Genomic DNA, 72,089 nt, shown 5'->3' on the forward strand with positions numbered 1-72,089 from the left:
TGGGCAACAGGGTTAACGCTATTTATTTTCATGAACTGAAGTTCAATTTCAATAGGTGAACAACAAGTGGCAACCTAGCTAATACTTACTCACAATGATTCCTAAATCATTGCTAAGAATAATGAAAATGACTGCAGTTTCCACTGGTCATTGTTTTCACGCTGGTTGTATTGGTGCTAGCTAGGTACCAAGCTAAAGCTAGCTACTCCAGAAGTTGCGGTCAAACAAATTATGCTTTATTACCAATGTGTAGCGCAAAATTTTACGTGGCGTTATTACGTCATGTACCTACGTTATATAGGTATGCACGGTAGCTTTGACATCGGCCGATACCGATGTTGGCATTTTTAGCTAATCTTCCGATTCCGATATTTTCACCAATATATCATGCATCCCTAGCTTTGAAAACAAACGTAACTGTATACCTTTGTACTAGACAGAAAACGCATGTCAAGTGTAAAATGAAGAGTGTAAAATGAAATGGCAGTGCATTCCTTTGATCTAGAAAAAAGCAAATTGTTAACTCCTGAAACTTTTATTTTTTTTAAAGACATTCCTGACAATATCTTAACGGTTTAGAGAATGTAATGTTGTAACTGATGTTTAAGAATTTTGTAATTGTTGTACTGTAAATGTTAGAAAATCTGTTAGCATTTGGCTAGCTCCGGTTTGTTTGGGCTTGCTCTGTTCAGCTTTTGTCTAGCTCCGGTCAGTTGGTTGCTAGATTCGGTTAGTAAAATGCTAGCTTGTTCAGTCATTTTCCAATAATGTCAGTTACAAATCTTGTCATTCCATTAGCCCTTCTTACACTAGGTGAATTGTCACACCCTGATCTGTTTCACCTTTTCCTGTGATTGTCTCCACCCCCTCCAGGTGTCGCTTATTTTCCCCAGTGTATTTATCCCTGTGTTTCCTGTCTCTCTGTGCCAGTTCATCTTGTCTTGTCAAGTCAACCAGCGTGTTTTTCAAGTGCTCCTGCTTTTTCTTCTCTCATTTTTTCTAGTCCTCCTGGTTTTGACCTTTGCCTGCCCTGACTCTGGACCAGCTTGCCTGACCATTCTGCTTGCCCTGACCTCGAGCCTGCCTGGCACTTTGTACCTCCTGGACTCTGACCTTGTTATGATCTTTTTGCCTGTCCACGACCATTCTCTTGCCTGCCCCTTGGATACTAATAAATATCAGAGACTCGAACCATCTGCCTTCTGTGTCTGCATCTGGGTCTCGCCCTGGCCCTTCTATGAATGTATTTTGAGCATGGGTATAAAATAACTTCTGATTTATACCAGTCTTTAAAGGCTTTCATGTTTTAGAGTATCCTATGGGGCTATGGAGGGCAACAGTCAACTACATAATTATAACCAAAACAGGTGAATTAAAGTTGAGTACATGTGTTTGGGTATAAATGTAAAGAATTTGTTAATGTCAATTGGATTGGAATTTAATCTTTTGATGTGTGGATTTATGTATTTTTGATATGTTTATGAAATAATATGCCAGGGATTTATGAGACAAATTATTAAATACAAAAGAAAACATTGAAATACAATGAAAAGGCAGAAAAAGACAATTTGCACTTGAGAGAATGTTGAATAAAATAATTGTGAGAACCTATGAAAGAGAAGCCACGTTCTCCTGTTTCATTATTTATCCTGTGTTACAGGAACTATCATCTGCTGCACCAGTCCCAAAACTGGGACCTGTAACAGATTTTTTCAGGCTCATCGGGGATTGGCGCCACCTGTCGGTTAGGATCCAGTGATGGATAACATCTGGGTCCAAGACGGATCTGCAGATGAAATCCATGTTGCGGACAGACTGTGAGCAGAGAGTGATTCTTGATTCTGGACTGTGCTGACTGTTTGTGAGTTAAAGGAAGAAGTTACAATGTCAGACAGTGGGAGGAAGAGCCTGGTGTGGGACATCAGCCTGTCAGCAAAGAAACTTTTTCAAATACTGCGGGTCAATTGCTAGATAAGGACCAGTCAGAGCTCGAAGAGGGTGATCATGAAGGTTGCCTTGAGTACATCAGCGCCTTTATGTACAGTAAGTCATTACTTGAGTCAGAAGATGGGGGTATGGTTGAATTGTTGGTTTTGAAAGATAATGTTGATGCTGTTATACAGACTCTTAATGTAACAACACTGTTTTACCCAAGTGATAATATTGAGCCGTGCAACACATTAACAATCCCTCCATCTATTTAATAGCTCATGCAGTCACAGTTAGTCCAGTTGATGCTACTCTACCTATGACCTAGCTCATACAGTCACAGCTAGCACAGTCAAAACGGCACCAAATACTGATTTACTTAGTGCTCGCAAGCTATGAGGAGCTTAGCAAGAAACTTCTCCAACATGTTACTGTACCTACCTCACAGCCGGGGGTCGTCAGCAAAATGGGACACGCCTGGGCCTGGGTGTGTCCCGGGATAAATACACCTCTTCACCATTCATTGAGGAGACTCTCTTCATGCAGACACACTGTTAGATTTTGGTTGTTGCATTTTTGTGGCCATTTTGTTTTTTTGCTTTGACACCTTTCAACACACCTCATTATTTATGCACGCAACCACTTACACTACTGATTACTGACTGCACACACCATTGTCTATTGTATGTATGTTACTTCAGTTAATAAATATATTTTTGTTATTCCTAATCTCCACGTTGTCTCCCTTTTTGTTACGGACTTTGAGCCGGTTTGTGACAGCTACATCAACCGTTTGTGCTCGATATATTTACCAATAGGCTAAGGCTATTATTTCTTATTATACAATGATCCATTAATTACTTTAAGAAATATATATATTCTCATGACATTGAAAGGGAATGCATACTTCACTCTTCATAAAAAGAAGACAGGTCCTACTTCCCCAAGGGGCCTTGTCAGCTGGGCATAACAAAAAAAAGATTAAAATACTAGTAATATTATTTTTTTAACTTTAATTTCTCAGCTTGAGAAATGTCCCAACCATAGTTAAACTAATTAATTCAGGAATGTGTCAATTAGGAAGAACCGCTCAGTTTGAAAATCCTGAATTGGTGATCTGGCTAGCCAGCTAATGAGAAATGTTGCAAATCATCTTTTTCAATCCGTGATTTGTTTGCAGGACAAAGCAGTCTGGTGTGAAGGTAAGACATTTTTACATTATCTGATTAAAAACATTAGAAGTTCACCTAGCTGTTTTCTGCTCCATGTAGGCTTGCTTGCAAGCAATACCTGGTTTTCAAACCATGCAACAGCTTGTTAGCCAATCCCAATGCTTTGGGGCTGTGCTTTGCCTCTTGAGTGTTCTGGCTCATGAGAAATGGTTTACCATTTTACTGTCACTAGAACTCACTACTGTCAACGTGGGGTGAATTAGCTAGCTAGCTAACCAACAACTGAAATGCCACACTCAGTCTTCAAGTGTGTTTAGCAGCACTGCAGTAAAGTAAACAAACTCACAAATTGCTTCTAAAATAGCTGGACAAGAGGGCAATGAACCCATTATTGCTCAAAACGAAATACTATAGCTATTATTATAGACAAAACACTATAGCTAGTGCCATTTTTTATTACATTACATAAATACAGCTTCCCTGTTGAAGTTGTCAATATCAAGAATGTGACAGCAACCTGTGTCTGTATGTGGACCTACTCTAAGTTCACAGCTTATAAACCTGTATCATTTGTCCTTTATCGAGACTGTAAGAAGTTGTTGTTGGTGGCATTACTTTTGTAGTGGTCATGAGTCATGAAACCTATAGTCACCAGCAAAGAGGATTACAATGGTTTGCTGAAAGAGGTTCTCATGCTAAGCAAAGACCTGTGGGTAGATTTCTGTATTGCACCATAGGGTTTGTTTTTGGACCAGACCATTTGTTTACAGCTAAAGTGTCCTGCCTTAAATAATGCAGAAACTTGGTGGCTGAACTTCCTGATTTGGCCTCATTTTAGATTTGGTTCATTAAAGAAATGCTAGTGGCCTAGGACTGAATTCAAATGTGAGTGTAACGGTTTTCTGTATGAGAAGGAGAGTCGGACCAAAATGCGGCGTGTCTATTGCAATCCATGTTTAATGAAGAAACGTAAAACACGAATCAATGCAAACACTACAAAAATAAAGAACGTGATGAACGTAACGAAAACCTAAAACAGCCTATCTGGTGAAAAACACATAGACAGGAACAATCACCCACAAACACACAGTGAAACCCAGGCTACCTAAATATGGTTCCCAATCAGAGACAATGACTAACACCTGCCTCTGATTGAGAACCATATCAGGCCAGACATAGAAATAGACAAACAAGACATCCAACATAGAATGCCCACCCAGTTCACGTCCTGACCAACACTAAAACAAGGAAAACACACACGAACGATGGTCAGAACGTGACAGTACCCCCCCTCCAAGGTGCGGACTCCGGACGCACAACTTAAACCTATGGGGGAGGGTGTGGGTGGGCATCTGTCCGCGGTGGCGGCTCTGGCGCTGGACGTGGACCCCACTCCATAAGTTTTAGTCCACCTCCTTAGCGTCCCTAGATAGGTTACCCTCCTTAAAGACCGCTCGGGACAGAGGGGCAGCTCAGGACAGAGGTAGCTCGGGACTGATGGGTAGCTCAGCACTGAGAGGAAGCTCAGCACTGAGAGGAAGCTCAGCACTGAGAGGAAGCTCAGGCAGGTGGTTGGATCCGGCAGATCCTGGCTGGCTGGCGGTTCTGGAAGAGTCTGGTCGACTGGCGGATCCGGAAGAGTCTGGTCGACTGGCGGATCCGGAAGAGTCTGGTCGACTGGCGGATCCGGAAGAGTCTGGTCGACTGGCGGATCCGGAAGAGTCTGGTCGACTGGCGGATCCGGAAGAGTCTGGTCGACTGGCGGATCCGGAAGAGTCTGGTCGACTGGCGGATCCGGAAGAGTCTGGTCGACTGGCGGATCCGGAAGAGTCTGGTCGACTGGCGGATCCGGAAGAGTCTGGTCGACTGGCGGATCCGGAAGAGTCTGGTCGACTGGCGGATCCGGAAGAGTCTGGTCGACTGGCGGATCCGGAAGAGTCTGGTCGACTGGCGGATCCGGAAGAGTCTGGTCGACTGGCGGATCCGGAAGAGTCTGGTCGACTGGCGGATCCGGAAGAGTCTGGTCGACTGGCGGATCCGGAAGAGTCTGGTCGACTGGCGGATCCGGAAGAGTCTGGTCGACTGGCGGATCCGGAAGAGTCTGGTCGACTGGCGGATCCGGAAGAGTCTGGTCGACTGGCGGATCCGGAAGAGTCTGGTCGACTGGCGGATCCGGAAGAGTCTGGTCGACTGGCGGATCCGGAAGAGTCTGGTCGACTGGCGGATCCGGAAGAGTCTGGTCGACTGGCGGATCCGGAAGAGTCTGGTCGACTGGCGGATCCGGAAGAGTCTGGTCGACTGGCGGATCTGGAAGAGTCTGGTCGACTGGCAGATCTGGAAGAGTCTGGTCGACTGGCAGATCTGGAAGAGTCTGGTCGACTGGCAGATCTGGAAGAGTCTGGTCGACTGGCAGATCTGGAAGAGTCTGGTCGACTGGCAGATCTGGAAGAGTCTGGTCGACTGGCAGATCTGGAAGAGTCTGGTCGACTGGCAGATCTGGAAGAGTCTGGTCGACTGGCTGCTCTGGCTGCTCCATGCTGACTGGCTGCTCCATGATGACTGGCAGCTCTGGCTGCTCCATGCTGACTGGCTGCTCCATGCTGACTGGCAGCTCCATGCTGACTGGCAGCTCCATGCTGACTGGCAGCTCCATGCTGACTGGCAGCTCTGGCTGCTCCATGCTGACTGGCTGCTCCATGCTGACTGGCGGCCCTGGCTGCTCCATGCTGACTGGCGGCCCTGGCTGCTCCATGCTGACTGGCGGCCCTGGCTGCTCCATGCTGACTGGCGGCCCTGGCTGCTCCATGCTGACTGGCGGCCCTGGCTGCTCCATGCTGACTGGCGGCCCTGGCTGCTCCTTGCAGACTGGCAGCTCTGGCGGCTCCTTGCAGACTGGCAGCTTTGGCGGCATCCTGCAGAAAGGCAGCTCTGGCGGCTCCTTGCAGACTGGCAGCTCCTTGCAGACTGGCAGCTCCTTGCAGACTGGCAGCTCTATGCAGACTGGCAGCTCCTTGCAGACTGGCAGCTCCTTGCAGACTGGCAGCTCTATGCAGACTGGCAGCTCCTTGCAGACTGGCAGCTCTATGCAGACTGGCAGTTCTGAACAGGCGGGAGACTCCGGCAGCGCTGGAGAGGAGGAAGGCTCTGGCAGCGCTGGACAGGCGAGGCGCACTGTAGGCCTGATGCGTGGTGCTGGCACTGGTGGTACTGGGCCGAGGACACGCACAGGAAGCCTGGTGCGGGGAGCTGCTACCGGAGGGCTGGGGTGTGGAGGTGGCACAGGATGGGTTAGACCGTGAAGGCGTACTGGAGATCTTGAGAGCGGTGCTGGCACAGGACGTGCAAGGCTAGGGAGGTGCACAGGAGGCCTGGTACGTGAGACTGGCACCATCTTCACCAGCCGACTAGCACGCACCTCAGGACGAGTATGGAGCGCTGACCCAGGTGCCATCAAATCCCCGACACGCTCCGTCGGGCGAATTCCATGTTTAAAACACCAACACAGCAACTCCCTCATTTCTCTCTCCTCCAATTTCCCCATTAACTCCTTCACAGTCTCTGTTTCGCTCACCTCCAACACCGGCTCTGGTTCTGGTCTCCTCCTTGGCTCCTCACGATAAACAGGGAGAGTTGGCTCAGGTCTGGCTCCTGACTCTGCCACACTCTCCCTGAGCCCCCCCCCAAGAAATTTTTGGGGCTGACTATGGGGCCTCCGTCCGCGCCGCCTTGCTTGCTTCGCAAACTCCATTCTCCTATATCCTTCCGCGCACTGCTCCATCGAATCCCAGGCGGGCTCCGGCACTCTCCCTGGGTCGACCGCCCACCTGTCTATCTCCTCCCAAGAAGTATAGTCCATACTGTACTCCACTTTGGGCTGTTCCTGCCTGTTGACACGCTGCTTGGTCCCTTTGTGGTGGGTGATTCTGTAACGGTTTTCTGTATGAGAAGGAGAGTCGGACCAAAATGCGGCGTGTCTATTGCAATCCATGTTTAATGAAGAAACGTAAAACACGAATCAATGCAAACACTACAAAAATAAAGAACGTGATGAACGTAACGAAAACCTAAAACAGCCTATCTGGTGAAAAACACATAGACAGGAACAATCACCCACAAACACACAGTGAAACCCAGGCTACCTAAATATGGTTCCCAATCAGAGACAATGACTAACACCTGCCTCTGATTGAGAACCATATCAGGCCAGACATAGAAATAGACAAACAAGACATCCAACATAGAATGCCCACCCAGTTCACGTCCTGACCAACACTAAAACAAGGAAAACACACACGAACGATGGTCAGAACGTGACAGTGAGTTGGTTTTGAGATTTGGTTTATGGATGTCCTGTGTGTGTCCGCAGGTGGGGAGAGTTAGCCAAATTATTTAGCCAATTAGCTTCAGCTGGCTGGTGTGCGATTGTGTAGTGAATGCATTTTCTTATAACTGACAAGAACTTTTGAACATCAGATCAGCAGTTCCTTACCTCAATTCCGTCTTCAACTTCGACTTTATCTGTAATTCTGATCCAATTTTCAGGGTATCCAAAAGGAAACGCCGGTGTTAGAGGGGCAAAATTTAAGGCGAAGAGAACTAGCCACCTCATTCACCTCCTTTCTATAGGCCAGTCACTTGATAATAAGATGGATGACCTCCGATCATGGATTTCTTACCAACGGGACTCATAATTTCAATATTCTCTGCTTTTCTTAAACATATCTTTCAGAGAACTTGATGGATTCTCTATTCACTGAGTAGACATGTAAGTGGAGTCAGGAAAATCAAGAGGGGAAGGGGTTTGCCTCTTCATCAACAACAAATGGTGTGCTTACTCATTGTTCACCAGTCTTGGAATACCTGATGGTCAAATGCTGACCCCTCTAACCCCCAAGGGAGTTTTCTGCTGCTATCGTAAATGTTGTATACATACCACCTCATGACAAGAAAAATAACAAGCTGGCACTCAACGAACTGTACAAGGCTATAAACAAGCAGGAAAACTTGTTGCCAGCGATTTTAATTCTGCATCATTAAGACACTTCCATCAACACATCTCCTTCGCCAGTAGGTGCGATAAAGTCCTAGACCACTGTTACTCTACTCACAAGCAAGCATACAAGGCCCTCCCTTGTCCCCCATTCGGCAAATTGGATCATGACTCAGTACTCCTGCTTCCAGTTTACAAGCAGAAACTCAAACAGGAAGTACCCGTGACTCGCTGTGCTGAGAAAAGGTCATCAGATTCAGAGATTATGCTATAGGACTGCTTTGCTAGCACTGATTGGCATAAGTTCTGAGACTCCACCGCTAACATCGACGAGCTAACCACCTCCATCACCGGCTTCATTAGGAAATGGATCAGCGACGTTGTCCCCACAGTGAAGGTTCGCTGCTTCCCCAATTAAAAGCCCTGATTAACACTGAGGCTGGCGCTAAGATTAAGGACAGGGATACCCCACACAGGGCTATTGCAGACAACCCTGGGGCTACGGCTGAGGACAGGAACAAGAGGTCCCGCTATGACCACTGCATAGTCATCAAACACGCAAAAGGACAATATAGGAATAAGGTGGAATCCTATTACACAGGCTACGATGCACGCTACATGTGGCAGGGGCTCCAGTCCATTATGGATTACAAAGGAAGACCCAGCCATGATCTGCCCAATGATGACCAGACGAACTCAATGCATTTTATGCACGCTTCAATAATAACAAATAACACCCTCTCTGCCCTCTCCCACCTATAGAAGAGGAATCCCTATGTGAGAATGCAGTTCAATGACTACAGCTCAGCGTTTAACACCATTGCCCCCTCCAAGCTTGAGTGTAGACAACATCACCTCCGCCAAGCAGACCCTCCACACGTGGGCCCCTTCCTGTATTCCCTGTTCACCCAAAACTGGCCATGCATGACTCCAACACCATCATTAAGTTTGCTGATGACACAACAATGGTAGGCCTGATCGCCAGCAACGATGAGACAGCCTACAGGGCGGGGGTCTGTGACCTGGCAATGTGGTGCCGGGACAACAACCTCTCCTTCAACGTCAGTAAGAACAAGGACCTGATCGTGGACTACAGGACCGGGCTGTAGTGGAGCGGGTCGTGAGCTTCAAGTTCCTCAGTGGACTGAATCACTAAAATGGTTCCCACACACGTGCACAGTCGTGAATAAGGTGTGACATCGCCTCTTCCACCTCAGGATGTTGAAAAGGTTTGGCAAGAGCCTTCTAATCAAAACGTTCAACAGCTGCACTATTGAGAGCATCTTTATTGGCTGCATCACTGCTTGGTATGGCAACAGCACCGCCCTCGATTGCATGGCGCTAGTACAGCCCAGTACATCACTGCACAGGACTCTACAAACTCATGCACACACACTCACTTCATTTGCTCACACATTTATACTGACTTTACACACAAACGCACACACTCACACACAATAATCATATACACTGCTGCTACTCTTGTTTATCATATATTCTGATGCCTAGTCACCTTACCCCTATACACATCTACAAGAGGTGTGCCAACCTGGCCGTACTAGTATTTGTAATCGTTGAAAGTTGATAGTCGGATCAGATGATACTTGTGATCGGGAAAAACTGAAGTGTTTTAATATATATAGGTATTTTGACAACATCTACTTATCTTGTCACACCCTGATCTGTTTCAACTGTCCTTGTGCTTGTCTCCACCCCTCTCCAGGTGTCGCACATCTTCCCTGTGCATTTACAGTGCCTTGCGAAAGTATTCGGCCCCCTTGAACTTTGCGACCTTTTGCCACATTTCAGGCTTCAAACATAAAGATATAAAACTGTATTTTTTTGTGAAGAATCAACAACAAGTGGGACACAATCATGAAGGGGACCGACATTTATTGGATATTTCAAACTTTTTTAACAAATCAAAAACTGAAAAATTGGGCGTGCAAAATTATTCAGCCCCTTTACTTTCAGTGCAGCAAACTCTCTCCAGAAGTTCAGTGAGGATCTCTGAATGATCCAATGTTGACCTAAATGACTAATTATGATAAATACAATCTACCTGTGTGTAATCAAGTCTCCTTATAAATGCACCTGCACTGTGATAGTCTCGGAGGTCCGTTAAAAGCGCAGAGAGCATCATGAAGAACAAGGAACACACCAGGCAGGTCCGAGATACTGTTGTGAAGAAGTTTAAAGCCGGATTTGGATACAAAAAGATTTCCCAAGCTTTAAACATCCCTAGGAGCACTGTGCAAGCGATAATATTGAAATGGAAGGAGTATCAGACCACTGCAAATCTACCAAGACCTGGCCGTCCCTCTAAACTTTCAGCTCATACAAGGAGAAGACTGATCAGAGATGCAGCCAAGAGGCCCATGATCACTCTGGATGAACTGCAGAGATCTACTGCTGAGGTGGGAGACTCTGTCCATAGGACAACAATCAGTCGTATATTGCACAGATCTGGCCTTTATGGAAGAGTGGCAAGAAGAAAGCCATTTCTTAAAGATATCCATAAAAAAGTGTTGTTTAAAGCCACCTGGGAGACACACCAAACATGTGGAAGAAGGTGCTCTGGTCAGATCAAACCAAAATTGAACTTTTTGGCAACAATGCAAGATGTTATGTTTGGCGTAAAAGCAACACAGCTCATCACCCTGAACACACCATCCCCACTGTCAAACATGGTGGTGGCAGCATCATGGTTTGGGCCTGCTTTTCTTCAGCAGGGACAGGGAAGATGGTTACAATTGATGGGAAGATGGATGGAGCCAAATACAGGACCATTCTGGAAGAAAACCTGATGGAGTCTGCAAAAGACCTGAGACTGGGACGGAGATTTGTCTTCCAACAAGACAATGATCCAAAACATAAAGCAAAATCTACAATGGAATGGTTCAAAAATAAACATATCCAGGTGTTAGAATGGCCAAGTCAAAGTCCAGACCTGAATCCAATCGAGAATCTGTGGAAAGAACTGAAAACTGCTGTTTACAAATGCTCTCCATCCAACCTCACTGAGCTCGAGCTGTTTTGCAAGGAGGAATGGGAAAATATTCCAGTCTCTCGATGTGCAAAACTGATAGAGACATACCCCAAGCGACTTACAGCTGTAATCGCAGCAAAAGGTGGCGCTACAAAGTATTAACTTAAGGGGGCTGAATAATTTTGCACGCCCAATTTTTCAGTTTTTGATTTGTTAAAAAAGTTTGAAATATCCAATAAATGTCGTTCCACTTCATGATTGTGTCCCACTTGTTGTTGATTCTTCACAAGAAAATACAGTTTTATATCTTTATGTTTGAAGCCTGAAATGTGGCAAAAGGTCGCAAAGTTCAAGGGGGCCGAATACTTTCGCAAGGCACTGTAAATATCGTTTTTACATATTTTTTCTTCGCATATCTTTTAAAATATTTTGCTAAACCCCAACATCTAAATACTCTCCTGCAACCCGCCTCACCCAATGTAGTGGATCTGCTTTTTTTAAATTTATTTTTTTAAGTATTTATATTTACTTCGGATCTGGAACCCCTCAACTGAAGCTAGCCAGCTAACTACCAGCTATCAGTCAGCAAACCATTGCTAGTGGTCATCAGCTAACCTTTAGCTCGGAAAGCTCTCGCCAGTTCGAACAACGCGACTCTAACCAGAGCATAACGGACCTATTATTTTTATCCCCGGATTTCCACTGCAAACGGAACATTTTCATCTGGATCTTCACAACTAGCTAACCGCAACCCCGGATGACTACTCCTGGCTAGCGTTTCCATCCACTTAGCTTGAAGCTAGCCCGGCCAGAGCTCCTGTGCTACCACCGAAGCATACTCCTGGGCTACAATATCCGGACCCACGACCGGTCTATCAATGTCACCGCATGAAGAGGCATAAACAGACTTAATCCAATCGCAACGTCCCCCAAAGGCTAACTTTCTATCCCTTGCTATCTGCTTGCTTGCTAATTCGGCCTGCTAACTGCTAGCTTGTTTAGCACCGGTCTGCTAACTGCTAGCTTGTTTAGCCCCGGCCTACTAACTGTTAGCTTGTTAGCACAGGCCTGCTAACTGTCTGAATCGCCGTGTCCCCAGCCAGCCCAACCACTCACTGGACCCATATTTATTTTCAATTTCTTTTTGATATTTAATTCGATTATACCTTCCGGTGACCTGCCTCTCCCAATGTGATACGGAATCGCAATTATTTTTAATTTTTAGAACACATTCAAGAACCTCCAGAAGCTAACCAGCTAACTAGCTACAAGCTATTTAGTCATTGTTAGCCACTGCTAGCGGCTTTTACCTTCTGCACAGCCAGCTTTAGCACTGACCTTATTTTATTTATTTTTATTTTTTTTAGCCTGGATAATACTCGCCAGTCTACCAGTATCGAACTGTCTCTCCACAACAACGCCGGATTCCTGCCGTAATCCCTGGACCACTACTTCTGATCTTCATAGCTAGCTTGCATGCAGTACCGAAGCTATCCCTGAGGCCCACCTCCCGATCTACTCAGCTGTTCACCCGAACCACACTCATACACGGCTAGAGCCCAATACTCCACCGGTCCTTGCTGTAAACTCTGGACCTTGGCTAACGCCACTGCCACGAAGCTAGCACCAGTTAGCCGTGAGCCAGGCACATCTCCCTCCTAGCAGGCACATCTCCCTGCTAACCCCCCCTACCACCCCCGGGCTACTAACTTTAAACGCTGTGTCGCTAGCGTAGTGGCGGCTTCCCTTCCCATCTACCGCTGCCCCCTGGACACTGTGATCACTTGGCTACATAGCTGATGCCTGCTGGACTGTCCATTAATCACAGTACTCCATTCTGTTTGTTTATGTTTTTATCTGTCGGCCCCAGCCGCACTCAGGCTCTGTGTGTAGTTAATCCGACCCTCTCTGCCTAGTCAACGCCATTTTACCTGCTGTTGTTGTGCTAGCTGATTAGCTGTTGTTGTCTCACCTGTGTTAGCTAGCTCTCCCAATCAACACCTGTGATTACTGTATGCCTCGCTGTGTGTCTCTCTCAAATGTCAATATGCCTTGTATACTGTTGTTCAGGTTAGTTATCATTGTTTTAGTTTACAATGGAGCCCCTAGTTCCACTCTTCATACCTCTGATACCTCCTTTGTCCCACCTCCCACACATGCGGTGACCTCACCCATTACAACCGGCATGTCCAGAGATACAACCTCTCTTATCATCACCCAGTGCCTGGGCTTACCTCCGCTGTACCCACACCCCACCATACCCATACCTCTGCGCATTATGCCCTCTACCATGCCCAGAAATCTGCTCCTTTTATTCTTTGTCCCCAACGCTCTAGGCGACCAGTTTTGATAGCCTTTAGCCGCACCCTCATACTACTCCTCCTCTGTTCCGCGGGTGATGTGGAGGTAAACCCAGGCCCTGCATGTCCCCAGGCACCCTCATTTGTTGACTTCTGTGATCGAAAAAGCCTTGGTTTCATGCATGTCAACATCAGCCTCCTCCCTAAGTTTGTTTTACTCACTGCTTTAGCACGCTCTGCTAACCCTGATGTCCTTGCCGTGTCTGAATCCTGGCTCAGGAAGGCCACCAAAAATTCTGAGATACCCAACTATAAAATTTTCCGTCAAGATAGAACTGCCAAAGGGGGAGGAGTTGCAGTCTACTGCAGAGAGAGCCTGCAAAGTAATGTCATACTTTCCAGGTCCATACCGAAACAGTTCGAACTACTAATTTTAAAAATTACTCTCGACAGAAATAAGTCTCTCACTGTTGCCGCCTGCTACCGACCCCCCTCAGCTCCCAGCTGTGCCCTTGACACCATTTGTGAATTGATCGCCCCCCATCTAGCTTCAGAGTTTGTTCTGTTTGGTGACCTAAACTGGGATATGCTTAACACCCCGGCAGTCCTACAATCTAAGCTAGATGCCCTCAATCTCACACAAATCATCAAGGAACCCACCAGGTACAACCCTAAATCTGTAAACAAGGGCACCGTCATAGACGTCATCCTGACCAACTGGCCCTCCAAATACACCTCCGCTGTCTTCAACCAGGATCTCAGCGATCACTGCCTGTATCTGCTACGGATCCGCAGTCAAACGACCACCCCTCATCACTGTCAAACGCTCCTTAAAACACTTCTGCGAGCAGGCCTTTCTAATCGACCTGGCCTGTGTATCCTGGAAGGATATTGACCTCATCCCGTCAGTTGAGGATGCCTGGTCATTCTTTAAAAGTAATTTCCTCACCATTTTAGATAAGCATGCTCCGTTCAAAAAATGCAGAACTAAGAACAGACATAGCCCTTGGTTCACTAAAGACCTGACTGCCCTCGACCAGCACAAAAACATCCTGTGGCAGACTGCAATAGCATCGAATAGTCCCCGCGATATGCAACTGTTCAGGGAAGTCAGGAACCAATACACGCAGTCAGTCAGGAAAGCAAAGGCCAGCTTCTTCAGGCAGAAATTTGCATCCTGTAGCTCTAACTGCAAAAAGTTCTGGGACACTGTAAAGTCCATGGAGAACAAGAGCACCTCCTCCCAGCTGCCCACTGCACTGAGGCTAGGAAGCACGGTCACCACCGATAAATCCATGATTATCGAAAAACTTCAACAAGCATTTCTCAACGGCTGGCCATGCCTTCCTCCTGGCTACTCCAACCTCGGCTAACACATGGACCCGTACAAGTCAGCTGGGCTTGACAATCTGGACCCTCTATTTCTGAAACTATCAGCCGCCATTGTCGCAACCCCTATTACCAGCCTGTTCAATCTCTCTTTCATATCGTCTGAGATCCCCCAAGGATCGGAAAGCTGCCGCAGTCATCCCCCTCTTCAAAGGGGGAGACACCCTGGACCCAAACTGTTACAGACCTATATCCATCCTGCCCTGCCTATCTAAGGTCTTTGAAAGCCAAGTCAACAAACAAGTCACTGACCATCTCGAATCCCACCGTACCTTCTCCGCTGTGCAATCTGATTTCCGAGCCGTTCACGGGTGCACATCAGCCACACTCAAGGTACTAAACGATATCATAACCGCCATCGATAAAAGACAGTACTGTGCAGCCGTCTTCATCGACCTGGCCAAGGCTTTCGACTCTGTCAATCACCATATTCTTATCGGCAGACTCAGTAGCCTCGGATTTGCTAATGACTGCCTTGCCTGGTTCACCAACAACTTTGCAGACAGTGTTCAGTGTGTCAAATCGGAGGGCATGCTCTCCGGTCCTCTGGCAGTCTCTATGGGGGTGCCACAGGATTAAATTCTCGCTCCGACTCTTTTCTCTGTATATATCAATGATGTTGCTATTAATGCGGGCGATTCCCTGATCCACCTCTACGCAGACGACACCATTCTGTATACTTCCGGCCCGTCCTTGGACACTGTGCTATCTAACCTCCAAACGAGCTTCAATGCCATACAACACTCCTTCCGTGGCCTCCAACTGCTCTTAAACGCTAGTAAAACAAATGCATGCTTTTCAACCGTTCGCTGCCTGCACCCGCACGCCTGACTAGCATCAACACCCTGGATGGTTCCGACTTAGAATATGTGGACATCTATAAGTGCCTAGGTGTCTGGCTAGACTGTAAACTCTCCTTCCAGACTTATATCAAACATCTCCAATCTAAAATCAAATCTAGAGTCGGCTTTCTATTCCGCAACAAAGCCTCCTTCACTCACGCCGCCAAACTTACCCTAGTAAAACTGACTATCCTACCGATCCTCGACTTCGGCCATGTGATCTACAAAATAGCTTCCAATACTCTACTCAGCAAACTGGATGCAGTTTATCACAGTGCCATCCGTTTTGTCACTAAAGCACCTTATACCACCCACCACTGCGACCTGTACGCTCTAGTCGGCTGGCCCTCGCTACATATTTGTCGCCAGACCCACTGGCTCCAGGTCATCTACAAGTCCATGCTAGGTAAAGCTCCGCCTTATCTCAGTTCACTGGTCACGATGGCAACACCCACCCGTAGCACGCGCTCCAGCAGGTGTATCTCACTGATCATCCCTAAAGCCAACACCTCATTTGGCTGCCTTTCGTTCCAGTTCTCTGCTGCCTGTGACTGGAACGAATTGCAAAAATCACTGAAGTTGGAGACTTATCTTCCTCACCAACTTCAAACATCTGCTATCTGAGCAGCTAACCGATCGCTGCAGCTGTACATAGTCTATCGGTAAATAGCCCACCCAATTTTACCTACCTCATCCCCATACTGTTTATATTTATTTATTTTTCTGCTCTTTTGCACACCAATATCTCCACCTGCACATGACCATCTGATCATTTATCACTCCAGTGTTAATCTGCAAAATTGTAATTATTCGCCTACCTCCTCATGCCTTTTGCACACAATGTATATAGACAATGTGTATATATAGTGTTATTGATTGTTTACTCCATGTGTAACTCTGTTGTCTGTTCACACTGCTATGCTTTATCTTGGCCAGGTCGCAGTTGCAAATGAGAACTTGTTCTCAACTAGCCTACCTGGTTAAATAAAGGTGAAATATTAAATAAACATACATACAGACACCCCGCCCTTCCTCTTACTGGAGAGACGTTTATTCCTGTCGGTGTGATGCCATGAAAATCCCAGTCATTTTTCCGTGAAACAGAGTAAGTTACAATCCCGGATATCTCTTTGGAAAGAAACTCTTGCCCTGATTTTGTCAACTTTGTTAACTAGGGACTGGACATTGGCGAGTAATATACTCGTAAGCGGTGGGTGGTATGCGCGGATCCGAAGCCTCACTAGAAGACCGCTCTGGCACCCTCTCCTCCAGTGGTGTTGTTTTGGGTCGGCTCTGGAATCAGTTCAAAGGCCCTGTGAGGTGCAGACAAAGGATCCCCTTTGGGAAAGTCGTATTCCTGGTTGTAGTGCTGGTTGTCCTGGTAAGTTGACATCTCTTTGATATACAATAGTTCTTCTCAGTTGTATGTAATAACACTTAAGGTTTCCTGGGCTAACAATGTAAGAAATAATACATGAAAAAAAACCCACTAAAGCCAACTCCTGGACAGTCTGTGGTGCAACGTGGCGTTGGTGGATGGAGCGAGACATGATGTCCCAGATGTGCTCAATTGGATTCAGGTCTGGGGAACGGGCGTCCATAGCATCAATGCCTTTCTCTTGCAGGAACTGCTGACACACTCCAGCCACATGAGGTCTAGCATTGTCTTGCATTAGGAGGAACCCAGGGCCAACCACACAAGCATATGGTCTCACAAGGGGTCTGAGAATCTCATCTCGTACCTAATGGCAGTCAGGCTACCTCTGACGAGCACATGAAGGGCTGTGCTGCCCCCCAAAGAAATGCCACCCCACACCATGACTGACCCCCCGCCAAACCGGTCATGCTGGAGGATGTTGCAGGCAGCACAACGTTCTCCACGGCATCTCCAGACTCTGTCACGTCTGTCACATGTGCTCAGTGTGAACCTGCTTTCATCTGTGAAGAGCACAGGGCGCCAGTGGCGAATTTGCCAATCTTGGTGTTCTCTGGCAAATTCCAAACGTCCTGCACGGTGTTGGGCTGTAAGCACAACCCCCACCGGTGGACGTCGGGCCCTCATACCACCCTCATGGAGTCTGTTTCTGACCATTTGAGAAGACACATGCACATTTGTGGCCTGCTGGAGGTCATTTTGCAGGGCTCTGGCAGTGCTCCTCCTGCTCCTCCTTGCACAAAGGTGGAGGTAGCGGTCCTGCTGCTGGGTTGGTGTGTGTGTGTGTGTGTGTGTGTGTGTGTGTGTGTGTGTGTGTGTTATTATTATTATTTTATTTTTTTTTCTTATCCCAGCCTCCGTTCCTGCAGGATGCCTTTTGGTAGGCATCATTGTAAACAATAATTTGTTCTTAACTGACTTGCCTAGTTAAATAAATATTATATATAATGTTAATCTAGATCTTTGTGTGTGACAGAGAGATCTAGCCTATCATCACATTAATTTCAAATAATAATACGATGCCAAAAAAGACTGCCCTTATGAAAGTACAATTCATAAATCAACTAATTAATTCACTAAATGTAACCATTTTGTGACTTCTATCACCAGAAGCCGAACTGCATGTGCAATGATGATTGCCCTGAGAGAATTAAAAGTGAAACACAATAAAACGGAATATAGTGAACAATATTCCAGTCAACAATATTGCCCTGACAATGGAAAAGTTTGTCAGGCGACCTTTGGTGACACTAGCCATATCTAGTCATACTGCAGCAGCTCTCTCCTCTCACGACCCGTCCGCTAGACCCACAATTCCCCGCGCCTGGACAAGATGGAAGAAAGCATCGGCCGCAAGACGACAATGTTTTGTCTATAACACCTCAAAGGAACGAACAAGAGAAGAAAATACCAACATTTCTAGCCAGTCGCGGTCATGTGTAGGTAAATATTTACTGAAATGTACCTTTATTTCTGAGTATTTGTTTAAATGTGTACAGTTATACGCGGTGGAAATGTCAGAGGCAAATCGCTTCAGCATGCGAGAGATACTCTCAGTCGAGCATCATTGTTTCTCTGTTGCATGGGCCAGAATGTGGGCTTTTAGTCGGCTAGCTCGTTAGCAGAAACTTGGCTCACCCATACTATTTACAGTATGTGATCTAAAGTTAACGTGCACCGCAAGCCTTGAAGAAGGCTATAATTAGAGCTGGGTGTACTGAGTTAGTGTTAACACCATCTCGATTAATAGGGTCGAGCGCCAAAGACCACTATGAAGCGTTTGTTAGTCCGACTTTATTTCACCAACGTCGTCCCAGCCAAGGACAGCCAAGCTTCCTTCATAGACGGGCAAATAAAACGTGCTGCTATTATACCGGTAACTAGCTGGCGTTAAGGTTTTAATAACACAAACATTTCCTTCAGACAAATTAGGTCGTGCGAGCGGTAACGTTGAATCCCTGGCTAATGTTTTGCCAGCATGAGACTAGCAAGCTACTAGCTCCCTGAGTTGTATACAATGGTTTGAATCAGGATAACCCATTATTGATTGAGCCGTCGCCTTTTGGCATCTATTGTCATGATGTGAGCCGGTTTGTTGTCATCTGTGTTTCGATAGTATTGTATTTGTGACAGAAGCGTGCTTTGTATCAACAGTTGACCAGGACAGCTAACGCTATTTGTAGCGTGCTAGCTAGCTGCTGGCTATGCATCACAAAAGCCCATCCGTTCACCGTCAAATTATGGTCGGCTAGACTAAACAAAATATTGTGCCTGAGACATCTGGAATTGTCAGCCGGCCAGCAGTTTTACCCCAACGACGTTAGACAAAATTCTGGCTAAATGCGTGGTAAAATATGGTGTGCTTTAGTCTAGTGAATCCGTGTAATTTGGTGTACAATTTAGCAGGTAGCGATTTCAGCCGATGGTAGGCTGGACAAGTCTAAATTCACCCAAGGCTGGAAATGTCAGAAGGTTGTCTGAGCTGGAACACTAGCCCAATCCCATAGCAAATTACCTCCGCAGAGCATGTTAACTGGAGTGATGCTTACAGTTCAATTGAGCCTTAGTGGCACCCAGTGGTATCCCTTTATTTTACCACTACAATCTGTTCTTAGGAGGAAACGGAAAAATAACAATTTGTGTAAAAAAAGTTAACATCCCCACCTCAATGGTGCCAAGTGTGCTTATGTCTGCATAAAGAGGAAGCAGGAAACAAATGACAACTTCTGACTTTCTGGTCTAGCGTTTGATGACAATGGAATACACTGCACAGACTTACATAATTAGAAAGAGGAGATTCTCATGATTAAACTGGTGTCCAACTTCAAAAAATATACATTTGCACATTGCGAGATATTTGGCGAAATATAACAGCATGCCTCTCTATGGGTAGACAATGGGGGGAGTTCAGCGTTCCGAGGGCAAAATAAATTTCATGGCTAGCGTTTGATGACAATGGAATACACTGCCCAGCCTTACATAATTAGACAGGGGAGATTCTCATTAAAATGGTGTCAATTTTAAAACTCTAAATACACACATTGTGAGATATTTGGCGAAATAGACAGGCATACCTATATTTCCCTATAGGAAACAATGGGACGACCTCAGAGTTCCATAAGTAAATTTGTTTACATTTTACCTACAAACAACATGAGCAGGTCTCATTGCCAACAATAGCAGGCATTGTGACGTGTAACAATGGGCTGGGAATAGAACGTTTGGAAGGCGAGTTGGTGCCACGCTGCTCAATAGAACTAATATGAGCTGGCAGTGTGAAAAATGCCCTAAAACAAGGTCTGTTTTTTTCGTGATTACTTCAAAACTACGGCAACCAGCTGGGACATATGGTAATATTATGAAACTGGGCTCCACGGCAAATACAATACTTTTTTTTTTATCAGAAAAAAAGCATTGTTAAAAATGTAATGTGTCCAGCCTTCCAATGGTCCTTTATTTGTATACTCACTTTTCCAAGGGCAGCAAATTCATGGTGTTCACATCCCCTGTAATAAAGTGAAGTAATTGTTACTTAGTGTCATTTGAATGAGAATATACCATTGCAAATTTTACATTGCAGCACAGTTTTTTTGTTTGGCTACAATCCAAGCTGTATATGATACAAAATGCAACTTTGTCTTACGCTGGTGAAATGGCACACACTATTCCACATGGGCCTAATGCTATGGTGATGTCTAATTATCAAATAACATGTTTTGTCACATACACATATTTAGCGGATGTTATTGCTGGTGTAGCAAAGTCCTTTTGTTCCTACCACTGCACTGTTGGAGGTATCTAACAATGCACATACATCTGAAAGTAAAAGTATGGAATAAAGAAACATATAAATATTAGGACGAGCAATGTGAGTGTCATTGACTAAAATACAGTAGAATAGAATACAGGATATACATATGAGATGAGTAAAGCAGTATGCAAACATTATTTAAGTGACCTGTGATTCCATGTCTATGTATATTATAGGGCAGCAGCCTCAAATTTGCAGGGTTGAGTAACCGGGTGGTAGCCAGCTAGTGATGGCCATTAATTTGTGTTGTGCTGGCCTGGGTTTAGCCCATGGCTTGGGTGTAGCTTAAAAGCAGTGGTGGAAAAAGTACCCAATTTTCATACTTGAGTAAACGTAAAGATGCCTTAATAGAAAATAACTGAAGTGAAGGTCACCCAGTAAAATGCAACTTCAGCAAAAGTCTAAAAGTATTTGGTTCATACTTAAGTACTAAAAGTAAATGTCATTGTTAAAATAATTAAGTGTCAAAATTAGGGTTGCACATTTTGGGGAATATTTAGAGGTGGACTCTTTCCATGTGAATTAACAGGAATATATGCAAACTAATATTATTAGCATTTAAATGTAGATGTTTTTTGCATTAAATATATTTATCAAATCAAATGTATTTATATAGCCCTTGGTACATCAGCTGATATCTCAAAGTGCTGTACAGAAACCCAGCCTAAAACCCCAAACAGCAAGCAATGCAGGTGTAGAAGCACGGTGGCTAGGAAAAACTCCCTAGAAAGGCCAAAACCTAGGAAGAAACCTAGAGGAACCAGGCTATGTGGGGTGGCCAGTCCTCTTCTGGCTGTGCTGGGTGGAGATTATAACAGAACATGGCCAAGATGTTCAAATGTTCATAAATGACCAGCATGGTCGAATAATAATAGGGCAGAACAGTTGAAACTGGAGCAGCAGCACGGTCAGGTGGACTGGGGACAGCAAGGAGTCATCATGTCAGGTAGTCCTGGGGCATGGTCCTAGGGCTCAGGTCCTCCGAGTGAGAGAAGGAGAGAATTAGAGAACGCACACTTAGATTCACACAGGACACCGAATAGGACAGGAGAAGTACTCCAGATATAACAAACTGACCCCAGCCCCCCGACACATAAACTACTGCAGCATAAATACTGAAGGCTGAGACAAGAGGGGTCAGGAGACACTGTGGCCCCACCCGAGGACACCCCCGGACAGGGCCAAACAGGAAGGATATAACCCCACCCACTCAGTGAATCAACCCACTCAGGTGACGCACCCCTTCCAGGGACGGCATGAGAGAGCCCCAGTAAGTCAGTGACTCAGCCCCTGTAATAGGGTTAGAGGCAGAGAATCCCAGTGGAAAGAGGGGAACCGGCCAGGCAGAGACAGCAAGGGCGGTTCGTTGCTCCAGAGCCTTTCCGTTCACCTTCCCACTCCTGGGCCAGACTACACTCAATCATATGACCCACTGAAGAGATGAGTCTTCAGTAAAGATTTAAAGGTTGAGACCGAGTTTGCGTCTCTGACATGGGTAGGCAGACCGTTCCATAAAAATTGAGCTCTTTAGGAGAAAGCCCTACCTCCAGCTGTTTGCTTAGAAATTCTATGGACAATTAGGAGGCCTGCGTCTTGTGACCGTAGCGTACGTGTAGGTATGTACGGCAGGACCAAATCAGAGAGATAGGTAGGAGCAAGCCCATGTAATGCTTTGTAGGTTAGCAGTAAAACCTTGAAATCAGCCCTTGCTTTGACAGGAAGCCAGTGTAGAGGCTAGCACTGGAGTAATATGATCAATTTTTTTGGTTCTAGTCAGGTTTCTAGCAGCCGTATTTAGCACTAACTGAAGTTTATTTAGTGCTTTATCCGGGTAGCCGGAAAGTAGAGCATTGCAGTAGTCTAACCTAGAAGTGACAAAAGCATGGATTCATTTTTCTGCATAATTTTTGGACAAAGTTTCGGATTTTTGCAATGTTACGTAGATGGAAAAAAGCTGTCCTTGAAATGGTCTTGATATGTTCTTCAAAAGAGAGATCAGGGTCCAGAGTATGCCGAGGTCTTTCACAGTTTTATTTCAGACGACTACAACCATTAAGATTAATTGTCAGATTCAACAGAAGATCTCTTTGTTTCTTGGGACCTAGAACAAGCATCTCTGTTTTGTCTGAGTTTAAAAGTAGAAAGTTTGCAGCCATCCATTTTCGAATAACATCCCCAAGAGGTAAAATATATAGTGAAAACAACAGTGGATTAAACTTTAATTAAACGAGTTGACTCTAAACATGGGATGATTTCACTGAACAACAAAAGAAAGGGTTTATTGAATGATCCCCAATGATCTATCGCATCTCCCTAAAATGTTTTCAACATGTGTCTGTTAAATGATGGTCTAGAAACTAAAGCTTTGGGTGTCTTCCTCTCGGGCTTCCCTGTCTTCTCCCTGGACCTCCTCAATGTCCACCTCTTGAACATCGGACTCTGAGGCCTCATCTTCAGTCACTTGCCGACCTTGTTGAGGATGGCTCGTTGTCAGGCTTAAATTCGCCCGGATGGCCACCAATTTTTCAACCCTTGTGTTGGTCAGCCTGTTGCGTGCTTTGGTGTGTGTGTGTGTGTTCCCAAACAAGGACCAGTTGCGCTCTGAGGCGGATGATGTTGGTGGGATTTGGAGGATGATAGGGGCAACGGGAAAGGGCCTTCAAATCATCTGCAATGTAGACCGGTTTGTCTGTTGTCCCTTGTCTGTGCTCTTGTAGAATACTGAGGGTTGGCGCTGATGTAGTTTCTCTGACAACGTTCCTCCATTGAGTCAAAAAAACTTCTGATTCCAGGAGGTCCATGAGCTGTTGCTATCTGATTCCACATTTTCACCTTGAGTAGGAGTACAGGGACTTTTGTCAGAGGTTGCTTGTTGTGAGAGCTGAGGGAACTTTATGTACTTGGCCAGGTGATTCTGCATCTTTGTTGCATTCTTCACATATGACTTGGCACAGTATTTGCATATGTACACAGCTCTTCCTTCTACATTAGCTGCAATAACATGTCTCCACACAAGTGTGCACGTGGCATTTTCCTGTAAAGATAAAGAAATGAGTTAAAAAAACGAATAAAATTCCATGTGCAGATAAATAGTTACGGAGTTAGATTAAACAACTTATTTGTAAGATACATGTTTTAAAATTAAACATGTATGGAAACAGGTGAATTAACACTCCTCAGTTAACAGGCTCAAGCAAGCTAAAAACCCACATGGTAGCAAAAACTAAGTAGCAGAAATTGTTACGTTAGAATGACTTAAACACTGCTGTAGTCTACTATTTACTAGTTGACAACAAATCATGTATGTCATATAAAATATATTCACCCCACCCAGTATTGTAATCAAAACTTACCAGAAAGCATGTAGTCCTTGGCTCAGACAGTGTAGTAGTGTGGGCTCAACAGCATCTAATTTGTGTGCAAGATCTTAAGAATCAGCTGTACATGTGATGGAAGAATGCACTGTGCATGCAGAGGGTTGCAATTCCATTGAATTGGGGATAGTTTAACCAAAATATGCCATAAGCTCTAGAATTGCCTTGTGTATCACACAAAGGTTCACTGTTAGAAGCTAACTTTGTTTTGATGAATTTAAGCTAAATTCCCGGGCTTAACTTCCCATAGAAAATTTGCAGAAGTTGCAGAAATCTATCATATTTTTTTCGGAATATAGTGAATTAAAAATGGTCAAATATAAATAGTAAGTACAGATACACAAACTACTTAAGTAGTACTTTCAAGTATTTTTTAACTTAAGTACTTCACACTGCTTATATAGACCAACGCGTGGCCATTGCTTTGGTGAGAGAGAGAAGCACGCCTGTATCTCTCACAGAACTAGAATGAGATGAGCTTTCTATGTTCTCTTTCTGCTCTGATCGACGTGGACCTCCAACTCATCTCCACTGTTACTTCATCATTTATTTCCATATAGGATCAAATCCACGGAAGGGTGCTGCAGCACCCCTGATCAATTGTTATAGAATTACTGCTGTCTGTTCAGAAAGAAATCTGAATACCACACCAGGTGTAGGCCTGGAATTCAGAAAAAGAGGATCAATAGCTTTTTTATTTTAAATAGCCTACCTGTGGATTGTGTGTAGCCAAATCACAAGGCATGCCTACAGTCGGGAACACGAGGCAAATCTGTCAGAGAACAGTATGCATCCAAAAGGATCCTTTCGTAATATTTGACATGCAATTGCGGGATAACCTGAATGGACAGCAGATGGATCCTGTTGAAAAGAGGACTAATCTGTCAGTGGCCAACAGCATACCACCCTGCATTCCACTGCTGGTTTGCCTCTGAAGCTAAGCTGTGTTGATCCTGGATGGGAGACCAGATGCTACTGGAAGTGGTGTTGGAGGGCCAGTAGGAGGCACTCTTTTTCTTCTGGTAAAGAAAAAAAAAAGTATCCTAATGCCCCAGGGCAGAGTTTGGGGACATTGCCCTGTGTAAGGCGTCGTCTTTTGGATGGGACGTTAAATGGCTATCCTGGTCACTAAAGATCCCATTGCTCTTATTGTAAGAGTTGGGGTATTAACCCCGGTGTCCTGGCTAAATTCCAGATGTTGCCATCATGGCCACCTAATCATCCCCAGCTTCCAATTTGGCTCATTCATCCCCCTCTCCCCTGTAGCTTATTCCCCAGGTCATTTCTGTCAGCATACCTGGTCAAATAAGGGTAAAAAAAATAAACAAGTCTATTGAGCGAACAGCATTGTTTTTACTTTAAAATAGTTTTTGGCACGAGCGCATCGGCCGTCATCGGTCTGCTCATCAGTCAGTGAAGCTGGAAAGCTTTTTTTAGGACTATAATTTCCTCCTCATATTGTACAATGTGTGTTTCCTCACACTTAGGCCTAGGCTATTGATGGATTCAAGACAAGGTCATTTTTATTGATCTCAGATTTTCAGTTTGTCAAAGTAGCCTGTCATTTTGATCATTTGTGAGTTATTGTTAGGTTTCTGACAGTCTCCAGTCATCTAAAACTATGTAGAATCGCATGCAATCCATTTATTAAAGGCAAAATAAATTCTGCTCCCCCATGCGCACAACTTCTACAAGCTCCTCTACTGCTCTATTCAAAAGTGATGATAATTCATGCAAGATTTATTTTATGTGTTTATTTTTTTTTTTAAGTAACACATTCCACTACCTCAGAGCCCCCCAGGTCATCCCCTCTTGGGCTCACTTTTTGTTCCAGCACCTCCCAATTTACAAATTAAGCACTGCAAAGGAGGATAATGAAAGTTCAGAAGTAACAAGTAGACCTATCCATTAGATTGTGTTTTTACTGATATCAGTTTAGTTGATTCATTATTTAGTGATTTAAAGCTGGAAATTCTCTAAAAACAATCTGCAATAGAATTGGCTGCAATGGGGAAATCCTAGTCACAGTCCACTGTTGGGTTCACAAGTTTGGACAGTACAGTACAGGGTTAGGACAACGGTTGACATTGCCTATCATGCTTATGTACTCTAAACTGTGATATAGAATGGTATTGGCCAAGTCCCCCAATTGTTGTACAAAACTCCACACAAATCACCATTGGGCTAAAGCGTGAAATCGCATGCTACAACTGGACCGAACATGAAACAAGGTTGTTGAAAGCCAAAGTGCAGGTCTTTTCTTATATTATTTTCTGGTGGAGATTCATGATGGAACAGGTGTGTCTGTGTCTCGCACACATGATGGCACAAAGTGACACTCAACTGATGAGGAACGGGCAGGCTTACCCTACTGAGTTAGGTTATAAATCATGGGCTGGATAGAAGCAAAGTCTACAGTCTTCAGAACTGGGTGGTAATCATCCTCTCTCTTAATAGGCTTTTGTTTGTTACATCTCGCATAAAGCTGTTATTGAGAGTAGCCTATAGACTCCGGCTTTCATTCTTGTTCTTTTACAAAACAGCAGCTTTAGGACAACCGTACCTTCGTAGGCTATTAGAACATTTGGGAAATGGGCTACTGTTCAAAACTTTAATTTGTCTTAAAGTGTTTATGATGGGCCTAGTAGGAGGATTGGTTATTGGCCACAGCTGCTTGTTCCGTTATTGGTGGAGTCAATAAGTTAAGCATTGCCGTAGCTTACTGAAGTAGGGCGGCAGGTAGCCTAGTGGTTAGAGCATTGGGCCAGTAACTGAAAGGTTGCTAGATTGAATCCTCGAGCTGACAATGTAAAAATGTGTTGTTCTGCCTCTGAACAAGGCAGTTAACCCACTGTTCCTAGGCTGTCATTGTAAATAAGAATGTTAAGAACACAGACTTGCCTAGTTAAATAATAAAAAATAAAGTAGTTTCTTCAATCTTTGTCGACCCGATGCGATATGCAGCACGGCTAGTAATGGATTTCACGCCGCTGCTGTGATAACCTCATGTGACATGATTAACGCAGGTCACTCCCCTTGCACTTTGCACGATAGCAGTGGGCATTTAGTCAGTGGTTAATAACCTAATCATTATTTAGCCATAGCTGCCAGGCATTTGGAAATGTGGGCTATGCTACATGGAACATTAGCCAATTATATTTGCTTCAAATTGCTAAAACAAGAATCAAGCATTTCACGGTAAAGTCTACACACGTTGTATTCGGCCCTTGTGACGAATACAATTTGATTTGAGAAGCAGGGTGTTAAAAGGAACCACAACACACAGGTTTTGCTTGATAACCTTAACCCAGACACTATTTCATAGCCTCACTCCATAGAAATAAGAATTACTCAAGCATCGTGTTCCAGATGATAGGCGAAGCCCAATGAATTCAATCAAGTAATTAATGGATGACTGTAAGCACACTGACCACATTCCCCTGGGGCCAGTCTAGCCCTATGGTCAGGGTTAAACCAATACCTTACAACAAGATTGCAGGCTTGCAGCCGATATCCTCCTCAGTATAACTGCCCTGTTTTGTTAGATTCTTTCTCTCCTGCAAATAGCCGCAGGAGAAAACAACTCATCTAATAAACGTAGCAAAAAAAAGAAACGTCCTCTCACTGTCAACTGCGTTTATTTTCAGCAAACTTACCGTGTGCATTTTAGTAGAATAATAGTGAAGACATCAGAACTGTGAAGTAACACGTATGGGAACATGTACTAACCAAAGAAATGTTAAACAAATAGAATGCCAAGAGTGTGCACAGCTGTCAACAAGGCAAAGGGTGGTTACTTGAAGAATTTCAAATATAAAATATATTGATTCAACACTTTTTTTTTTTTGGTTTCTACAAGAGTCCGTGTTATTTCATAGTTTTGATATCTTCACTATTATTCTGCAATGTAGAAAATAGTAAAATAAAGAACAACCCTTGAATGAGTAGATGTGTCCAAACTTGACCGGTACTGTATTATCTCACTCAAGATGTTTCCATAACGTGGATCTATACATAGCCTGGTACAGTTGACGTTGGAAGTTTACATACACCTTAGCCAAATACATTTAAACTAAGTTTTTCACAATTCCTGACATTTAATCTGAGTAACAATTCCCTGTCTTAGGTCAGTTAGGATCACCACTTTGTTTTAAGAATGTGAAATGTCAGAATAATAGTAGAGTGATTTATTTCAGCTTTTATATCTTTCATCACATTCCCAGTGGGTTAGAAGTGTACATACACTCAATTAGTATTTGGTAGCATTGCCTTTAAATTGTTTAACTTGGGTCAAATGTTTCAGGTAGCCTTCCACAAGCTATAAGTTGGGTGAATTTTGGGCCATTCCTCCTGACAGAGCTGGTGTAACTGAGTCAGGTTTGTAGGCCTCCTTGCTCACACAAGCTTTTTCAGTTCTGCCCACAAATGTGCTATATGATTGAAGTCAGTGCTTTGTGATGGCCACTCCAATACAATGGCTTTGTTGTCCTTAAGCCATTTTGCCACAACTTTGGAAGTATGCTTGGGGTCATTGTTCATTTGGAAGACCCATTTGCGACCAAGCTTTAACTTCCTGACTGATGTCTTGAGATGTTGCTTCAATATATCCACATAATTTTCCTTTCCTCATGATGCCATCTATTTTGTGAAGTGCACCAGTCCCTCATGCAGCAAAGCACCCCCACAACATGATGCTGCCACCCCTGTGCTTCACGGTTGGGATGGTGTTCTTCGGCTTGCAAGCATCTCCCTTTTTACTCCAAACATTTGTCCCCATGTGCAGTTGCAAACTGTAGTCTGGCTTTTTTATGGAGATTTTGGAGCAGTGGCTTCTTCCTTGCTGAGCGGCCTTTCAGGTTATGTCGATATTTGACTCGTTTTGTTGTGAACTTAGATATATTTGTACCTGTTTCCTCCAGCATCTTCACAAGGTCCTTTGCTGCTATTTTGGGATGGATTTGCACTTTCCCACCAATGTACGTTCATCTCTAGGAGACGCGTCTCCTTCCTGAACGGTATGACGGCTGCGTGGTCCCATGGTGTTTATTCTTACGTACTATTGTTTGTACAGATGAACGTGACCATGATCATTTTCTGGAACTTCCCAAGCTGTTTAAAGGCACAGTCAACTTAGTGTATGTAAACTTCTGACCCACTGGAATTGTGATGCAGTGAATTACAAGTGAAATAATCTGTCTGTAAACAAATGTTGGAAAAATGACTTGTGTCATGCACAGTGTAGATGTCCTAACTGACTTGCCAACACCTATAGTTTGTTAGCAAGTAATTTGTGGAGTGGTTGAAAAACAAGTTTTAATGACTCCAACCTAAGTGTATGTAAACTTCTGACTTCATCTGTATCCTTTCTTCCCTTCTCTTGAAGGACACCCCTACCTGGCCCCATCTAGTGCTTCTCCTCCTGCACTTGCCATGAGTATTATCCAAGACAAGCTAGGCAACGAGTTTCTGCAAAGCAACAGGGTTATGGACCCCAACTTCACCCCGGGTATGCTCATGTTTAGCCACCTGCCGCCTGTCACCAGCTTCACTCGCCTGGCTTCGCAGTCAGTCATGGTGGGCAACCAACCCCAGGAGATTATCCTAAAAAAGGAACGTGACTCTCCTCCCCACGCCGGCAGCTTCCTCCATGGCATGGGCATCAAGCAGGAGCGGATGAGCGAGCTGGACTACCGTGTGCCCCTCTATGGTGGAGGAGGACTGGGTGGCAGCTGTGGCGGAGGAGGGGGCATGCGGAAGGGCAATGAGATGCTGGAGATGCAGTTCGGTGGAGGCCACCACCACAACCATCAGAACATGCTCCTGCATGACCTCAGCAACGGCCGAATTGGAGAGCTGGTGAGAAAGCCAAGTTTGTTGTGGGCGTTGTAGTTTTTGACTGAAACTACAACGCCAGTCAATAAATATAGTTTGTTGATTGGTTACGTATGCTTTTTAGTATTTTCCACTTTGGTACTCCGAGGGTTTTTTATGTATCAAAAAGGAGTTGAGGTGGTGGGTGTGGCAATGGGCACGGTCAGCGCGGCTGAATTTCTAACAACATTTTAGAGGCGCCCATCTTGGTGCTCTATTTTATTTATGTATATTTGTTACATTACAGGCTTTTTCCACCTCATTCTACACACAATACCCCATCATGACAAAGCAAAAACGGGTTTTTAGAAATGTTAGCACATTTAAAGAAAAAACTGCTATGTTACATTTCCACTAGTATTCAGACCCTTTGGTATGTGACTCGAAATTGAGCTCAGGTACTTCCTGTTTCCAATTATCATCCTTGAGATGTTTCTACAACTTTATTGGAGTCCACCTGTGGTAAATTCAGTTGATTGGACATGATTTGGAAAGGCACACAACTGTCTACATAAGGTCCCACAGTTGACAGTGCATATCAGAGCAAAAACCAAGCCATGAGGTCGAAGGTATTGTCCGTAGAGCTCCAAGACAGGATTGTGTCGAGGCACAGATCTGGGGAAGAGTACCAAAACATTTCTGCAGTATTGAAGGTCCTCGAACACAGCTTCCATTCTTAAATGGAAAAAGTTTGGAACCACCAAGACTCCTCCTAGAGCTGGAACCCTGGCCAAACTGAGCAATCGGGGGAGAAGGGCCTTGGTCAGGGAGGTGACCAAGAAACCGACAGAGCTCCAGAGTTCCTCTGTGGAGATGGGAGAACCTTCCAGAAGGACAACCATCTCTGCAGCCTCACGTCTGGAGGAAACCTTGCACCATCGCCATCATCCTTGTTGTGAAGCAATAGTGGTGGCAGCATCATACTTTGGTGGTGTTTTTCAGCGGCAGGGACTGGGAGACTAGTCAGGATTAAGGGAAAGATGAACAGAGCAATGTACGGAGGTGTTGCCAGAGAATTGAATGTTCATTTCTCAACCATAAGTCGCCTCAAATGTCGTTTTTGAGAATTTGGCAGTATGTCCAATCGGCCTCACATCCGCTGACCATGTGTAACCACACTAGCTCAGGACCTCTACTTCCGGGCTGCTTCGCTTATGGGATCGTTTGAGACCAGCCACCCAGACAGCTGATGAAAAAGGGAGTATTTCTGTCTATAATAAAGCGCTTTTCTTGGCAAAAACATTTATTTAGATTTTTTTTACAGCCCACCCATGTCAGAAAAATCCCTGATTCCCTCTAAAGATAGAAATCGGTTATCAGTTTAGGACCGATAGCTCCCTTTGAGAATATTCACACTGTGTATGTTATCTGTCTACATGGCCACCTTGTCCTCAGGTGTCTGGAAGACCAGTGAAAGGGACAAAAGAGTCGTTGGGAAGAAGACGGAAGAGCGACGGGGAAGGTAAAGCCAGAAGAAAACGTGGAGAACACAAGGTAGAACCCAACACATCTCTAACGTTCATTCATTTTCATTCGAGTCAAAGCTACCAGAATGTCGCACAACAGTTCACTTTTGCGGTAGTCATGTCAACCCCCTCACACAACACGTTTTTTTATACTTTGTCGTAGCAGCACAATTGCGTTATTCTGACCTTTCATTGTGTCGCTAACCCGCACAGATGTTGGACGGCGAAGGGGGCGGCCTGTCTCCCAACTCCAAACCACACATCTGCGAGCACTGCAACGCCGCCTTTCGCAGCTCCTACCACCTCCGCAGACACGTACTCATTCACACAGGTGAGAGGCTTTCATTGATTTTTTTGCATGAGAATTTTTTTTGTTCATTTGGTGCATTTGTTTTTGCTTGACTGTGGCACCTGGTGGGTGAAGTGTGTACTTTGTAGATCAATCTATTGGTCCTAAACTGAAATCCTCACCCACCCAAGGCACCAGGTGAACTAAAATGAATGCACCCAATATCACTGATTTTGAGTAGCATGGATGTGATCATTTGTGTGATGCAATGAATATTCTCTAAATGCTGAGGTAATGTAAATGACTCACATTTCTTGCAGGAGGTCGGACCCATTGACGCAAAGGGAAATCCTGTTATTTTTTTGTCTTCTAAAGTGAATGTTCAGCCAAATTACAAATTTATATAGAAATGTCCTTACCTTGAAAGTGATCTATGGACAAGGAGAGACTGCAATTCACACTGTAGTTTTAGTAAAACAGGACACCAAAGCGTGGATTGCTGTTTTTGTCCTATGATTGCTTTCAAGGTAAGGAAACCAATCTAAATGTGTACTTTGGGGGAACCATCCTTTTAGGATTTCACTCTTTAACTTAACATTGTCTTCTTCTGCGGTGTTACTCCAAATGATCCAATGTAATCAACTGACACTGCCCACCCTTCTTGAGTAAAGCCAACCTCTGCTTTCCCCCACTGATAGTCAATTAATGTGGAGAGTGGGTGATTGTATTTCTGATCGCACAGGTGAGAGGCCTTTCCGGTGCAGTCAGTGTAACATGAGCTTTATCCAGAAGTATCTGCTGCAGCGGCATGAGAAGATCCACAGTGGTGAGTTTTGCCCTTAACCTATGACAGTCAAAGCTGTGGTCAATTCCATTTAAATTCAAGAACTACTCTCAAATTGAGGCAAAATTGGAATTTCAGTTTACTTCCCAAATTGAAATGAAATTGAACACAGTGTGCAATTTTAAAACGTTTCAGCTGAGCATTTCATGCTTTTTAAGGTCGTTTAGATAATTAAAAAATAATCATGGGTTTTCTATTTTGGTTTAGATTTTTTTTTTTAAACATGAAATGCACTTTGCATTGTGGATTGAATGCTGTAACAGTACAGAATTAAGCAATTAATATAAGTCCCATGATGGTAGTGACTGCCCCATTGTTGCTTATCACTTACAGTGCCAGTCAAAAGTTTGGACACCTACTCGTTCAAGAGTTGTTCTTTATTTTTACTATTTTCTACATTGTAAAATAATAGTGCGGACATCAAAACTATGAAATAACACGCATTGAAAACATCAAGCGCTATGATGAAAGTGTCTCTCATGAGGACTGCCACAGGAAAGGAAGACCCAGAGTTACCTCTGCTACAGAGGATAAGTTCATTAGAATTACCATCCTCAGATATTGCAGCCCAAATAAATGCTTCACAGTTCAAGTAACAGACACATCTCAACATCAACTGTTCAGAGGAGACTGCGTGAATCAGGCCTTCATGATCAAATTGCTGCAAAGAAACCACTACTAAAGGACACCAATAATAAGAGACTTGCTTTGGCCAAGAAACACGAGCAATGGACATTAGACCGGTGGAAATCTGTCCTTTGATCTGATGACTTCAAATGTGAGATCTTTGGTTCCAACCACCCTGTCTTCACCCTGTCTTTATGAGACGCAGAGTAGGTGAATGGATGGTCTCCACATATGTGGTTCCCTCCGTGAAGCATGGGGGAGGTGATGTGATGGTGTGGGGGTGATTTTCTGGTGACATGGTCAGTGATTTTATTTAGAATTAGAGGCACACTTAACCAGCATGGTTACCACAGCATTCTGTAGCGATACGCCATCCCATCTGGTTTGGGCTTAGTGGGACTAGCATTTGTTTTTTAACATGACAATGACCCAACACACCTCCAGGCTGTGTAAGGGCTGTTTGACCAAGAAGGAGAGTGATGGAGTGCTGCGTCAGATGACCTGGCCTCCACAATCACCTGACCTCAACCCAATTGAGATGGTTCGGGATGAGTTGGACCAGAGTGAATGAAAAGCAACCAACAAGTGCTCAGCATATGTGGGAACTCCTTCAAAAGTGAAAAACATTCCAGGTGAAGCTGGTTGAGAGAATGCCAGAGTGCAAAGGGTGTCTACTTTGAAGAATCTCAAATATATAAAATGTATTTAACATTTTCTTTGGTTACTACATGATTCCATATGTGTTATTTCATAGTTAGATGTCTTCTATTATTCTACAATGTAGAAAATAGTAAAAAATAGACACCCTTGAATGAGTAGATGTCAACTTTAGAGTGGTACTGTATTAACCATAATTTATTCATATTAATTTACTTCAAAATATTTCAGTTGTGTATATTACATTTTGTTTTAGTTGATGACTTTATTTAATTCCAGAACATCTCATCTCTATAGAGCTGCTGTCTGACAATCTCAATTTTAGTAGTTCTTGAAAGTAAATCAGTCTTTTTTGACTGATGAATACAAGTATAAACTATCAATCTTAGATCAGGGATCGGTGACCCTGTTACTGGAGAGCCGCAGATACTGCAAGATTATGTCCCAACTAGGCACCACACTGAGCTACTTAGCTAATTGAGCAGTTCAGTGATTGCCTAATTCAACACACTTGGTTTTCCAGGTCGGATAAATCACATTTTTTATTTTATTTTACCTTTATTTAACTAGGCAAGTCAGTTAAGTCAGTTAAGCGCCAGCTGTGCCATCAGAGTCCTGGGTTCGCGCCCAGGCTCTGTCGTAACCGGCCGCGACCGGGAGGTCCGTGGGGCGACGCACAATTGGCCTAGCGTCGCCCGGGTTAGGGAGGGCTTGGTCGGTAGGGGTGTCCTTGTCTCATCGCGCACCAGCGACTCCTGTGGCGGGCTGGGCGCAGTGTACGCTAGCCAAGGTGGCCAGGTGCACGGTGTTTCCTCCGGCGCATTGGTGCAGCTGGCTTCCGGGTTGGATGTGCGCTGTGTTAAAGAAGCAGCGGCTTGGTTGGTTGTGTATCGGAGGACGCATGACTTTCAACCTTCGTCTCTCCCGAGCCCGTACGGGAGTTGTAGCGATGAGACAAGATAGTAGCTACTACAACAATTGGATACTACGAAATTGGGGAGAAAAAGGGGTAACATTTTTAAAAAAAACAAAAAAAAAAGATTTATTTGTATTGAAATTCTCGATTATTGTAGTTTTATTGGTGGTGACAGTATTTCCTAGCTTCAATGCAGTGGGCATCTGGGAGGAGGTGCTCTTATTCTCCATGGACTTTAGTGTCCCAAAACTTTTTGGAATTAGTGCTACGGGATGCACATTTCAGTTTGAAAAAGCTAGCCTTAGGAATGCTGACTGACTGTATATTGGTTTCTGACTTCCCTGAAAAGTTACATATCGCATGGGCTATTTGATGCTATTACAGTACACCACGGGATGTTTTTGTGCTGGTCAAGGGCAGTCAAGTCTGGCATGAACCAAGGGCTTTATCTGTTCTTAGTTCTACATTTTTTTGAACGGGCATGCTTATTTAAGATGGTGAGGAAAGCACTTTTAAAGAACAACCAGGCATCCTCTACTGACGGAATGAGGTCAATATCCTTCCAGGATACCCGGGCCAGGACGGTTAGAAAGGCCTGCTTGCTGAAGTGTTTTAGGGAGCGTTTGACAGTGATGGGGTGGTTGTTTGACCGCGGGCCCATTACAGACGCAGGCAGTGATCGCTGAGATCCTGGTTGAAGACAGCAAGTTGGTCCGGATGGTATCTGAGGGTGCCCATGTTTACGGATTTAGGGTTGTATAATTTGTGAGATTGAGGGCATCTAGTTTAGATTGTCGGGACGGCTGGGGTGCTAAGCATATCCCAGTTTAGGTCACGTAACAGTACGGACTCTAAGGTCACAGTGGCAGTGTTTTGCAGTTGTTTTTGAAAGTGGTAGGAATATCTGTTCCAGAGCTCGTAATAGATTACAGCAAGAAAATGGTTAGGCTTGACCAACTGAGGAGCTATTACAATGTTGGACGGACAGGTAGAAAATGATGGGGGTATGTGTTTTGGGGGGATGCTCAACATTGCCATCATGAATGCATACATTGTGTGGGGGGACCCGCAAAGGCCCCTTCCCAGAAACAGCAGGCGCTGGTCCCTGAAGGCATTCAAAATGCAGCTTGTGCATTCAATTTGTGATTTACAGTGCTTACGGGAAGTATTCAGACCCCTGGACTTTTTCCACATTTTGTTACGTTACAGCCTTATACTAAAATCTATTCAATATTTGTATGTTTGAATTGATTAAATATCTACACAATACCCCATAATGGCAAAGCAAAAACAGTTTATTTTTTATTTTTGCTAATGTATTAAATAAACATACATAAATAAACATACTTACATTTACATAAGTATTCATACCCTTTGCTATGAGACTTGAAATTGAGCTCACGTGCATCCTGTTTCCATTGATTATCCTTGATGTTTCTGCAACTTGATTGGAGTCCAACTGTGGTATATTCAATTGATTGGACATGATTTGGAAAGGCACACACCTGTCTATATAAGGTCTCACAGTTGACAGTGCATGTCGGTGCGAAAACCAAGCCATGAGGTCGAGGGAATTGTCCTTTAGGGCTCAGAGAAAGGATTGTGTTGATGCACAGATCTGGGAAGGGTACCAAAATAATTCTGCAGGATTGAAGGTACCCAACAACCGTGGCCTCCATTCTTAAATTGAAGAAGTTTGGACGCACCAAGACTCTTCCTTGAGCTGCCTGTCCGGCTGATCTGCGCAGTCAGGGGAGAATGGCCTTGGTCAGGGAGGTGACCAAGAAATAGATGGTAACTCTAGCCACTCTCCAGAGTTCCTGTGGAGATGGTTGTCCTTCTGGAATTTTCTCCCATCTCTGCAGCACTCCACCAATCAGGCCTTTATGGTGGAGTGGCCAGATGGCAGTAACTCTTTAGTAAAAGGCACATGACAGCCCGCTTGTAGTTTGCCAAAAGGCACTTAGACTTTCAGACCATGAGAAACAAGATTTTCTGTTCTGAATAAACCAAGATTGAACTCTCTGTTCTCAATGCCAAGCTTCACGTCTGGAGGAAACATGGCACCATCCCTACGGTAAAGCTTGTTTTTCAGTGACAGGGACTGGGAGACAAGTCAGGGTTGAGGCAAAGATGAACGGCGCAAAGTACAGAGATCCTTGACGTAAACCTGCTCAGGACCTCAGACTTGGGCGACGGTTCACCTTCCAACAGGACAACAACCCTTAGCACACAGCCAAGACAACGCAGGAGTGTCTTCAGGACAAGTCTCTGAATGTCCTTGAGTGACAGCCAGAGCCCAGACTTGAACCCTGATCGAACAGGAGAGACCTGAAAGTATTTGTGCAGCGACGCTCCCCATCCATCATGACAGAGCTTGAGAAGGTCTGCAGAGAAGAATGGGATAAACTCCCCACATACAGGTGTGCCAAGCTTGTAGCGTCATACCCAAGTAGCCTCGAGGCTGTAATCTCAGCCAAAGGTGATTCAACAAAGTACTGAGTAAAGGGTCTGAATACTTACGTAAATCTGGTATTTCCATTTTTTATTTTGAATACATTTACAAAAAATGTATTGTTTTTGCTTTGTCATAATGGGTATTGTGTGTAGATTGCTGAGTTTTTTTATTTTTTATAATCCATTTTAGTATAATTGAAACGTCAGTCAATTGTTTTTTTTAAAAAAAACAACATTTATCTAGATCGTTTAATCGCTCGGCACTAGCTTTGAGTGAGTAAATTTGGTTCCAACTGTGTCGGTTGTCCTATTCATTGCTCAGGAGAGAAGCCCTTCAGCTGTGACCAGTGTAACATGTGCTTCATCCAGAAGTACCACATGGAGCGGCACAAGAGGACCCACAGCGGAGAGAAGCCATACAGGTGTGACACCTGCCAACAGGTCAGTTAGTCACACGGGTAGCTAGGATTTCCCCTCAAATCAGAAACAGATATTTGATTGACAAAATACCTGTGTTCAAATACTATTTAGGGTATTTCAATACTTTTTAAAATGTCTCTGAAAATAAAGTATTTAGAAAAATGGCATAGATTTCAAGTAGTTGAATATTGGCATGTATTTAAAAATACCCATGTCAATACTCCATGCGTTAATACCCAGGTCTGTTTTGTCCTAAGCTTATTTCAGATAATGTCTTTGGAAATAAGTATTTGAAAATGGTGTCAGCCATTTATAGGAATTTGAAAGTACAAATACGAAAATAACCATGTATTTGAAACCAGGTTGGATTGACAATATGCCAATTCTTGATGTCACACTGATGTTTGTCTCAATCTAGCCTATTTGTTTGCTCAAAATATAATGGATAATCCAGTGTTGGAAGCTTGCAACGTGCTCTGTTATCACAGCCGTTTGGAACAGTAACGCTGGTTCCAGAGCACTTTGTGTGCATCTAACACTGGACAAAGACATCTTGTCGTCGTTGATCCATCTGCTCAATCGGGTGACTAGAACATATTTTAAAATACTGTGCATCTCCCCCTGTTCACCCTGTAGTTTTTCTCGAGGACAGACCGGTTACTAAAGCACAAGCGGACCTGTGGAGAAGCCTTAAAGAAGGGCCTAGACCCCGGCATGCTGCAGCTGGTCGACGCAGACATTGGCCACGGCAGCTACTCACTCACTCAGGGAAATGCTACCGCCACCTCTGGACGCAGGAGGGGCAAGTCCAAAAACGCAGGCGAAGGCATCGAGCGCAAGCGAAAGAAGACTGTGGCCGCCACCGTGTCGTCAGGAAGCCTGCAGGACTACGGCATGGAGTGCTCCGACCTCGGGCCCATCATGCAGGGCCGCACACCCAAGCTGCTCTTCAAGAAGAACAATAAGTCCCTCAACTCCGTGGAGGACGGGGAGCAGAAGCTGCTGTCTCAGAAGCAGGGCTCCATGGAGCTGGCGGTGGGCTCAGGGCTCGAGGCCTTGGGCCTCCTCCAGGGCTCCTCCGGTGGGGGCGCCAAGCAGGCCCAGTCAGCCACCAAGCAGGCCCATTCAGCCACCAGCAACAACTACGACGGCGCCATGCAGTTTGTGAAGAAGCGTCGCTACCTCCAACATATGGCCAACAACGACTATGGGGCACCCTCCCTCCACATGGGCCAGCCCCAGTCCAGCAGTGTGATTCAGGGCTCGCTGGGCCACCAAAACGAGCTCGCCATGCCCATGCTGGACACCTTGCCCCTGGACCTCAAGCACCATGACAAGTCATGCATCCCGGACGAGGTCCTCCAGAGCTTGCTGGACCACTACAGCCACAAGTCAGACAATGCGCACCACCACCAAAGTGACGTAACCTTTGACCTCACCGACAGCAGTGGCTCGCACCACGTGGACCTGCAGCCGGCCGCACCTGTCACCCCAGAGTTGGATGACGACTCACCCAACGGTGGCGACAAGCAGGTGGTAATGAGCGAGTACTCCAAATTCCTACTGCAGGCCCTAGAGCGCACCAGCCACAGTGGGCCCTTCCCCACTCTGGGTCCCAGCAGGCCCTTCCCTTTGCTCCCTAGCAGCTCCAGCCCCACAGGGCCCTTCTTCCCTGACAAGCATATCTACACTTCATCCCCGCTGGAATGTGGCTACCCACCATCCATCTCCTTGCCGTTGCCCAGCTCCACAGTCTCCTCTTCTTCGTTGTCATCCTCTAAGTCCCACTACGGCATACTGGTAGGCTCCCCGTCCCAGCCGGCCTTCCACCTCAATGGCCTGGAGGCGGCTAGCCACCAGCAGCTCACCCCGTCTCAGGAGCTTACTGAGCAGCTGGAGAAGCAGCACCACTCCCATGGGTTCCAGCTCACACCCCAGGAGCTGACGGCCGCCGGCGGGGCCACCAAGGAGCAGGGGGCCAAGGGAAACAGGAGCAACGGCTCCGGCAACTACGCCGACCTGGATACACCCAAGGAAGTGGACCTGCGGGCTACCTACCAGATCGAGAACTTTGCCCAGGCCTTCGGCTCCCAGTTCAAGTCGGGCCGCCATACCCCGCTGGGTTACAGCATTGACCTCCGGCCCGAGGTCGACCACCGAATACGGGCTACTGTGTCAGAATTCTCAGGGTTTACCAGTTTGTTAGCTGATGTCAGCGAGCCAGTTAGTACAGGATCGAAAACCGCAACAAGCCAAAGTTTCAGGTAAGGGTTAAAAATAGGTGAACCTAGTTGTGGGTTTTGTTTTTCTTTGTGTTCCTATACCCTTCATTTTCTTCTTGTAGCGAGATTTTTTTTTAAATGAAACACTGCCTTTAAATGTTGATAACCAGAACTCTACCAGGGAAGGTCTTTAAGGCCTCAAATGCAATTTTTAGATATTTGTTTGTATCTGTGTTTAGTCTTTATTATGTTAGTGTAGTTGCTATGATATGAACTAAACCTACATTTGTATGTCATTTTAAAACAAAAGAATAGGGGGTAGCTATGAACTTAATTATTTCTTTCACCTGTAACCCCTTGTTTTAACAATCATACAGTTGTAAAGTATTAATGAATGATGATAATTACAATAATAATAAGTAAGCTTGTGTCAGGGAAAAGCCCAGATTTCAAATGGCAAAAAAAAGTTCTATACTGTCTGTTACAAGAATTGTGTTACTCAGGAATAAAGGCAAAATTGTGTAATAAGAATAACTTTGTATTATGAGATGCAACTGGCACACTTTTCACAGGTGTACTTTGAGACTACAAAGCTTTGTTACTATTTATCCCAGGAGGAGGGCGGAACAAAAAGACTGCAACAACTTCACTGGATCTTCCTGTTGAGTTTTCCTCATCCAACCCTTTCCGCTACTTGTTATGGTACTTCTATGTCAATGTGAAAACAACCGCTCACATTTCCTCCATAAAGGGCCACATGTAAAAGACATGGATGGAAACATGGATATTTATACACTCAAGAACTCATGGTGTACACACCCCAGCCTCAACAGAAAGCGGTTTTAACCCAAGGACCTTGTTTTGTTTATGTGTGTGTATACATGTATGTGTGTCAAGTGGTGATATCTGTTTAGCCATGCACCTCTTTGGAATGCCCCCTTCAGTGGCCCATGACAAGGAAACACCCTGGCCCCATTAGCGACATTTCAACAATTATATTGTGTCACCTTTTTACCGCTTGGTCCTCTACTCCTGCTACCCTTTTTTTTTGGCAATGGAAATCAAACGAGCACTTCTGAAAAACTAAATCGTAATTGAAAATGAAAACCCGACTCAACTAAGGATGTGCAAAACCAAGTGATTTTTATTGGAAAAAATTGAACAGGGGTGGGTGGAATAGAGTGTGAGGGTGTTCTGTAGGGAGGGTTAGACGGGTTGAACAGGTATGACCATGGCAAGTTAGATGTATAGTTGCTTTAGTTTTTTGACTGTTTGGTCAGGTGGAGGGGTTGTTAGAATTGTATGTTACCCATTATTATGAGAGATGCAGACATTATGCTGGAACTCCCCCCACTGATGTACTATAAGACTACTGGATGCAAAAATCAAACTATTTTTCCTTTATTTATTCTTAAAGATGTTCTCCGGTACTTGAATATACTTTTTAGCCAGGATTTCTCAAAGTAACGCCCACAAGCCAAAGGTGGTCCATGAAAATAGTGTACTGTGTCACATGTGCACCACATCATTGCTTGCTCTATTGTGTGTGCGTCTTGCTAGCTGTCACTCAAATAGCGAAGGGCTGTTGCTCATTTGCTAAAACTCTAATTGCGGGGGGGGGGTGCTGTCCAACGTGGGGGTAGATGTAAGCGAAATGGTGGCTCACAGCTTCCAGAAAAGTCTCAAACTTGGGATTTCATGGCCAATTGAGGAAACAGTAATTCTGCTCATATATATTATGCATGAATGAACTACACAATGACACATCCAGCTCAAAGCTGGAGGTAAAAAAAAAGACTTGCTACTCGCCAAAGTGCCCGATCATGTCTTTAACCTAGCAAGTGTTTATTTTTACAGCATGTTTTGAAAGTGCAATTATTCACTGCACCTCAATCTGTCTTCACCCTACGAAATCAGGCCTGATACTGAAAAATAACCTTGGTGATAGAGGCTCAACTTCACGTTATAAATCCCCCCCCCAAAATGCAGTCCTTCAAACATTGCGAGAATAAACAATGGCCTTTCTCTTCTTTGGCTCAAGCCACTTCTATCCTGGCAGCCAGGGTTCTTTTCCTACATCTGCTCAGATCTCAGGAAACGAAAGACTGGCTGGCCGGCCACTTCACTCCAAAACACACACTATGCGTTTTAAAGAGAGAGCGAGAGAAACAAACGATAGGATTTACCTAAATATACCTCATCACTGAAGCTTCAGAAAGCAGGAACACGTGTTTTATGTATGTAGTGAAAATATTTGTAGTATAGGTTAAACATTGTATAATCATGTAACACTGCTTGTGTTTACAATTATAGAAGAGCAATTGACTCGTTGAAATGCAAAATGTATTATCTTTTTTTTTGTCTGTAAAGCATTCACGCCAAGCAGTGTTGCATTCTAGGTGCCTCATAGAAACGTTCTCTTATGTTATATCCTTTTATTTTTGTTACTTGCCCTAAATGTTTTCATATCTCTAGAAGGATATTGTTTACAAAAATGTACAAAAACACTAAAAGTTTGTTCATTTGGTTTCTTCCCATATGCATGATCTGATGATTTGTTGTATGGCCCTTTTTTCTGATTGACCACAACACCTAATGTTGTAGCTGATGCTTCCCCATCCCTGTCCTTTTAGTTCCAGACCATTGTGATCTGATTTACAGGGCTGTACATGTTACTGCATTTAAAAACTGATTAGAGAAGCCAATAAACATTTTTTTACAAAAAAGAAACGACTAGACTTTATTGGTGTAGTGAAGTCTTTGACAACAGTTGTCATTTTTTAATGGTTTGAACCACAAGCCTGGCAACTCAAATTTTGGTGATTGGATTAACTCACAATTATCTTTTGCAAGATTTGATTTACAGGGGGTCTACGGGGAGAAGTGCACTCTCCAAAGAAGAGGCACATCAACGTTAGCGTGATTTACAGGGGGTCTACGGGGAGAAGTGCACTCTCCAAAGAAGAGGCACATCAACGTTAGCGTGATTTACAGGGGGTCTACGGGGAGAAGTGCACTCTCCAAAGAAGAGGCACATCAACGTTAGCGTGATTTACAGGGGGTCTACGGGGAGAAGTGCACTCTCCAAAGAAGAGGAACATCAACGTTAGCCTGACATGATTTACAGGGGGTCTACGGGGAGAAGTGCACTCTCCAAAGAAGAGGAACATCAACGTTAGCCTGACATGATTTACAGGGGGTCTACGGGGAGAAGTGCACTCTCCAAAGAAGAGGAACATCAACGTTAGCGTGATTTACCGGGGGTCTACGGGGAGAAGTGCACTCTCCAAAGAAGAGGAACATCAACGTTAGCGTGATTTACAGGGGGTCTACGGGGAGAAGTGCACTCTCCAAAGAAGAGGCACATCAACGTTAGCCTGACTTGATTTACAGGGGGTCTACGGGGAGAAGTGCACTCTCCAAAGAAGAGGAACATCAACGTTAGCCTGACATGATTTACAGGGGGTCTACGGGGAGAAGTGCACTCTCCAAAGAAGAGGAACATCAACGTTAGCCTGATTTACAGGGGGTCTACGGGGAGAAGTGCACTCTCCAAAGAAGAGGCACATCAACGTTAGCGTGATTTACAGGGGGTCTACGGGGAGAAGTGCACTCTCCAAAGAAGAGGAACATCAACGTTAGCGTGATTTACAGGGGGTCTACGGGGAGAAGTGCACTCTCCAAAGAAGAGGAACATCAACGTTAGCCTGACATGATTTACAGGGGGTCTACGGGGAGAAGTGCACTCTCCAAAGAAGAGGAACATCAACGTTAGCGTGATTTACAGGGGGTCTACGGGGAGAAGTGCACTCTCCAAAGAAGAGGAACATCAACGTTAGCGTGATTTACAGGGGGTCTACGGGGAGAAGTGCACTCTCCAAAGAAGAGGAACATCAACGTTAGCCTGACATGATTTACCGGGGGTCTACGGGGAGAAGTGCACTCTCCAAAGAAGAGGAACATCAACGTTAGCCTGACATGATTTACCGGGGGTCTACGGGGAGAAGTGCACTCTCCAAAGAAGAGGAACATCAACGTTAGCCTGATTTACAGGGGGTCTACGGGGAGAAGTGCACTCTCCAAAGAAGAGGCACATCAACGTTAGCGTGATTTACAGGGGGTCTACGGGGAGAAGTGCACTCTCCAAAGAAGAGGAACATCAACGGTAGCGTGATTTACAGGGGGTCTACGGGGAGAAGTGCACTCTCCAAAGAAGAGGCACATCAACGTTAGTGTGATTTACAGGGGGTCTACGGGGAGAAGTGCACTCTCCAAAGAAGAGGCACATCAACGTTAGCGTGATTTACAGGGGGTCTACGGGGAGAAGTGCACTCTCCAAAGAAGAGGAACATCAACGTTAGCGTGATTTACAGGGGGTCTACGGGGAGAAGTGCACTCTCCAAAGAAGAGGAACATCAACGTTAGCCTGACATGATTTACCGGGGGTCTACGGGGAGAAGTGCACTCTCCAAAGAAGAGGCACATCAACGTTAGCGTGATTTGAACCCTGATGCATGGCATTGTAGTATTACAAATCTTTCTAATATATTCTTTAATAAAATGTTTAAATGCTCTTATCTATTCAAAGCAGATGCTAACGGGCATGTTCTGTGACTGGTAAGTGACCTGGCATAATCATTCTCCACACCAGTGTTTCCCAACTGAGGGTACGCGTACCCCTAGGAGTATGTGGGCATTCCCCAGGGGGTGTGTGGAAATAAAAGAAAATTAAATGTGAAAAATTTTTTTCCTGGGAACATTACAAATATATGTTCAAGTTATTTAAATATTAATAGTAACTATTTAGTGGTCACTGGTGTGAAATCTCTTGTTTCTAAATTTATAGGCCTTTTTTTTTTTGGCTTTGATCTTCAAAGCAAAGTTTATTTGTCACGTGTGCTGAATACAACAGGTGTAGGTAGACCTGAGTGAAATCCTTACTTACAGGCTCTAACCAATAGTGCAAGATATTTATATTAGATGAACAATATGTAAGTAAAGAAAAAAAGCAGTAACAATAAGTTCAAAATAACAGTAGCGAGGTTACATACAGACACTGGTTAGTCAGGCTGATTGAGGTAGTATGTACATGTAGATATGGTTAAATGACTGCATATATGGTGAACAGAGTAGCAGTAGCGTAAAAGAGGGGTTGGCGGGTGGTGGGACACAATGTAGATAGACCGGTTAGCCAATATCCGGGAGCACTGGTTGGTCAGGCCAATTGAGGTAGTATGTACATGAATGTATACTTAGTGATGGCATATATGGTAAACAGTAGCAGCAGTGTAAAAGAGGGGTTGGGGGGGGGGCACACAATGCAAATAGTCCAGTTAGCCATTTGATTACCTGTTCAGGAGTCTTATGGCTTGGGGGTAAAACCTGTTGAGAAGCCTCTTTGTCCTAGACTTGGCACTCCGGTATCGCTTGCCATGCGGTAGTTGAGAGAACAGTCTGTGACTGGGGTCTTTGACAATTTTTAGGGCCTTCCTCTGACACCGCCTGGTGTAGAGGTCCTGGATGGCGGCAGCTTATCCCCAGTGATGTACTGGTCCGTACTCACTACCCTCTGTAGTGCCTTGCGGTCGGAGCCCGAGCAATTGCCATACCAGGCATTGATGCAACCGTTCTGGATGCTCTCGATGGTGCAGCTGTAGAACGTTTTGAGGATCCCAGGACCCATGCCAAATCTTTTTAGTCTCCTGTGGGGGAAGAGGCTTTGTCGTGCCCTCTTCACGACTGTCTTGGTGTGTTTGGACCATTCTAGGTTGTTGTTGATGTGGACGCCAAGGAACTTGAAGATCTCAACCTGCTCCACCACAGCCCCGTCGATGAGAATACCTAGCCTCCACCTGCCTGCCCCGTTGGATCAATGGTTGATCATCTGCTTGCACCAAATGCACGTGATCCTTTGCTCCGTGCGCTAGAGTTCCTGCTGCTGTTATTCTCGCAGAAACTATGATTGATAAGATAGCTGTTGATGCAGTGAAGGCTGTAACATTGAAAAAATGCTTCCGGTCTATTTTCTCTGCTGTTGGACCGAATCAACTGATGTCAGTGGGGAAGCCCAGTTGATTGTGTGTGTGCAATACAGAACATTTTGGGGAATTTAATGAGCACATTCACCAAGAAGCTAACGGGAGAACTACAGGTGAGAATATGTTTCACGTTGACAGCATTTTCTAAGCACAATCTGGATTGGAAATCCTGTCTTCATGTGTGCATGGATTTTGTTGCATCAATGCCTGGGAGAGTGAAATTAAACTATCATTCACAGGAAGGCATTGGCCAGCAAGAAGAGTCCTGAGTTACATATTTTGAGTGACTCAGTGAAAATTATTAACTTTATCCAGTCTAGGCCTCTGAATTATCGACTATGAAAGGCTCTGATGACAGTGGGACTGAGCACCAGCAGCTACTGCTTCACACTGACGTCCGTTGGCTATCCAGAGGGAGAACGCTACAGAAGCTTTTTTGACCTGCTCGCCAGTGATTATCTGTATGAGCACTCACGCCCCCTTTTGGCTGTGTTCAAGGACACAGACTGGGGAGCCCGCCTTGCCTATCTTGCGGAAATCTAACTCTCCCAGGTAAAGACACACATTCTAAACATGTATGACAAAGCGTGTGGATTCATGAATATCAAATTCTGGGAAAGGAACTGTGAAGATATCAGTTGTTTACAGCAGCTTGACACCTGCCTTTCTATATGTGATGTTGACAGAGCTCCTATGATGCAAATAGAAAGTTCACATTTATCCAAACTCAACAGTGAGTTCAACTCCTACTTCCCTGACATTGAAAACAAGTCTGCCCAACTTAACTGGGTATGAAACCTCATTTCTGTCAAATGTATACCTAATCAATGAATCATGACGGTTGCATGTGCATGAGGGGGTGTTTCTAGTGGTTAGAGCGTTGGTCCAGTAACCGAAAGGTTGCTGGATCGAATCCCCGAGCTGACAAGGTAAAAATCTGTTCTGCTCCTCCTGAGCAAGGCAGTTGCTGGTCCCTGGATGCAGAAGACGTGGATGTTGATTAATCTCTGATTCAGAGGGGTTGGGTTAAATGCGGAAGACACATTTCAGTTGAAGGAATTCAGTTGTACAACTGACTAGCTTTTTCCCTTTCAGGCAGGTCAGCGTTGTAGGGGTACAGTACCCCAAAAAGGTTGGGAACCACTGCTCAACAGCACTCGAGGTCATTAATTTAGTTCCTCAACAGTCAGCTGGGTACCTAACCTTAAGTTTGCCAATGTTGTTCCATGTCTTGTGTTTTGGTAACACTTTACATTAAGATACCCTTCAAAGGGGTTCTTAGTTAAGACAATTAAGTATCATTTAATAACCTCTCTAGGCTAGGGGGTGGTATTTTCACGTCCGGATGAAAAGCGTGCCGCTACTCAGGCCCTGAAGCTAGGATATGCATATTATTAGTAGATGTGGATAAAAAACACTCTGAAGTTTCTAAAACCGTTTGAATAATGTCTGAGTATAACAGAACTGATTTGGCAGGCGAAACCCCAAGCACAATCCATCCAGGGAAAACATTTTTCGAGGTCAATCTGTTTTCTATTGGTTTTCTATGGCAATCCTGGTTTAATAGAAATATGCTTGCGGTTCCTATGGCTTCCACCAAATGTCAACAGTCTTTAGAAATTGGTTGATATTTTTCCTTTGAGTAGTAAAGAAGTAGTCCTTTCCTTTCTGGGTGTATAGCCAAGTGTACTCTTTTTTGTTTGGGGTGCGTGACCTGAAGCTCGCTCCACTTTCATTTTTTTATTTTTTATTTTACCTTTATTTAACCAGGTAGGCAAGTTGAGAACAAGTTCTCATTTACAATTGCGACCTGGCCAAGATAAAGCAAAGCAGTTCGACACATACAACGACACAGAGTTACACATGGAGTAAAACAAACATACAGTCAATTATACAGTAGAAACAAGTCTATATACGATGTGAGCAAATGAGGTGAGATAAGGGAGGTAAAGGCAAAAAGGCCATGGTGGCAAAGTAAATACAATATAGCAAGTAAAACACTGGAATGGTAGATTTGCAGTAGAAGAATGTGCAAAGTAGAAATAAAAATAATGGGGTGCAAAGGAGCTAAATAAATAAATAAAATAAATACAGTAGGGAAAGAGGTAGTTGTTTGGGCTAAATTATAGGTGGGCTATGTACAGGTGCAGTAATCTGTGAGCTCCTCTGACAGTTGGTGCTTCAAGCTAGTGAGGGAGATAAGTGTTTCCAGTTTCAGAGATTTTTGTAGTTCGTTCCAGCCATTTGCAGCAGAGAACTGGAAGGAGAGGCGGCCAAAGAAATAATTGGTTTTGGGGGTGACTAGAGCGTGTGCTACAGGTGGGAGATGCTATGGTGACCAGCGAGCTGAGATAAGGGGGGACTTTACCTAGCAGGGTCTTGTAGATGACATGGAGCCAGTGGGTTTGGCGACGAGTATGAAGCGAGGGCCAGCCAACGAGAGCGTACAGGTCGCAATGGTGGGTAGTATATGGGGCTTTGGTGACAAAATGGATTGCACTGTGATAGACTGCATCCAATTTGTTGAGTAGGGTATTGGAGGCTATTTTGTAAATGACATCGCCGAAGTCGAGGATTGGTAGGATGGTCAGTTTTACAAGGGTATGTTTGGCAGCATGAGTGAAGGATGCTTTGTTGCGAAATAGGAAGCCAATTCTAGATTTAACTTTGGATTGGAGATGTTTGATATGGGTCTGGAAGGAGAGTTTACAGTCTAACCAGACACCTAAGTATTTGTAGTTGTCCACATATTCGAAGTCAGTGCCGTCCAGAGTAGTGATGTTGGACAGGCGGGCAGGTGCAGGTAGCGATCGGTTGAAGAGCATGCATTTAGTTTTACTTGTATTTAAGAGCAATTGGAGGCCACGGAAGGAGAGTTGTATGGCATTGAAGCTTGCCTGGAGGGTTGTTAACAGTGTCCAAAGAAGGACCAGAAGTATACAGAATGGTGTCATCTGCGTAGAGGTGGATCAGAGACTCACCAGCAGCAAGAGAGACATCATTGATGTATACAGAGAAGAGAGTCTGTTTAAGAATTGAACCCTGTGGCACCCCCATAGAGACTGCCAGAGGTCCGGACAGCAGACCCTCCGATTTGACACACTGAACTATCAGAGAAGTAGTTGGTGAACCAGGCGAGGCAATCATTTGAGAAACCAAGGCTGTCGAGTCTGCCGATGAGGATGTGGTGATTGACAGAGTCGAAAGCCTTGGCCAGATCAATGAATACGGCTGCACAGTAATGTTTTTTATCGATGGCGGTTAAGATATCGTTTAGGACCTTGAGCGTGGCTGAGGTGCACCCATGACCAGCTCTGAAACCAGATTGCATAGCAGAGAAGGTATGGTGAGATTCGAAATTGTCGGTAATCTGTTTGTTGACTTGGCTTTCGAAGACCTTAGAAAGGCATGGTAGGATACATATAGGTCTGTAGCAGTTTGGTTCAAGAGTGTCCCCCCCTTTGAAGAGGGGGATGACGGCAGCTGCTTTCCAATCTTTGGGAATCTCAGACGACACGAAAGAGAGGTTGAACAGGCTAGTAATAGGGGTGGCAACAATTTCGGCAGATAATTTTAGAAAGAAAGGGTCCAGATTGTCTAGCCCGGCTGATTTGTAGGGGTCCAGATTTTGCAGCTCTTTCAGAACATCAGCTGACTGGATTTGGGAGAAGGAGAAATGGGGAAGGCTTGGGCGAGTTGCTGTGGGGGGTGCAGTGCTGTTGACCGGGGTAGGAATAGCCAGGTGGAAAGCATGGCCAGCCGTAGAAAAATGCTTGGTTGGTTGGGGTCACGGCGATTTAGACAGCTAGCCGGCCATCGGTAGCAAGCTAGCATAGGATGGAGGTCTGTTATTAGCCACCTCGTGCGTTTCCGTCGGTAGGATTAGTGGGGTTCCGTGTGGTAGAGGGTATGAATCCAAATCAGACAACAAAAAAAACAATAGATATAGTTATAGAGGCCCAAGAAAAAAGAAGGGAAAAAAAAATGTCCGATAGGTCTATACAGATAGCAGCCGATAAGACAGCTAACGGTTGGCGGACCGCAGATGGGCGTTCAGGTATCATCCGGCTGGCTCCTCCGTCGCGAGAACTCCTTCGGGTAGATAACGTCGGTAGTCCAGTTGTGAAGGCCCAGTGGGGCTCCGCGTTGGCAGTAAAACGAGTCCGGATAGGTGATTGTAGCCCAGGAGTGATTGATGGAACTCTTCAGCTGGCTAGCTCCGGAATAATTGATGTTTGCTCCGGAATCGACAAAAGCCGATAGTCACACGGACAGCAGCTAGCTAGCTGCGAGATCCAGGTATGATTGTCCAGAGATAGCGTTTGAAATCCAGGGACATGGAGAGAAAAATAGGTCCAGTATGTTCCGTTCCGAGCCGCGCCGTACAAAACTGCCGATAGATTTTCGAGCTAAAGGATAGCTGATGACCACAAACCGTGGTTAGCTGAATACTAACGATTAGCCAGTAAAGAAGCTAACTAGTTTCTGATTAGCTTCTGGCTAGCTTCTGGTTAGCTTCTATGGAGGATTACAGAAAATAAAACATTCTATACATTAGTTTATACTGGACTAAGTGTACATTTTTGTTAACTGTAATTTTGTTAGTGATGTTCCAACACACCCTTCATCAAATCAAATCAAATCAAATCAAATTTTATTTGTCACATACACATGGTTAGCAGATGTTAGTGCGAGTGTAGCGAAATGCTTGTGCTTCTAGTTCCGACAATGCAGTAATAACAAGTAATCTAACTAACAATTCCAAAACTACTGTCTTGTACACAGTGTAAGGGGATAAAGAATATGTACATAAGGATATATGAATGAGTGATGGTACAGAGCAGCATAGGCAAGATACAGTAGATGGTATCGAGTACAGTATGTACAAATGAGATGAGTATGTAAACAAAGTGGCATAGTATAGTATAAAGTGGCTAGTGATACATGTATTACATAAGGATACCGTCGATGATATAGAGTACAGTATATACGTATGCATATGAGATGAATAATGTAGGGTAAGTAACATTTATATAAGGTAGCATTGTTTAAAGTGGCTAGTGATATATTTACGTCATTTCCCATCAATTCCCATTATTAAAGTGGCTGGAGTTGAGTCAGTGTCAGTGTGTTGGCAGCAGCCACTCAGTGTTAGTGGTGGCTGTTTAACAGTCTGATGGCCTTGAGATAGAAGCTGTTTTTCAGTCTCTCGGTCCCAGCTTTGATGCACCTGTACTGACCTCGCCTTCTGGATGATAGCAGGGTGAACAGGCAGTGGCTCGGGTGGTTGATGTCCTTGATGATCTTTATGGCCTTCCTGTGACATCGGGTGGTGTAGGTGTCCTGGAGGGCAGGTAGTTTGCCCCCGGTGATGCGTTGTGCAGACCTCACTACCCTCTGGAGAGCCTTACGGTTGAGGGCGGTGCAGTTGCCATACCAGGCGGTGATACAGCCCGCCAGGATGCTCTCGATTGTGCATCTGTAGAAGTTTGTGAGTGCTTTTGGTGACAAGCCGAATTTCTTCAGCCTCCTGAGGTTGAAGAGGCGCTGCTGCGCCTTCTTCACGATGCTGTCTGTGTGAGTGGACCAATTCAGTTTGTCTGTGATGTGTATGCCGAGGAACTTAAAACTTGCTACCCTCTCCACTACTGTTCCATCGATGTGGATAGGGGGGTGTTCCCTCTGCTGTTTCCTGATGTCCACAATCATCTCCTTAGTTTTGTTGACGTTGAGTGTGAGGTTATTTTCCTGACACCACACTCCGAGGGCCCTCACCTCCTCCCTGTAGGCCGTCTCATCGTTGTTGGTATTCAAGCCTACCACTGTTGTGTCGTCCGCAAACTTGATGATTGAGTTGGAGGCGTGCGTGGCCACGCAGTCGTGGGTGAACAGGGAGTACAGGAGAGGGCTCAGAACGCACCCTTGTGGGGCCCCAGTGTTGAGGATCAGCGGGGAGGAGATGTTGTTGCCTACCCTCACCACCTGGGGGCGGCCCGTCAGGAAGTCCAGTACCCAGTTGCACAGGGCGGGGTCGAGACCCAGGGTCTCGAGCTTGATGACGAGCTTGGAGGGTACTATGGTGTTGAATGCCGAGCTGTAGTCGATGAACAGCATTCTCACATAGGTATTCCTCTTGTCCAGATGGGTTAGGGCAGTGTGCAGTGTGGTTGAGATTGCATCGTCTGTGGACCTATTTGGGCGGTAAGCAAATTGGAGTGGGTCTAGGGTGTCAGGTAGGGTGGAGGTGATATGGTCCTTGACTAGTCTCTCAAAGCACTTCATGATGACGGATGTGAGTGCTACGGGGCGGTAGTCGTTTAGCTCAGTTACCTTAGCTTTCTTGGGAACAGGAACAATGGTGGCCCTCTTGAAGCATGTGGGAACAGCAGACTGGTATAGGGATTGATTGAATATGTCCGTAAACACACCGGCCAGCTGGTCTGCGCATGCTCTGAGGGCGCGGCTGGGGATGCCGTCTGGGCCTGCAGCCTTGCGAGGGTTAACACGTTTAAATGTCTTACTCACCTCGGCTGCAGTGAAGGAGAGACCGCATGTTTTCGTTGCAGGCCGTGTCAGTGGCACTGTATTGTCCTCAAAGCGGGCAAAAAAGTTATTTAGTCTGCCTGGGAGCAAGACATCCTGGTCCGTGACTGGGCTGGATTTCTTCCTGTAGTCCGTGATTGACTGTAGACCCTGCCACATGCCTCTTGTGTCTGAGCCGTTGAATTGAGATTCTACTTTGTCTCTGTACTGGCGCTTAGCTTGTTTGATAGCCTTGCGGAGGGAATAGCTGCACTGTTTGTATTCGGTCATGTTACCAGACACCTTGCCCTGATTAAAAGCAGTGGTTCGCGCTTTCAGTTTCACACGAATGCTGCCATCAATCCACGGTTTCTGGTTAGGGAATGTTTTAATCGTTGCTATGGGAACGACATCTTCAACGCAAGTTCTAATGAACTCGCACACCGAATCAGCGTATTCGTCAATGTTGTTATCTGACGCAATACGAAACATCTCCCAGTCCACGTGATGGAAGCAGTCTTGGAGTGTGGAGTCAGCTTGGTCGGACCAGCGTTGGACAGACCTCAGCGTGGGAGCCTCTTGTTTTAGTTTCTGTCTGTAGGCAGGGATCAACAAAATGGAGTCGTGGTCAGCTTTTCCGAAAGGGGGGCGGGGCAGGGCCTTATATGCGTCGCGGAAGTTAGAGTAACAATGATCCAAGGTCTTTCCTCCCCTGGTTGCGCAATCGATATGCTGATAAAATTTGGGGAGTCTTGTTTTCAGATTAGCCTTGTTAAAATCCCCAGCTACAATGAATGCAGCCTCCGGATAAATTGTTTCCAGTTTGCAAAGAGTTAAATAAAGTTCGTTCAGAGCCATCGATGTGTCTGCTTGGGGGGGGATATATACGGCTGTGATTATAATCGAAGAGAATTCTCTTGGTAGATAATGCGGTCTACATTTGATTGTGAGGAATTCTAAATCAGGTGAACAGAAGGATTTGAGTTCCTGTATGTTTCTTTCATCACACCATGTCACGTTGGCCATGAGGCATACGCCCCCGCCCCTCTTCTTCCCAGAAAGATGTTTGTTTCTGTCAGCGCGATGTGTGGAGAAACCCGTTGGCTGCACCGCTTCGGATAGCGTCTCTCCAGTGAGCCATGTTTCAGTGAAGCAAAGGACGTTACAGTCTCTGATGTCCCTCTGGAATGCTACCCTTGCTCGGATTTCATCAACCTTGTTGTCAAGAGACTGGACATTGGCAAGAAGAATGCTAGGGAGTGGTGCGCGCTGTGCCCGTCTCCGGAGTCTGACCAGAAGACCGCCTCGTTTCCCTCTCTTTCGGAGTCGTTTTTTTGGGTCGCTGCATAGGATCCACTCCGTTGTCCTGTTTGTAAGGCAGAACACAGGATCCGCGTCGCGAAAAACATATTCTTGGTCGTACTGATGGTGAGTTGATGCTGATCTTATATTCAGTAGTTCTTTTCGACTGTATGTAATGAAACCTAAGATGACCTGGGGTACTAATGTAAGAAATAACACGTAAAAAAACAAAAAACTGCATAGTTTCCTAGGAACGCGAAGCGAGGCGGCCATCTTTGTCGGCGCCGGAAGTCACTCTTGTGCCAATATCAGTTATTTTTAAGTTTTGGAAGACATAAAAGGTACCTTTTTATTCTTTGAGTTTTATTTGCCCATATAAAGTGAGTTATGACCAAGTACACTTTTTTTTTTAAGTCTTCAGTGGGGTAATTGGTATTACCAACAATAAATAAGGGGTAATTTGTATTACCGAGAATAAATAAGAACTGTTCATATTTGTCAGGCGGTGGGTGTAGCTGTTGCATGAAGTCAGGCCCAGGAGAGCAGAGATAATTGAACAAAGCACTTTAATAAAGGCAAATGCACAAAGTAACAAACCCAATGTGCTAACAAAAATAACTGTTGCGACTAAACACGGGTAAAACAGCACCCAGCCGGAAACGTACCGACCTAACAATAAACAATCATGCACAAAGACATGGGGGAAACAGAGGCTAAATACACAACACATAATGAGGGAAATGAAACCAGGTGTGTGGGAAAACAAGACAACACAAATGGAAAATGAAAAATGGATCAGCGATGGCTAGAAGACCGGCGACGTCGACCGCCGAACGCGGCCCGAACAAGGAGAGGCATCGACTTTGGCAGAAGTCGTGACAACATTGAATTGTGCCAGCCTGTGTGTGTGTATAAACTATTGGTTGCTTAATCCAGAGAAATTATGGACCATGTAAAAAACTGTTGTCACGGCTGGTTAGGTGTGTAGCGAGGAATTAGGCGCAGAGAGCAGAGAGGTCCAGGGGAAAAGTGCACTTTAATACGGCACCAAAATGAAAACCCAAAACAACGGGTACCAAGGTACAGAGCACTAACAACACCAAACGATACAACGCGATTATCAAAATAATCCCGCACAACAAAGGGGCGGGTTCCATAAGCTAAATAGGGAAGAAAATCAAGCACACAAAATAGGAACAGGTGTAACAAATGAGACAAAACTAACCGAAAAGACAAAGGGATTGGTGGCGACTAGTAGGCCGGTGACGACGACCGCCGAGCACCACCCGAACAGGCGGGGGAGCCAACTTCGGCGGGAGTCATGACAACTGTTGGTCACTAAATCCTGTGAATAGCCTCACCCGCTATATTCGTCTAACTGATTGGTTTGGTTCTGTAGTGTTGCTTGGTTAGAACATGATGTTAAGGCCCATCACATCTTGATAGTCACCACCACACGCAGACACAGCTGTTTCCATTTGAAGACGTATATGTGATTTTGATCATTCAAATGACTTGGAATCTTATTGTTGTGGTTCTATAAGACAAAGATATAACACATACTAAACAGTATTAGTTAAGAGTTATATAACTATGTGATATACATAAACTCAGCAAAAGAGTTTATTATTATTTTGTTTTGTAAAACATTGGTGGTTCTGATATGTATGATACTCTAGTGGTATTACAAAACTGGAAAATGAAACCTGAAGAAAGATGAACTGAATAATGCTATTTTAGGAAATCCTTGCACGTGTATAGTGTGTGGGTAAAATATGTGGTTCCACAGGTGTTAATCTATATGTATAAGCTATGTGTACGCAGTGTAAAGTATAAAAGTATAAAGTAAGATGGTGCAAAATGTGCTAATCTTATAGGTCTTGCCAGAGCCTTAGAAACTCAGCAAAAAAAGGAATGTCCCTTTTTCAGGACCCTGTCATTCCAAGATAATTCTTAAAAATCCAAATAACTTCACAGGTCTTGTAAAGGGTTTAAACACGGTTTCCCATGCTTGTTCAATGAACCAAAAACAATTAATGAACATGCGCCTGTGGAACGGTTGTTAAGACACAAGCGCCTTACAGACAATAGGCAATTAAGGTCAAAGTTATGAAAACTTAGGACACTAAAGAGGCCTTTCTACTGACTCTGAAAAACACCAAAAGAAAGATGCCCAGGGTCCCTGCTCATCTGTGTGAACGTGCCTTAGGAATGCTGCAAGGAGGCATGAGGACTGCAGATGTAGCCAGGGCAATAAATTGCAATGTCCGCACTATGAGACGTCTAAGACAGTGCTACAGGGAGACAGTGGCAGACCACGTGTAACAACACCTGCACATCTGGACATCACACCTGCGGGACAGGTACAGGATGGCAACAACAACTACCCGAGTTACACCAGGAACGCACAATCCCTCCATCAGTGCTCAGACTGTCCGCAATAGGCTGAGAGAGGCTTGTAGGACTGTTGTAAGGCAGGTCCTCACCAGACATCACAGGCAACACCGTCGCCTATGGGCACAAACCCACCGTCGCTGGACCAGACAAGACTGGCAAAAAGTGCTCTTCACTGACGAGTCGCGGTTTTGTCTCACCAGGGGTGATGGTTGGATTCGCGTTTATCATCGAAGGAATGAGCGTTACACAGGGGCCTGTACTCTGGAGCGGGATCTATTTGGAGGTAGATGGTCAGTCATGGTCTGGGGCGGTGTGTCAGAGCATCATCGAACTGAGCCTGTGGTCATTGCAGGCAATTTAAATGCTGTGCTTTACAGGGAAGACATCTTTCTCCCTCATGTGGTAACACAAACACAAAACCTAGAAATAAAGAACATAGAATGCCCACCCAAATCACACCCTGACCAAACCAAATAGAGACATAAAAAGGCTCTCTAAGGTCAGGGCGTGACAGTACCCCCGCCCCCAAAGGTGCGGACTCAGGCCGCAAAACCTGAACCTATAGGCGAGGGTCCGGGTGGGCATCTATCCGCTGTGGCGGCTCTGGTGCGGGACGTAGACCCCGCTCCACCTCTGGCTCACCCCACTTTGGTGGCGCCTCTGGTGTGGGGACCCTCGTCGCGGGCCCCAGACTGCGGGCCCCGGACTGGGGACCCTCACTGCGGGCACCGGACTGGGACCCTAGCTGCCGGCCCCGGACTGGGTACCCTCGCTGCCGGCCCCGGACTGGGCACCCTCGCTGCCGGCCCCGGACTGGGTACCCTCGCTGCCGGCCCCGGACTGGGCACCCTCGCTGCCGGCCCCGGACTGGGTACCCTCGCTGCCGGCCCCGGACTGGGGACCGTCACTGGGGGCCCCGGACTGGGGGCTGTCGCTGGAGGCTCCGGACTAGAGGCCGTCGCTGGAGGCTTCGTGCCATGGATCATCACTGGAGGCTTCGTGCCATGGATCATCACTGGAGGCTTCTTTCCATGGATCATCACTGGATGCTTCTTGCCATGGATCATCACTGGAGGCTTCTTGTCATGGATCATCACTGGAGGCTTCTTGTCATAGATGTAGTTAATCCTTTCTAAAGCAGATTTTTTGAAAGACATCACGTAGCAGAACTGCATAAGTGTTGCTCTCCACTTTCTGGAGGACCAAGTTTTGAAATTCTGACATTTGATTGAAAAAATGCAGACGGTGTCAAAAAGAGAACACAAACTAAGGGCAACCAAGGTATCTGTGACAGGGAGTGAGAGAAGCGTCCATCCATATATACAGGTAAGAGAGTCTAGCTAGCTACATTTTCAGATATTACACGTTTCTAATTTTATCAGAAAGTCATTTTCATTTCAAGTTAAAGTGTACTGTTAGCTAGCTAGCTAACATTAACTGGCTGGCTAGCCAGCTAACGTTACGTGTATGATCTGTGTAGTACTATTATTTGTGTCTCAGAGCGATTTGCATTGCTAGTTTTAGCCTAATGTTAGCTAGCTAACATTGAACCTGGTTGGTTAGCTACAAGCAGATTCATGCAGTAACGTTATGAGTTGGGATTATGGTAAATTTTTTCGCTAGCTAGTTAGCAACATGCCTAAACAAAAGACCACAATGCAAGTAACTATTTTAATAGAATGTTTATGATGTCACAGCGACAACTGTCGATAGACGTAGGTGGTAAAATTCTCTCTGGGTATCTACTCCGATTTCAGAGCACTCTCGTCTGAGTGTGTCAGAGTGCAGAATAACTGCCGAATTTACGAACGCTCAAAACCCCTTGAATATGGCCGGTGTCAGTAAATTTTGGCAAAAAAAAAAGCGTAATTAAATTGTTGCTAGCAGCACAGTTGCAGTCACAAACTCTCTGCATAACTGTCACGTTCTGACCATCGTTTGTGTGTGTTTTTCTTGTTTTAGTGTTGGTCAGGACGTGAACTGGGTGGGCATTCTATGTTGGATGTCTTGTTTGTCTATTTCTATGTCTGGCCTGATATGGTTCTCAATCAGAGGCAGGTGTTAGTCATTGTCTCTGATTGGGAACCATATTTAGGTAGCCTGGGTTTCACTGTGTGTTTGTGGGTGATTGTTCCTGTCTATGTGTTTTTCACCAGATAGGCTGTTTTAGGTTTTCGTTACGTTCATCACGTTCTTTATTTTGTAGTGTTTGCATTGATTCGTGTTTTACGTTTGTTCATTAAAACATGGATCGCAATCTACACGCTGCATTTTGGTCCGACTCTCCTTCTCATATAGAAAACCGTTACAGAATCACCCACCACAAAAGGACCAAGCAGCGTGTCAACAGGCAGGAGCAGCGCGAGGAGACGCGCAATAAGGATTTCTGGACATGGGAGGAAATCCTCGACGGGAGAGGACCCTGGGCTAAACCAGGGGAGTGTAGCCGCCCAAAGGTGCAGCAGGAGAAGAGGCAACAGGAGCAGCCCAAAGAGGAGGTATGGACATGGGAGGACGAATTAGAAGGAAGAGGACCCTGGGCTCAGCCAGGAGAATATCGCCGCCCCAAAGAAGAACTGGAGGCGGCGAAAGCGGAGAGGCGCAGATATGAGGAGGCAGCACGACGTAGCGGATGGAAGCCTGAGAGGCAGCCCCAAAAATTTCTTGGGGGGGGGCTAACAGGGAGTATGGCTACGCCAGGTAGGAGACCTGGGCAGACTCCCTGTGCTTACCGGGGGGCTAGAGAGACCGGACAGGCACCGTGTTATGCAGTGGTGCGCACGGTGTCTCCAGTGCGGGTGCATAGCCCGGTGCGGTATATTCCAGCTCCGCGTGTCGGCCGGGCTAGATTGAGCGTCGAGCCTAATGCCATGAAGCCGGCTCTACGCAGCTGGTCCCCAGTGCGTCTCCTTGGGCCGGCTTACATGGCACCACCCTTGCGCTCGGTGTCTCCGGTTCGCCTGCATAGCCCAGTGCGGGCTATTCCACCTCGCCGCACTGGCAGGGCGACCGTGAGCATTCAACCAGGTAAGGTTGGGCAGGCTCGGTGCTCAAGAGCTCCAGTGCACCTGCACGGTCCGGTTTTTCCAGTACCACCTCCACACCCCAGCCCTCCGGTAGCAGCTCCCCGCACCAGGCTTCCTGTGCGTGTCCTCGGCCCAGTACCACCAGTGCCAGCACCACGCATCAGGCCTACAGTGCGCCTCGCCTGTCCAGCGCTGCCAGAGCCTTCCTCCTCTCCAGCGCTGTCGGAGTCTCCCGCCTGTTTAGCGCTGTTAGAGCCTTCCTTCTCTACAGCGCTGCCGGAGTCTCCCGCCTGTTCAGAACTGCCAGTCTGCATAGAGCTGCCAGTCTGCAAGGAGCTGCCAGTCTGCATAGAGCTGCCAGGCAGCATGGAGCAGCCAGTCAGCATGGAGCAGCCAGAGCTGCCAGTCATCATGGAGCAGCCAGTCAGCATGGAGCAGCCAGAGCAGCCAGTCGACCAGACTCTACCAGATCTGCCAGTCGACCAGACTCTTCCAGATCTGCCAGTCGACCAGACTCTTCCAGATCTGCCAGTCGACCAGACTCTTCCAGATCTGCCAGTCGACCAGACTCTTCCAGATCTGCCAGTCGACCAGACTCTTCCAGATCTGCCAGTCGACCAGACTCTTCCAGATCTGCCAGTCGACCAGACTCTTCCAGATCTGCCAGTCGACCAGACTCTTCCAGATCCGCCAGTCGACCAGACTCTTCCAGATCCGCCAGTCGACCAGACTCTTCCAGATCCGCCAGTCGACCAGAATCTTCCAGATCCGCCAGTCGACCAGAATCTTCCAGATCCGCCAGTCGACCAGAATCTTCCAGATCCGCCAGTCGACCAGAATCTTCCAGATCCGCCAGTCGACCAGAATCTTCCAGATCCGCCAGTCGACCAGACTCTTCCGGATCCGCCAGTCGACCAGACTCTTCCGGATCCGCCAGTCGACCAGACTCTTCCGGATCCGCCAGTCGACCAGACTCTTCCGGATCCGCCAGTCGACCAGACTCTTCCGGATCCGCCAGTCGACCAGACTCTTCCGGATCCGCCAGTCGACCAGACTCTTCCGGATCCGCCAGTCGACCAGACTCTTCCGGATCCGCCAGTCGACCAGACTCTTCCAGAACCGCCAGCCAGCCAGGATCTGCCGGATCCAACCACCTGCCTGAGCTTCCTCTCAGTGCTGAGCTTCCTCTCAGTGCTGAGCTTCCTCTCAGTGCTGAGCTACCCATCAGTCCCGAGCTACCTCTGTCCCGAGCTGCCCCTCTGTCCCGAGCGGTCTTTAAGGAGGGTAACCTATCTAGGGACGCTAAGGAGGTGGACTAAAACTGTTATGGAGTGGGGTCCACGTCCAGCGCCAGAGCCGCCACCGCGGACAGATGCCCACCCACACCCTCCCCCATAGGTTTAAGTTGTGCGTCCGGAGTCCGCACCTTGGAGGGGGGGTACTGTCACGTTCTGACCATCGTTTGTGTGTGTTTTTCTTGTTTTAGTGTTGGTCAGGACGTGAACTGGGTGGGCATTCTATGTTGGATGTCTTGTTTGTCTATTTCTATGTCTGGCCTGATATGGTTCTCAATCAGAGGCAGGTGTTAGTCATTGTCTCTGATTGGGAACCATATTTAGGTAGCCTGGGTTTCACTGTGTGTTTGTGGGTGATTGTTCCTGTCTATGTGTTTTTCACCAGATAGGCTGTTTTAGGTTTTCGTTACGTTCATCACGTTCTTTATTTTGTAGTGTTTGCATTGATTCGTGTTTTACGTTTGTTCATTAAAACATGGATCGCAATCTACACGCTGCATTTTGGTCCGACTCTCCTTCTCATATAGAAAACCGTTACAATAACATAAAAACAGCCTAACCAGCTCTGCTAGGGCAAGTAAAATGGTCAGTGAGCTGTTCTCTCATTTGTGTCTGGAAGTAGCTAAAAAACTAGCCAACTTTAGTCAGTTAGCTTGGGTGCTTGACTGCTGTTGTTAGGTCAGAAAGCTCTCATCAACCCTACTCCTTGGCCAGAGCATCCAGTGTGCACTCTGAACGCTCAGAGAGCAAAACACTCTGAATTTAAGAACGGACAATCTGACAAAGCTTTGAGTTTACGAACGCCCAGAGCACACTCTGGCACACCAGATTAAATTTAGCAGGCAGGTACAAAGTCCAGAAACAGGCAAAGGTCAAAACCGGGAGGACTAGAAAAAGGAGAATGCAAAAACTTGGAAACATACAAGACGAACTGGCACAGAGAGACAGGAAGCACAGAGATAATTACACTGAGGAAAATAAGCGACAATCACAAGGACAGGTGAAAAAGATCAGGGTGTGACACTCACATGTGAATCCTTAAAGAGATGGGTGGGGCTAAAGCTTAAAAGGGTGTGATTGATGCTGAATGGGTGTAGACAAAGAAAAGCTCTCCAGTTGGTACCAAAACATTCAAGGGCCATTTCTCAAAAGTGAGGTTTCAAGTTGATCAACTTTCCCATTGTTGCGCCTTCCGAGTGGTGCAGTGGTCTAAGGCCGAGTGGTGCAGTGGTCTAAGGCCGAGTGGTGCAGTGGTCTAAGGCCCGAGTGGTGCAGTGGTCTAAAGCCAAGTGGTGCAGTGGTCTAAGGCCGAGTGGTGCAGTGGTCTAAGGCCGAGTGGTGCAGTTGCTAGCGGTGCCCCTAGAGATCCTGATTTGACCGGGAGACCCATGGGGTGGCGCACAATTGGCCCAATGTCGTCCGGGTTAGAGGAGGGTCTGGCCGGTAGGGATGTCCTTGTCCCATCACGCTCTAGTGACTCGTGGCGGGCCAAGCGCATGCACACTGACACAGTCTCCAGGTGTATGGTGTTTCCTTCAATACATTGATGTGGCTGGCTTCCGAGTTAAGCGGGCATTGTGTCAAGAAGCAGTGCGGCTTGGCTGGGTTGTGTGTCGGAGGACGCATGGCTCTCGTCCTTCGCCTCTCCCGAGTCCGTACGGGAGTTGCAGCTATGAGACAAGACTGTAACTACCAATTGGATACCATGAAATTGGGGAGAAAAAGGGGGGTTAAAGTTAAAAAAAACAAAAAAAAAAACACTTTCCCATTGTTCCTCAACTGTAGTTTATGATATACCATTTTCTAGCTCTGAGTCTGTAATTTTATCCAACGTTAAAAAAAACACCTTTTTAAATTTTGCTACATCAGACTTTGTGGCTGTGTTATCTAGTGGAAATAGCTCTGTCATTTCCTGGTTGCCAAAATTCTACGCTGTTCACTCAATTTCAGGCTGTGAAAGAAAACAAGGGATTCATTGTACCATCTAAATCGCTAAGAAATATATTTTCAATAAGAAAAAAATAGCATTTTTACTGCTTTTCTGAAGTTGGTGGACCAAAACCGAAAGCTACAAGTTACTTTTGATTTTGGTCCACCAGGTTTAATCAGCAGTTCTGGTCTATTGAAGATATATTTTACAGTGATTTAGAGGGTACTGTTGGATTCTGAGAATATGAAATATACTTATAAATATATTCATGCCACTGAGGGAAAGCGATCACATGTGACAGGCATTGATGAGGGGAGAGAGCCATGGATTACTGAGGAAGCGGGGTCAAGATCAGGTCAGGTCACGTTAAGGGAGAAATAAAAGTTTATGGTCCATATCATTTACTGTCCTGCCTAGCAGTAAAGAACGATGTTTATACAGATGTGTAGGGGGAGACTCAGCCTCGGAGGAAGGGAGGAAGGGTTAAAAATCAGTGCTTGTGTGAAAATGTTTTTGTCTAATGCAGCTGTATTGACCTTCTGGGAAGAATAAACTTGGTTAAGCTTTCCGTTGAGTTTTTTACTCTGAGAATTAGAACCTAACTGTAGTGAAGTGAAATTGAGTAGACTGTATAGAATCTTTGCAACCAGGAACTGACAGAATGATTTCCACTAAACAACACAACCACAAAGTCAGAACAACTTTCACATTTTGACAACAGATGCTGCTCCAGCTGGAGAAATCATTAGGGCGAATATCACAGCCAATCAGGACACTGGCTGGCGGATCAGTAATACTGTGAAACACTATCATTCCACTATTACTGCAGATATATTATGGACATTTTATGAAATTACAATGCAATTTAAAAAAAAAAAATCCTATGTGTAGCATGTTTAACAAAAACAGAATTACGGAATTGAAACACATGTGCACATGTCTGTTATTACCACTTTATTATCGCATCCTTCACTCATGTTGCTAAACATACCCTCGTAAAACTGACCATCCTACCGATCCTCGACTTCGGCAAAGTCATTTACAAAATAGCCTCTAACACTCTACTCAACAAATTGTATGCAGTCTATCACAGTGCCAACCGTTTTGTCACCAAAGCCCCATATATTACCCACCACTGTGACCTGTACGCTCTCGTTGGCTGGCCATTGCTGCATGCTCGTCGCCAAACCCACTGGCTCCAGGTCATCTACAAGTCTCTGCTAGGTAAAGCCCCGCCTTATCTCAGCTCACTGGTCACCATAGAAGCACCCACCCGTAGTATGCGCTCCAGCAGGTATATCTCACGGGTCACCCCCAAAGTCAATTCCTCCTTTGGCCACCTTTCCTTCCAGTTCTCTGCTGCCAATGACTGGAACGAACTGCAAAAATCCCTGAAGCTGGAGACCCATATCTCCCTTACTATCTTTCAGCACCAGCTGTCAGAGCAGCTCACAGATCACTGCACCTGTACATAGCCCATATGTAACCAGCCCATCCAACTACCTCATCCCCATACTGTATTTATTTATTTATCTTGCTCCTTTGCACCACAGTATCTCTATTTGCACATTCATGTTCTGCACATCTACGATTCCAGTGTCTAATTGCTATATTGTAATTACTTCGCCACCATGGCCTATTTATTGCCTTACCTCCCCTATCTTACCTCAATTGCACTCACTGTATATAGATTTTTTTTTTCTACTGTATTATTGACCGTATGTTTGTTTTTTCCATGTGTAACTCTGTGCTGTTGTATTTGTCGCACTGCTATGCTTTATCTTGGCCAGGTCGCAGTTGTAAATGAGAACTTGTTCTCAACTAGCCTACCTGGTTAAACAAAGGTGTTCTCAACTAGCCTACCTGGTTAAATAAAGGTGTTCTCAACTAGCAAACCTGGTTAAGTAAAGGTGAAATAAAACGTTTAAATATCTTTAATTGCTACAAACGTTGTTGTTGGCTTACTTATTTGTCTACTACAACGTTCAGCTGTTGCAGATTGAGGGGGTGGATTCATGCAATTTAATCTGGTAGGTACTGCTTCAGAGGACAGTGTCTTACAGAAAATTATTTTTATTCACAAAGTCAATCATCAGAATAAAACACTTCAAAGTGTTCCTGGTGATTGATTCAATGGGTAGTCATGGATACAGCACACTACAGATGACATAGTCAACAACGTGTGCCTCACCATGTAATAGTTACTCCAAATGCATCTTTATTATTTATTAAATACCTTTCAACATCTGGAAACTGGAAAAGGGATATTCCTCCCTTCCATTTTACAGTAAACAAGGTATTTATTGATGGCAAATGTTTCTTATCATGAAAAAAGTTGATTCACAAAAGGAGTACTAGTAGAGGGAAAACTTGCAAAGAAATCGATTTCTAGCTATTTTAAACAAAGTAATCTATATAAACAATTAGGTAAGTCAAGTCTACCAAACTTAGTGCACTCTGTTTATTATAGATTCTAGTTTTGGAAACAGAAAACTGTATAGAGATCAAATGTTTAATTTATGAGAAAATTTGCAGAATATCGGCCAAAATCCATCTAGCTCAATCTTCTCCCACTGCCGGCCACTGGGCTTCCTCTCACATTTATACATCCAGTGAAATATGTATTTCACTGGATGTATTCTGCAGAGCAGAATTAGGCCGATACCCACTAATGATCAAAATCCAGAAAAGAGCCGTTAAATTCTACAACCACCTAAAAGGAAGCGATTCCCAAACCTTCCATAACAAAGCCATCACCTACAGAGAGATGAACCTAGAGAAGAGTCCCCTAATCAAGCTGGTCCTGGGGCTCTGTTCACAAACACAAACAAATCCCACAGAGCCCCAGGACAGCAGCACAATTAGACCCAACCAAATCATGAGAAAACAAAAAGATAATTACTTGACACATTGGAAAGAATAAACAAAAAAACAGAGCAAACTAGAATGCTATTTGGCCCTGTGACTGACCCAAACTTAAGGAAAGCTTTGACTATGTACAGACTCAGTGAGCATAGCCTTGCTATTGAGAAAGGCCGCCGTAGGCAGACATGGCTCTCAAGAGAAGACAGGCTATGTGCTCACTGCCCACAAAATGACGTGGAAACTGAGCTGCACTTCCTAACCTTCTGCCCAATGTGTGACCATATTAGAGAGACATATTTCCCTCAGATTACACAGATCCACAAAGAATTCGAAAAACAAATCCAATTTTGATAAACTCCCATATCTACTGGTTGAAATTCCACAGTGTGCCATCACAGCAGCAAGATTTGTGACCTGTTGCCACAAGAAAAGGGCAACCAGTGAAGAACACACACCATTGTAAATACAACCCATATTTATGCTTATTTATTTCCCCTTGTGTACCCTTAACCATTTGTACATCGTTACAACACTCTATATATAAGTAATATGACATTTGTAATGTCTTTATTTTTTTGAAACTTCTGTATCTATAATTTTTAAAAATGTACAGTATTGTTTATTTCACTTTTGTATATTATCTACCTCACTTGCTTTGGCAATGTTAACACATGTTTCCCATGCCAATAAAGCCCCTTAAATAGAATTGAATTTAAATATCTGTCTCGTCTATCTGTGGTAAAACCATATCTTATTTTCATTCAGGCAGAGAAAGGGCAGCCATTGGGTCCCTCTCATGAAAGGGGAGGTGACGTTGACGTCAGAGAGGAAGAGGCGAAGCGAGAGGTTTCACTCTTGCCAAAATCAGTCCAAAATAAGCCCAATAAGTTTCGATGGGTTTATTTTGGACCAAAGCTTGTCGCCCGCCTTCCCGCCTTTGGGACAACGACTCCCATTGTTAGGGCGGAGACATGAGCATCTCGCCATTATATATTTTTCTAAGTAAACGGGGAACGACCCTGAGATTCAACTTTCATAGGATGACAGCTGATTCCAAAGACTATGACACAAGTGTTGGCAAGCGACTTTTTTTGTAATGTGTCTAACCAATGAGCTTTGGAAGTGATTTGTAGACCGTGAACGTGTCTGTTTTGTAAAGAACATTTTATCTTACTTGCAGTAGGCGGTGGATGTGGCCGCAGAATTTATTGCCTGAGTATCAACGAAAGACAGCAATACGGACCGAAAGTTAGATAACTTGCCAGACTGAAATATAAAGACTTGATTTGAGCACTTCGGTAACTTCACGGATGCTACAGGTAAGCTATCAGGAGGCAACTTTTGCTTTTATTATGCTTTTACATCAGATCTATTTTCTTTTCATGCAAGCAGAAGACATCAACGATCACATGATGAGGGACATATGTCCGTCCATACAGAGCCGATCAGCTGTCACATTATAGGCTACTTTGTAACAGTCACACACTTACCACGAATATAGGCTGCTACACTGTAGTTGAAGTGTTGCAGCTATGGCGATATTGTTACCTCTACATTTTGTCGTTCCACTCCCATAAGTGAACATGAAACCAGTTGCAAATTGTTATGCGTTTTATACAATTAACATGTTTGAAATTATTGCTTAATATATGAAAAACAATCGATTACTCTCCCCATCTATACATTTTGTATGGCTATAGGCTACTCAACCAACAGAACACAAAAGTTCTTAGGGTTACTTAACGAGGGACGTGAACGGAGTACCTAAATTCTAGATGGTTGTGTCACCATACCACTAGCAGGACGGATGTGTATAGGTTGAGAACTAGGCAGTGGATGACATTACCAGTCATCTGACAAACGTAGCCTCGTCGTTGTCAAGGTTTGTGAAGCGAGAGAAAACATTGACAAAATATGATGCCTGCAGGCCTAGGCTGAAACCTAGGCCTGCGACGTGACGTTGGAATAACTCACGCCGACAAAACGACGTGTAGCAGGTTTTTATATACTTTCCAAAAGCATAATTTGTCTTCTGTCAAAGCCTATACTTGTTTGTAGCCAACAGATTCCCACCCTACCGTTACGCTTGTTTACACTAAGTGTGTTTTCATATATAGTCCCTTTTAAAATAACCGATTGCACTCTGGGGTAAAAAAAAAAAAAAAAGTATTCCCACTGCCCTTGCATTTGAATGAGGACTCAATTATTTTTTTCCAGTTCACTTCACGTATTTTGTGGTATGAATCAGCAATGTGAATTCAAAGCGATATTTAGAATGGACCCAAGATCATTTTCCAAAATTAACTTCATGCACTCTAGGTTTTTACAAAGTGCAGGACGAGCCATTCTATCAGAATGGTGTTATCGTACAGTTAGACTTACATTTTGGAAGCTAATAGATTGCATTTAATTAAAATATGAGACATAATAATTACTCAGAAGATAATATTAACATGTAAATATTATTGGTATCTGAACAAATAGTTATTAATTCTCTAACTGCAGACTAAATAATGCTGTAATTGAAAATTGTACACTCAATGAAGGCTACTGCCCCTTTAAGAATAGATTTTGTACACTTTGTTGTGAATCTTACCAAATATGTTTTCTTCTCACACTATTCAAACCCCACAATCAAATAAACGGCTTATGAAGATCTCACCCTATAGATCACATATTGCAAACAAATAATCTTCAACTAAAAACATATTTTGACATTTCTGTTCATTCTTGACAGTCAATATCCAAAAACAGCACTTTTTTTTCACTAAAATATTTCACTTGTGTATATTAGTTTTTATTTGATGACTATATTTTTTCATTCCTTAGTAATCTCATCTCCATTCAGGCAAAAAGCCAGTTCTCTGAGATCCCCATATTGTACTGTCTTTAGACAAAATCATTTTTACTAGTTCTTCAAAGTAGTTAAGGCATACTATCCCTCTCTCGAAGTTGTTTATTCCTGTCTCATTTGGTCTATGCGGTCTTTGGGTACCTAACCTAACCGGTGTAAAAGTGTATCCATCTCTATCCGAGGTGTAAATATCAGGCGCAATGGATTATGGTCATTGTAGGTAATTACCACATTTCTGTGCTGAACTAGGTTAAATATTTGCTCCCTTCAACTCCCTTCAGCCCAGCGACCCTCATAGTTCTTGATTTGATTTCTCTCTAGAGAAATGGCGAGATGGTCTCCCAAAAAAACAAAACGAAATGGAATTAAATTATTTGAACCGACGTCAGTCAATTAGTTGTTTAATAACCAGAATAAATACTGAAATGTCTGTTAATCACTCAGCACTTGTTCACATTGCACTTAAATTCCCTTTTTAAATGAGCCAAACTCGGTTCGCGGGAATCTTTTGAGGGGTCTGAGTTAGAGGTCGACCGATTTATGATTTTTTAACACCGATGCCGATTATTGGAGGACCAAAACAAGCCGATACCGATTTAATCGGCCAATATTTTTATTTATTTGTAATAATGACAATTACAACAATACTGAATTAACACTTATTTTAACTTAATATATTACATCAATAAAAAATCAATTTAGCCTCAAATAAATAATGAAACATGTTCAATTTGGTTTAAATAATGCAAAAACAAAGTGTTGGAGAAGAAAGTAAAAGTGCAATATGTGCCATGTAAAAAAGCTAACGTTTAAGTTCCTTGCTCAGAACATGAGAACATATGAAAGCTGGTGGTTCCTTTTAACATGAGTCTTCAATATTCCCAGGTAAGAAGTTTTAGGTTGTAGTTAATATAGTATTTATAGGACTATTTCTCTCTATACCATTTGTATTCCATATACCTTTGACTATTGGATGTTCTTATAGGCACTTTAGTATTGCCAGTGTAACAGTATAGCTTCCGTCCCTCTCCTCGCCCCTACCTGGGCTCGAACCAGGAACACATCGACAACACCCACCCTCGAAGCAGCGTTACCCATGCAGAGCAAGGGGAACAACTACTCTAAGTCTCAGAGCGAGTGACGTTTGAAACGCTATTAGCGCGCATCCCGCTAACTAGCTAGCCATTTCACATTGGTTACACCAGCCTAATCTCGGGAGTTGATAGACTTGAAGTCATAAACAGCGCAATGCTTGAAGTACAGCAAAGAGCTGCTGGCAAAACGCACAAAAGTGCTGTTTGAATGAATGCTTGCTGCTGCCTACCACTGCTCAGTCAGACTGCTCTATCAAATATCAAATCATAGACTTAATTATAACATAATAACACACAGCAATACGAGCCCTTTGTCATTAATATGGTCGAACCCGGAAAATATAATTTCAAAAACCAAAAGTTTATTATTATCGCATATGCGTTCAATGAACTCAAGAAGGGAGGTTTAAAAATATGCAGGTTTAAAAATATATTCTGTGTTTTGATTTTTTTTGTTGTTGAATTTTACCCCTTTTTCTCCCCAATTTCGTAGTATCCAATTGTTGTAGTAGCTACTATCTTGTCTCATCGCTACAACTCCCGTACGGGCTCAGGAGAGACGAAGGCTGAAAGTCATGCGTCCTCCGATACACAACCCAACCAAGCCGCACTGCTTCTTAACACAGCACGCATCCAACCCGGAATGCGCCGGAGGAAACACCGTACACCTGGCCACCTTGGTTAGCGCACACTGCGCACAGCCCACCACAGGAGTCGCTGGTGCGCGATGAGACAATTGTGCGTCGCCCCACGGACCTCCCGGTTGCGGCCGGTTACGACAGAGCCTGGGCGCGAACCCAGGGACTCTGATGGCACAGCTGGCGCTGCAGTACAGCGCCCTTAACCACTGCGCCACCCGGGAGGCCTGTGTATTGATTTTAAGAAAGGCATTGATGTTTATGGTTAGGTACACGTTGGAGCAACGACAGTCCTTTTTCCGCGAATGCGCACTGCATCGATTATATGCAACGCTAGATAAACTAGTAATATCATCAACCATGTGTAGTTAACTAGTGATTATGATTGATTGTTTTCTATAAGATACATGTAATGCTAGCTAGCAACTTACCGTGGCTTCTTACTGCATTTGCGTAAAAGGTAGGCGCCTCGTGGAGTGCAATGAGAGGCTTAAGCGTTGGACTAGTTAACTGTAAGGTTGCAAGATTGAATCCCCGAGCTGACAAGGTAAAAAATCTGTCATTTTGCCCCTGAACAAGGCAGTTAACCCACCGTTCCTAAGCCGTCATTGAAAAATAAGAACGTGTTCTTAACTGACTTTCCTTGTTAAATAAAGGTGTACATTTTTTGGGGACCAAAAATCGGTGTCCAAAAATACAGATTTCCGATTGTTATGAAAACTTGAAATCGGCCCTAATTAAATCAGCCATTCCGATTAATCGGTCGACCTCTAGTCTGAGTTCCTTTGGCGTGTTCACACGAAATGTTGCGAACTGCACTGAGTTTAAAAAAAATGTGTGAAAGGGACCAATTGTGATACACCCTAAACTTCACTGGGGTCGGAATGCAATCATGGTTACGTTTTAAGACACCGTGGAGCCGGAGCGAGATAAGGGTTGGAAAATATACCTCAATGCAGGGATGGGATATGCCACTGTACTTCAAATGTTACTTTTATCCACACTGATACATTGAAGATACTGCTAGTTTTTCTAGAAAACTGCCCTTTTCATCTTCATGCTAGCTAGCATTAGGCACTGCAGCAAATTTTGGGTTGTCAAGTGTAAAAACTGCTTGCTGGAGTCATCTGAGCGCTTGGCTTTTGAGCTTACCCGTTAGTGACTGAATACTGATATATTTGGTTCTGACTCGCTACACGCTGTCCAGCAAGAACAGTATGGATGCTTCTCCGTCCAGAACCTTTATTTCCATCACTACCGCACACTATAGTATTCCCACTGAAATCTTTAGTCTACATAGGATGGACTTGTGGTTCTAAAGGGAGGAAACATATATAGTGGGGCAAAAAAGTATTTAGTCAGCCACCAATTGTGCAAGTTCTCCCACTTAAAAAGATGAGAGGCCTGTAATTCTTTGGAGGGAGTCCGTGTTGCCCAGCAACAGCCCCAAAACATCACTGCTCTAGAGGAGATCTGCATAGAGGAATGGGCCAAAATACCAGCAACAGTGTGTGAAAACCTTGTGAAGACTTACAGAAAACGTTTGACCTCTGTCATTGCCAACAAAGGGTATTTAACAAAGTATTGAGATAAACTTTTGTTATTGACCAAATACTTATTTTCCACCATCATTTGCAAATAAATTCATTAAAAATCCTACAATGTCATTTTCTTGGTTTCTTTTTCTCATTTTGTCTGTCATAGTTGAAGTGTACCTATGATGAAAATTACAGGCCTCTCATCTTTTTAAGTGGGAGAACTTGCACAATTGGTGGCTGACAATACTTTATTGCCCCACTGTACATCTGACAGTATTAATATAGTTGTACATGCAACAGGAATATACAACAGAGCAGCATATACACATCAGCAAAAATTGGTCCGACGGCCCATCCCTGGGCTAGATTTATGGCCCCTCTCTCACCGACTTGGTGTTTCTGGTGCCACAGAGTTGTAAATCTTACTGTCCATGCAGAGGTCAGAGGACCATCTCCAAGACTTCTAGCAGGTTCTAGAGTTCACCCGAGCATAAAAATTGTGTGAACTATAACAGCGCAGTGGTATTGTGCTCATACAAATAACCATCTGTTAACAGTATAATCTACTGTGCCAATACTCACGCAATTAA

The 72,089-nt window shown here is 44.8% G+C and overlaps 2 protein-coding genes across 6 annotated transcripts in view; both read left to right on the forward strand.

Annotated features, from left to right (window-relative positions):
* Nucleotides 1–18,266: 18,266 nt before the first annotated feature.
* On the forward strand, nucleotides 18,267–42,726 carry LOC110498818 (zinc finger protein 281). Of its 4 annotated transcripts, none has more exons than XM_021575450.2 (7): nucleotides 18,267–18,489; nucleotides 29,615–30,087; nucleotides 31,498–31,596; nucleotides 31,782–31,899; nucleotides 32,591–32,683; nucleotides 37,681–37,799; nucleotides 38,415–42,726. In XM_021575450.2, the coding sequence occupies exons 2-7, from the start codon at nucleotides 29,662–29,664 to the stop codon at nucleotides 40,044–40,046; spliced, it is 2,487 nt and encodes an 828-aa protein (XP_021431125.2). In that variant the 5' UTR covers nucleotides 18,267–18,489; nucleotides 29,615–29,661; the 3' UTR covers nucleotides 40,047–42,726. The 4 variants fall into 4 exon arrangements, with proteins under 4 accessions (XP_021431125.2, XP_021431128.2, XP_021431126.2 ...); XM_021575453.2 differs by having other exon boundaries at nucleotides 18,268–18,489; nucleotides 32,600–32,683; XM_021575451.2 differs by having other exon boundaries at nucleotides 18,348–18,485.
* Nucleotides 42,727–66,230: 23,504 nt separating this feature from the next.
* Nucleotides 66,231–72,089, forward strand: part of LOC110498819 (dynamin binding protein) — a 124,711-nt gene continuing 118,852 nt past the window's right edge. Inside the window, exon 1 of one of the 2 annotated variants that reach the window (XM_036955607.1) lies at nucleotides 66,231–66,694. The gene's annotated coding sequence lies outside the window, so the exon portion shown is untranslated. The remainder of the gene's footprint in view (nucleotides 66,695–72,089) is intronic. The other variant, XM_021575455.2, reaches the window with a different exon arrangement.

Source organism: Oncorhynchus mykiss, chromosome 20, assembly GCF_013265735.2.
Source record: "Oncorhynchus mykiss isolate Arlee chromosome 20, USDA_OmykA_1.1, whole genome shotgun sequence".
Lineage (NCBI taxonomy): Eukaryota > Metazoa > Chordata > Actinopteri > Salmoniformes > Salmonidae > Oncorhynchus > Oncorhynchus mykiss.

Excerpts from the sequence above, each read along its gene's own strand:
- LOC110498818 (XM_021575450.2), top strand. The coding sequence starts at position 29,662 with ATGAGTATTATCCAAGACAAGCTAGGCAACGAGTTTCTGCAAAGCAAC. Across the intron at positions 30,088-31,497 it reads ACGGCCGAATTGGAGAGCTG|GTGTCTGGAAGACCAGTGAA; the intron begins GTGAGAAAGCCA and ends CCTTGTCCTCAG. Across the intron at positions 31,597-31,781 it reads GAAAACGTGGAGAACACAAG|ATGTTGGACGGCGAAGGGGG; the intron begins GTAGAACCCAAC and ends TAACCCGCACAG.